We start from the raw sequence: 72,089 nt of genomic DNA, 5'->3' as shown, positions 1-72,089 counted from the left end.
GATTCTTTAGAACTCATACCTTGTGAAAACGTTTCAGGATCATTTGCAGCTCCAATATTGTAGTCAACTTCTTGCAAATACACTACATAATCACTAGGAATTGCTGGCCTTTTAACTCTAGTAGATCTTTTTAATGTTGCCTCATCATTTTCTTGAGAAACTTGTTGCTCAAGCAACTGTTCAGTAGGTTGTTCAACATCATCTTGTTGTTCCTCATTAGCAACTTGATCTGTAAGGTCATTTTCAGCAGGTTGTGAAGCTTCAACTATTGTTTGTCTAACACCCATTTGTGTTTGAGGGGTGTGAATGACAACCAATTTATCACTTGAACTAGAGGGTTGAGCTTCATAGTGATCCCTTTCATTCCCAATGTTTGGAAACTGATCACTCCTACTAACTAAGTCATTCTCAAGAAATTTTGCATTTCTTGACTCCACAATCCTAGTGTTATGCGATGGACAATAGAATCTATATCCCTTAGACTTTTCAGCATATCCAATGAAATACCCACTAATAGTCCTTGGGTCTATTTTCTTCTCTTGTGGATTATAAATTCTCACTTCAGAGGGACAACCCCAAACGCGTATATGTCTCAAACTTGGTTTCCAACCTTTGAATAACTTAAACGGTTTCTTTAAGACGGCCTTGGTTGGGACTCGGTTTAATATATACACAGCCGTCTTAAGTGCTTCAGTCCACAAGAATTGAGGAAGTTTTTAATTACTCCTCATACTTCTCACCATGTCCATTAAAGTTTTGTTCCTTCTTTCTGCCACACCATTCTGATCTGGAGAACCAGGCATAGTGTATTGGGCAATAATTCCATGTTCTTGAAGAAACTTCGCAAACGGACCAGGTGCTTGTCCATTCTCCGTGTATCTACCATAATACTCTCCACCTCTATTTAATCTCACAATCTTGATTTGCTTTCTGCATTGTAACTCAACTTCAGCCTTAAAAATTTTAAAGGCATCCAAAGCTTCATCCTTAGAACGAAGTAAGTAGAGATACATATAACGTGAGTAGTCATCTATAAAGGTAATGAAGTATTTCGGACTACTTGCGTCCATATCTGGACAACAAATATCTGTATGAATAATTTCTAGTAAACTTGAACTCCTCTTAGCACCTCTTTTGGACTTGTTAGTTTGCTTACCCTTTATGCAATCCATGCAAGTACTCCTTCATTTACTAATTGCTTAATTCTCTCAATGGAGATATGTCCCAATCTACGGTGCCATAAAACAGAAGAATCCTCATTCATAACACATCTTTTTAACCCGACAGAAACAAGCATAGAATCATAAGCGATATTGTTTTGCAAAATAATGGAATAAAGACCATCACACAATTCACCAAAACCAACAACTTTAGATTTATTCATTAAGGTAAAACCAGAATCTGAAAAATTAAAAGAAAAACCCAAAGGTATAAGTCTTGAAACAAAAATCAAATTCTTAGAAAAACAAGGAACATTAAATATTTTTTCCAAATGCAAAACAAAACCACTACTTAAAACTAAGATCCACGTTCCAATGGCCTCCACATGTGAGCTCATCTTACTCCCTGAGTAGAAATATTGCTCATTTCCCACTGGCCTCCTTAGGTTTTGCATACCCTGCAAGGTATTAGAAACATGGATTGTAGAACCAAAATCAATCCACCATGTGTTATGATTAAAACTAGTCAAATTAGATTCATAACAGATAAAAGCAAATGAAGTACCTTTCTTATCAAGTCAATTCTTAAATTTTAAGCAATCTTTCTTCATGTGTCCTTTCTTTTTACAAAAGAAACATCTAGACTCCTTCTTAATAACTGGCTTAGCAGGAATCTTTTCCTTCTTATTAACTTGGTTCTTCTTATTCTCAAAAGAAGTAGTCAAGTTCACCTTCTCCCCTTCTTCTATCAATATCCTTTCTTCTTCTTGAACACACATGGTCAATAATTCATTAATAGACCACTTATCCTTATGCATGTTGTAAGAGATTTTAAAGGGGGCATAACGGTGAGGCAAAGTGCACAAAATATAGTGTACCAGGAAAAGAGTCAAACATGGTAACTTCAAAAGCTTTTAGTTGAGCCACAATGTCCCTAGTGCGCATGATATGATCACGTACTCCCTTAATTCTAGTGAGCTTTAAGGATGAAAACTGCATTATAAGGGTGCTGGCAAGAGACTTATCAGATGTCATAAACTGCTCATCAATAGCCCTTAGTAAATCTTTGACATTCTCATACTGGTCAACTGAACCCCGGATTCCAGCAGAAATGTTGGTTTTTATCAACGTTACGGAGAGACGATTTGACCTCTCCCATTTTCATAAAGATCAATAACATCTGAAGTGCTAGTTTCAGTAATACCCGATGGTTCTGGTTTTCTAATAGCATAGTCAATGTCCATCTAGCCTAAATGAAGAAGAACTATTTCCTTCCAAACCTTATAATTATATCCTTTCAACTCGGGAATACCACACTTGATATCAAAAAAATTCACAGATTGAGAAACTGCAAATTCAAAATTACATGCTTATTATATAATTTGAGACTAAAATAAATGTCATGTTTACCAATGTAAACATGTCTTTTCCAATGAGTTTATTAAGATAAAACTTGCTTGTGGGCTAAAGTCTTACTCAATTAGACTCATTATCTTAATGATAAAACTATCAAATTATGTTCATTTTTTCTTAATTGTTGTGGGTAAATTAAGAAAGATAATTTAATATTTTATCCTAATTAATCATATAAATATGAAAAAAATTTCTGTGGGTAGATTTTATCATATTAAATATAATTATTTACAACTAATGTTTCTCATGTAGAAAAACTTTATATACAATTTTAATTGATTAAAGATGATGTGGCTACTCTTTAATTTATTAAAACTATATTGCTACTAAAACAATAATAATATATAAATATTTACATAAAATTCATAATATGCTAGTAATAATAATGTATATTTTATTTGCATGTATAATAACAAATATATACATACAAATAATATCCATAAAATATACATAATTATTAACCCAAAAACATTTAAAAACACACACACACATATATATATATATATATATATATATATATATATATATATATATATATATATATATATATAACATGATATGCTTACATATCATAATAAAACGTAATATTATAAAAACATATTCTATATAATATAATATGTTAAATAAAAATAATAATAATAATTATATTATTATTTAAACATAAAAGCATGCATTAGCATTTAATGTATGCGTGCGAAATAAAGCTGGAAAGCATTCATCAGGTCATTAAAATGACCTATAAAAATAAAAACCAATTTCTGAATTGTCCAATACGTGGCAGAGGATTAACCCTCACTTTCATTATTGCAACGCACAACAATCAAGAAAAATAATAGGGTTTATAGACTACAGAAACCCTTTTAAGCAATATGATCATGTACGCATCCCAATCAAAATAATTGCCTTTTACTGCAATTCTGTAGAGGAGAAAGCTGAGAAATTTTCTAAGCCCAGCAATTAAATTGGAGACACGCAGTATGAAAAATTACAATGCTGTAACAGGTCATGAAATGACCCAAAAACTGAAACGCAGAAACAGGGAGAGAAAGAAAAAAGAACAGACAGAAACTGTTCATCGGCTTTAGACGAATTCTCTTGATCCGGTTTCAGTTTTTTTTTCGCTTTTACCGATTAAGATTACAAAAATTGTAATCAGGTTTAAGTTAAGTTGGGAATTTTGTTTGGATTAAATGAATTAAAATAATAAAACCCATAAATCAAAAATCCAAATCAACAAAAAAATGCAAGGTAAAGGAAAAAACAATGCTCTGATACCAAATGATAAAATAACAGAGTATAAAATTGACCTAAACATGTTATAATGTCATCACAGTAACATATTCAGATAAAAAATAGTGGAAGCAAATATGAAAGAATAATGTGCGTACCTCTTGCCATTGCGATTTTGTAATCCAAACACAAACAACTTTATTTTTCTAAACCTTAACTCACTCAAACTCGATGGTGTGTTTTCTGAATAGAGCAGTAGACTTAGTATTCAAAACTGAGAGTAACTCATTCCCTTATATAAAGTCTGGCCATCACAGGTTTACGTTTAAAATTTAGTAACTGCTCCATAACCTCTATGCAGTTAAAAGATAAAAATAATGGCTTGACGGACCACTTTATGTTCCTTAAAAATAAGGAACTGAAAATGCTATAATATTTATTTTATATTTAAAATAATGTTAACAAATTAATTACTTTATGTATGATTTTTGTTTGTTTTAACCGATTATTTCCGTGCTCTTGTCCTTCATAGGCGCATTCTGTTTTCTCTCCCACTGTGACGAAACTTTATTCCGACGAACCCATCTTTTGAAGGCTATTTTTTGTTTACGTTTTCGTTTTGAAGAACTTATTTGTTGAACTTGTTTGTTGTTTTTGTTGTTGAACTTGTTTGTTGTTGTTGTTGTTTGATTGAACTTGTTTGTTGTTGATTATTGTTTCAGTAGGGATGTGGAGGCCGAGATACAAACCTAACAAAACTGAATTGCTTCTTCTTATGTTGTCTGTCACGATGCTTCCTTCCTCTCTTTACGTTCTGTTCCTTGGGAAAAGGTGGGCTGGGTACTTGCAAAGGCACTCCGACGCTCAAGTCAGAAAAGGGGTCACCTGAATCTTTTGGTTCAAAGTGATCCAGCAGAAGAGTAATTTCTCTCTTTTAATTTCTCTAAGGGGAAAAACGTACCTTTTTTCTGGTGTGCTTTGCATATTTAAAACAGGAAAATAAACCGTTTACCTGGAAATCTGGACAGTTACCGAAGTGGACTATTTGGAAGTTGTAACTGCTAGGTCGTGTCTGATACTGAGTCAACTACCTGCGTGATTCGTGGCGTTGCATTAGCTAATATTTGTAACTGCTTATTCTTTATTGCTGAACCGTTTATTATGGTGTCGTTCACTACATGTCGACCACTGTTTGTGTCGACACAAACATATTAAATGTCGTGAGGGCGATAGATGTCGCGACATTGTCGCTGACTGACGCGACATCGTCGCTGGTTTGTGGTCTGCCAGTACGTCGACATCAACAAAATGAATGTCGACCTCACAACGATTGGCCAGGAGTGTTCGATACTCCTTTGATCGTGAGAGGGGTCGACACTCTGTCGTCCGTGGTGGTCGTCGACAGTTGGTGAAGCCAAAGGTTTGTGGGTAGAAGGCGGATCAGCGCACGGCCCGACAGTGTTATGTGGCTGGTCTGAAGGTCACCCCTTTTATTCCAACCAAAAGGGCGAGGGAAGCTGAAACAGCAGCGGTCGACTTAGACCCCCGAACTAACATAGATGAGCGTCTCCATCCACAAGGCGATGTCAAACTCCTTGCACTGTCGGCGGACACCTCCAAAGGCACGAACATTGGCGCGAACCTCGCCTTGAAAGATGAACAAGATCTGGGACATCTGCTCCAAGCGAACGCAGACTTATTCGCCTGGACGGCCTCCGATATGCCAGGAATCCACCCCGGGGTCATGGCCCATAAACTGTCTATCTTTAGAGAGGCACGCCCAGTCGCGCAAAAGAAGAGACGGTTCGGAGAGGAGAAGCGCAGGGCCATTCAGGTCGAGGTAGAGAAGTTGATGGACGCTCAGTTCATCAGAGAGTTAAAATACACTACGTGGTTGTCGAACGTAGTCATGGTCAAGAAGTCGAACGGTCAGTGGAGAATGTGTGTCGACTTCACTGACCTCAACAAAGCGTGTCCTAAGGATTCATATCCCTTGCCGAGCATTGATCGGTTGGTGGATGCAGCTTCAGGCCATGTTGTACTCAGTTTCCTCGACGCATACTTGGGCTACAACCAAATTCCCATATACGCACCTGATCAAAGCAAGACAGCTTTCATTACCGAACGCGCCAATTATTGTTATGAAGTAATGCCGTTCGGTTTGAAGAATGCCGGGGCAACTTACCAGCTGATAACAGTTGAAAAACTGTTATTTTTATGATTAAAATTGACACTAAAAGCAACCTTTACACTTAGAAACTAGCTTGAAATCATGCTTTTCTTTATATTTTTGGAAATAAGAGAGCTGGGCAGGTTTATGCTTGATTTCAGTGTTTTTGTGCAGGTTTTAAGGTGAATTTGGTGAAAGAAGTGAAGAAGGGGAGAGATGAAATCAGAAAAGACATCAAAAAGTGCAAAAGGAGAAGCCGAAGTCACCGCTCAGCGGCAGTTTACCGCTGAGCGGCACTCAGGCACTCACGGGAGATCCGCTGAGGGGCAAAATGGCCGCTGAGGGGAGAAAACAAGACACGCACTTACCGCTGAGCGGTAATTTACCGCTGAGCGGCACTTTAATGGGCTTGGACCTAAGTTTTTGTAATTTACGAATGGTATTTAAGCTTTAGGGTTTCCTAGGGTTAGGTATCTTTGGCTGGAACGAAGCAAACACTCTCTCTTCCACCCCTTTGAAGGAGGATCTTGGATGCTGAGGCTTCCTCTTCACCTTTTTAGGGTTTATTCTTTCATTCTTTCATTGTAATTCATCTAGGTTCACCATGAATATGGTGAACTAAACTCTGTATGTTTGTTGGGGAATCAATGTAATCTTGTGAAACTCTCATATATGGAATCTGTTTTTACATCTTTTAATTAAGACTTATGCTTTCTTTTCATCATTAGTTAGGGTTTTTCCTCTTTGCTTAATGCTTGCATTGTTTAACTCATTCGATGCATGATTATTGGTTTTGTCGATACGGGCACGTACGGGGAAGTCTAGATCCGGGGAATTTCTCCCAATATTATATTGGTTGTCGTTAAGCTCCTGCACTTATGAACTGATCATTAGGAATGCTAGGAATTGTATGAACTCGTGATTAGGGAGAAGCCTTCTTGAAAGGTACTTTAGAGAGTGGCATTAACAATGATGATTTGAATGTTGAATTCCTAAAATATATGAGAGTGGATAAGATGAAATTGACCCCCAACAACATATTCATACATAAATTTCATTGAAAGTGTTTATCTTTTGCTTTTTGTCATTGATCAAAACATCATGCATACATATTTAATTTTCGTCTTTTGCATATAAAAATCTAAATATTTCGTCTTTAAGTCTTAGCTAATCAAGAAACCACACAACTAAACTAGGCCGTGAGTCCTTTGGGAAGAACGATACTTGGTCTTACCAAGTTTATTACTTGAACGATTCGGTCACACTTGCCGATTGAAAAACAAGTTTGTGACATCATATTTTGGTGTTCATAAATTTGTCCATCAAGTTTTTGGCGCCGTTGCCGGGGATTCGTGGTTTAACTGGTTAATTTGTGTGATTATTGATTATCTTTGACTTATTTTTTTTATCTTTAATTTAAATTTCGAATTTTTTTTATTTTATTTTATTTTTCTGTTTATATTTTTCAGTTTGTATTTTATTTGATTTTATTTTATTTTCTGTTTTCTGTTGTCTGTTTTTCTGTTTTCTGTTTTTATTTTCTGTTTTTTATTTTTCGGTTTTTATTTGATTTTATTTTATTTTATTTGATTAGATTAGATTTTATTTTATTTTATTTTATTTTATTTTCTGTTTGTATTTTATTTTATTTTATTTTATTTTTCTGTTTTTATTTCCTATCTTCTTATCTTTTCAATTATATCCTTTGATTTTTTTTTTCTCTATCTTTTTGTGCTAACAATTGTTTTTAGGGTTTTGTGCCTAATGTCTGCAGAATGCAATTTGGTCAAGAATTTAACTATATGGGCACTCAATTCCACCAAAGTAATCTCAACCACTGGTGGGAACCTCACTCAAGCATGGATCAAAGCCAATTTTGGCAAGCTGCTGGACAATTTGAGAACCAACCACAACAACAATGGCAGCAACAACCCTTTCTATCAGGAAGTTTGGATAGGTTGGAGGACACCCTTCAACGATTTTTGAAAAATTCCGACTCTACTCAGAAAAGCATTGAAGAATCATGTAAAATAATGGAGATGCAACTTCGTTACATCAATCAGAGATTGAATGATGATGTTAATACTGAAGTTAACCTTAAGGAGGAAGGGCAAGTCATTATCACTGAAAGTGACAAGATTCTTGATGAGGAAAAATTAAAGGGAGATGAGGAAAAGGTAGAGAGAAAAGAGAAAGAAGAGTTGAGTGAGAAAGATAAAGATGAAGAAAAAGAAAAAGAAGTGGTTGAGAGAGAAGAGAGAAAGAAAATTTGTGTGAAAATAAAGAAGTTGAGGAGAAAAAGAGAAGGGAAGAAAAAATTAAAAGAAAAGAAAAAGAGAAAATTTGGGGAGAGAAAGCATAAGAAAAAGAAGATGAGAGGAAAGAAGAAGGAATCATATGAAAAATCCCATCCTCATCTAAAGAAGAATCATAGGAAGGAAAAGAAATTTAAGTGCTTTATGGAAATCTTCAAGAAATTGGAGATTAAAGTTCCTATGATTGAGACACTGCAACAGGTTCCTGGTTTGATTAAATTTCTAAAGAAGTTCAGTAGAAAGAAGAAGAAAAAGAAGATGGAACTTGAACTTTACTGGGTCAAGCTAATGACGTTAAAAGAGCGCTTGCTGGGAGGCAACCCAGTGATTTAAAAACTTTTGATTTTGATTTTGGTTTTGTAACTTTTAATCTGTGGACATTATTTTTGTAAATATTCTGTTGGATATAGCATCTACTGAAGGATGCTAGGTGGTTAAGTATCTACTGAAGGATACTCAGTTTGTAACACCTACTTATGGGTGTTGGTAAGAAAATTTTGCACCTACTGAAGGGTGTTGGTGGATTTTGGGTCAGGCTCGTGACGTTAAACAAGCGCTACCTGGTAGGCAACCCAGTTGATTGAATATTTTTGTTGATTTGTTTTAGTTAGGGTTTGCATAAGCATTTTGAACATTGAATTGCAGGGAGCCAGTGAGGGGCATGTCTAGGAGGCACGTAGGTTAAGAAAAGAAGGAGAAGAACACATCACGAAAGTGCCGCTGAGCGGTACTTTACCGTTGAGCGGTACTCTCGCAGATTGGGTTTTAGTTCCCCTTAGCGGGACCCGAGCCCATTAGGGTATTTTTAAACCCTAAGCTGCGTATTCTTTCACACTTTCAGATTTTTCTCTGCACAAACACTCCCACATACCTTCTCCAAGGTTTTCCACATCTTTTCACTCTTCCCTCTTAAGAAAATTTCTCTTCCACTCACTTTTTCACTAGTGTGCCATCAAAGTTTGGGGTTGGAAGAGAGCATTCTAGCTTGGAAGCATTCTCATTGCATCTAGTATCTCCACCCAAGTAAGTAAAATGCATTTTGTTCATTCTAGGGTTTTTGATTTTGAATATGATTGTCAAAGCATGAAGCTTTAGGGGTTTTGATTTCTTTGCATGATTTGATGATATATTTGATGTTTGAACTGATTAAACTGCATGATTATGAACTGGAAAACTGAAAATTGCATTTGGGTGGAGTTAGGAAAGCTTTAAAACAGGTTTTTCAAAAATCTGCAGAGTTACCGCTGAGGGGTAAACTGCCGCTGAGCGGCACTCTGCCAGATTTGATTTTTCTGGTTTTTTGTGATATGGAATGTGGTACCGGTGGCGCTGAGGGGGAATTCTGGCCCTCAGCGGTGGTTTAGCTTCGAAAGGAGTTGTGTTCTGTGTTTTACTAATGATTAAAATCATGTTCTGTGGTTTTGTTTGTGTTCTGAATGTAGGAATGGCATCCTCATCAGGAAAAAGATTGAAAACCATGGCAACCAAGAGAAAGGAAAAGGAACCAGAGCAACCCCAATCTAGCAGGTTCCTTTCTAGGAAACATGAGAAGCACTTTAGGATGGTTCAAGACAGAAGACTTCTGATGGAGAGAAAGGTTGGAATGATACCTAACTTTGCTCCTCAATTTGGAGAGCAAGTGTTAGGGAATGATTGGGGAAAGCTAGCCACTTATCCTGCACCTGCCAACATAGCTGTGGTAAAGGAATTTTACACCAATGCAAAGAAGATTGGTGATTATCCAGCTGAGAATTATTTGGGCTATGTCAGAGGCCATGCTATCAGGTATGATCCTGATTCTATTAATAACTTCCTGGACACTGTGTGGGCTGGTGAGCAGTGCCAGTTTGCTCTTTGCATGGAGGAAGGTGCTGATTATGAGGATGTGGAGAGAGTATTGTGTATACCTGGAGGACACTTCCAAAGGAATAGATCTGGCTCAGTGGTTAACATTAGGAGGACGGATTTGACTCCTCTTGCAAAGTATTGGATGGCGTTTTCTCATGCCAACATTCAGCCATGTTCACATGTGTCAGATATTACTCTCAGCAAGGCACTATTCATCTACTGTGCTATCAGAAATTTAAATGTTAATATTGGGCAGGTGATAGCTGATGAAATTAGTGTATGTGCTAACACCTCAAACAACAAAGCACCATTAGGACATCCTTCTTTGATCACTCACCTTTGCAAGCTAGCTGGGGTGGACACTTCTGTTCCACCATTTGAGAGGCCAAGAAAAGCTATTGATGAGGCCTATTATAGACAGTACTGTGGAGGTGATGATGCAGCTCAGCCAGTTCCACCACGTCGGGCTCGTAGAGAGAGGGCCAGCACAGAGCCAGACATCTGCTGATACACATGAAGCAGAACCATTCCAGATGAGGGACATGTATATGTCTCTTATAGGTGCTCGGTTGCAGTCCATTCACAGAGGGCAGGTGGCCACTGCTGAGATGATTGTGGGGATGTATGATACACCTCCAGCCCACAGGTGGACTATGGATCAATTCCATAATGTGGTAGCTTGGCCAGAGGAGCCAGTGCATGGAGGAGGAGCTGGAGCAGCTGAAGCTTCGGCTAGAGAGATGGAAGAAGATGAAGCTGATGATGATGATGCATTTGAAGATGCTGAAGATGAGGAAGAAGAAGAAGATACAGAGGACAGCTCAGACTGATGAGGAGCTGAGATAGCATTTACTGATAAATGCTATCATATGATTATGCTTTTGTGCTTTAAGTTTTTTGAACTTATTTGTTTTTGTTTTTAGATTAGGGTTTGATGTACTCTATTTGAAACCTGGTTTCTTGTGATGGTTTGCTATTAATTGTGATTGTGCGATAAGTAATGCTGAATGATGCTTATGATTAATTGATGTTGAGATGATGTGCACATTAAAATGCTTATACAGGTGATTCACAAGCTTTGTGAACAAATGCATGATATCATGATTGTGATTGTGAAATTAAGTAGGATGTGTATGTCAAATGTGAATGAGCTTATATGTGAGATTTTGAGCTCCAGAGTTGTTATTGTTGAATGCTATTACTTTGAAAGCATGAATGGTTTTGCCCAGGTTTTCTATGATTGAATTAATTGCTTGTTTTGCATCATATGATCAAGGTCGTTTGTTGGAAACCTTTTTATTGGCCAAATTTGTAAAAATTAGCCCACTAAAAGAGAACACTTTGTGTTCAATCCTTTTGAACCCTTAGCCTTGAACATACACTGAAACCCTTGATTGAAAATCTTTACCTTGAGTTAAGTAGAAGATCTTGTGTAGTATTGTTAAATGTTCAAGTTTGGGGTTGTTGGGAAAACATGAAAAGCATTGAGCTAAGAGCTAAAAAGTAAGAATATGCAAAGAAAAAGAAAAGAAAAGAAAAAGAAGCAAAGCTCAATGCAAAGGCAAAAGAAAGTTGGGAAAGAATAAGATGATTGTGTTGTATGATTCTCTTAACTCAAGGGTTTTGTGATCTAGAAAAACCAATTTTCTTGTTAGCCCAGCCACATTATAAGCCATAGAAAAGTCCTTGTGATGATGCATGCTTGTGAATGTTTTTGATTGTGGTAAAATGAAAGGCAAAGTTGATTCATGTGACATTGTGATAGTAGAGTGAATGAGTGATCATCTCTTATACACTTGAGTGTGAGTGAAACACTTGACTTAGTGAGGAAATATTACATGAACACATGAACATCCATGCTTAATTGATTGATCATTCATGAAAATAGCATTTGTTGGAATTTAAATGACTTTGTGAACACTAAAGCATGTGCACATCTTGATTGAACTTTTGGTCATAAGTTTGAGTGAAATTGTTACTTATCTTGAAAAAAAGGATTTTTGAATGAGTGAACCATCATATGAATTGGTTGAAGATTGAGTTACATCTTATTTGCTTGAGGACAAGCAAAGTTTTAAGTTTGGGGTTGTGATAACAGTTGAAAAACTGTTATTTTTATGATTAAAATTGACACTAAAAGCAACCTTTACACTTAGAAACTAGCTTGAAATCATGCTTTTCTTTATATTTTTGGAAATAAGAGAGCTGGACAGGTTTATGCTTGATTTCAGTGTTTTTGTGCAGGTTTTAAGGTGAATTTGGTGAAAGAAGTGAAGAAGGGGAGAGATGAAATCAGAAAAGACATCAAAAAGTGCAAAAGGAGAAGCCGAAGTCACCGCTCAACGGCAGTTTACCGCTGAGCGGCACTCAGGCACTCACAGGAGATCCGCTGAGGGGCAAAATGGCCGCTGAGGGGAGAAAACAAGACACGCACTTACCGCTGAGCGGTAATTTACCGCTGAGCGGCACTTTAATGGGCTTGGACCTAAGTTTTTGTAATTTACGAATGGTATTTAAGCTTTAGGGTTTCCTAGGGTTAGGTATCTTTGGCTGGAACGAAGCAAACACTCTCTCTTCCACCCCTTTGAAGGAGGATCTTGGATGCTGAGGCTTCCTCTTCACCTTTTTAGGGTTTATTCTTTCATTCTTTCATTGTAATTCATCTAGGTTCACCATGAATATGGTGAACTAAACTCTGTATGTTTGTTGGGGAATCAATGTAATCTTGTGAAACTCTCATATATGGAATCTGTTTTTACATCTTTTAATTAAGACTTATGCTTTCTTTTCATCATTAGTTAGGGTTTTTCCTCTTTGCTTAATGCTTGCATTGTTTAACTCATTCGATGCATGATTATTGGTTTTGTCGATACGGGCACGTACGGGGAAGTCTAGATCCGGGGAATTTCTCCCAATATTATATTGGTTGTCGTTAAGCTCCTGCACTTATGAACTGATCATTAGGAATGCTAGGAATTGTATGAACTCGTGATTAGGGAGAAGCCTTCTTGAAAGGTACTTTAGAGAGTGGCATTAACAATGATGATTTGAATGTTGAATTCCTAAAATATATGAGAGTGGATAAGATGAAATTGACCCCCAACAACATATTCATACATAAATTTCATTGAAAGTGTTTATCTTTTGCTTTTTGTCATTGATCAAAACTTCATGCATACATATTTAATTTTCGTCTTTTGCATATAAAAATCTAAATATTTCGTCTTTAAGTCTTAGCTAATCAAGAAACCACACAACTAAACTAGGCCGTGAGTCCTTTGGGAAGAACGATACTTGGTCTTACCAAGTTTATTACTTGAACGATTCGGTCACACTTGCCGATTGAAAAACAAGTTTGTGACATCATATTTTGGTGTTCATAAATTTGTCCATCACCAGCGCCTCATGGATAAGGTTTTTCATAATCAGATAGGTCGATGCATGGATGTTTATGTCGACGACATGGTCATTCGGAGCCATTCTATGGAGCAACATTTACGGGATTTAGAAGAGGTGTTTGGCCAACTCAGAAGGTACAGCATGCGCCTCAACCCTTCTAAGTGTACCTTCGGAGTCCCTGCAGGCAAGTTTTTGGGTTTCATGCTTACTCGTCGAGGCATCGAAGCCAGCCCAGATAAATGCAAAGCTGTACTCGACATGACCGCCCCAGCAACTCTTAGGGAGGTACAACGGTTGGTTGGTAGGCTCACGGCCCTCTCTCGCTTCATTTCGAAGCTAGCCGAACACATCAATTATTATTGTTTGCTGTTGATACTACACTACACGTTCATAGTTCATGCTTTATAAAATACCAAAAACTAAAATTTGTTGTTTTTTACTTTTCAAGTCTCGTAGAGTTGTAAAAAATGATCACAATTAATTTAAAAAAAACAAAAAAATTGATTAACGTCGAATATTGATAAAATTCGACGTTAAAATTTCATTTGAATATTATATATAATGAATTCGAATCAAAATGTAATAAATCAAAAAAAATATAAGGACAAGGTTGAAATTGCATATAGATATGCAAACAACTTGCGTCCAATAGGATTTGAACCTATACCTAAGGTTTAGAAGACCTCTGTCCTATCCATTAGACAATGGACGCTTCTATTTTATATTGGATTCTTTAACCTTTTTAACTAAACCTTATTAACTAAAAAAGATTAAAGAATCAAATATAAACAAAGAATTCTAGAAATTATAAAAATAAATCAAATAAAATAATTAGAATAAAAGAAAAAAGATAAATCAATTGAATATACGTCGAATATTGATAAAATTTGACGTTAAGTTTAACGTCAATTTTTTTAAATTCGATGTAAATTTAATGTTTCCTGATATGACGTCGTTCGTGAATTCACCATTAAAAGTCCAAAATATTTGACATTGTATGCTATTTTTGTACTAGTGACTTGAAGTGTCTCAATATGGCTTTTAGTGCTAATGCCAGGTACACCGTGGCAACACCATTTTTTTCATCTGATCTATAGAAGTGCACGAAAAAAATATAGAGGTGCAAAAAGAAGCACCCAACAAAGCCCATACTCAGGCTTAACCAAGGTTGGGTGTTTCATCCTACACCTCCAAGCTCTTCATACTGCACCTCCAAACTTTACTAAAATACCTATTTAGCCCCTAATTAAAATGTGGTTTAACTTTTGTTGAAACAGAAAAGAATAGTCAAGAATTCTTTTTCAGTTTAAGATTTTTTGTCAGCTTTTAGGTTTGTGTGTATCAGATGTCATTTGCTCACAACACCACTCACATTTGTTCTCCTTTCTCTCTCGCATAGCAGCATTATATGGTCTCCTTTCTCTCGCACAACACCATCATTTGGTCTTCTTTCTCTCGCACAATGTCCTTTCTCTCGCACAACACTCACGAACTCACAAAAGCTCTTTCTTCTTGCACAACACCACGCACACAGGTTCAGTTTCTCTTTTTCACAACAACTTCATCTTCTTCATTTTCGCATTTCAGATTGTGTTTTTCTTGGTCTGTTTCGCAGAGGTGTACATTGGATGATTAGAAGGTGATTGAAGTGTTTGATTTGTAATGTGGGTGTTTGATCTGTGGGTTGTTTGACGAAACATCGGATTTGAAACGCGCAAAGATCTGTATCGGATGTCCATAACCGATACTGGCTACATTGGATACCGACATCTGAAACAGGCCTTTCGTGTTTCAACAACCCATGCATATTGTTTTTTTTTTTGCGTTTTTAATTTTATTTTAGCGTTTTATTTTTTCTTTTTTGTAAAAATGTTATGGTTAAATTTTAAGTTATTATTATTTTTTAATTGTTAATAAGATTTTAAATTCTTAAATTTTATGCTTAAATTAATTAATTAATTATATTTTTATTAAGTTTCGTTGTTTTCAATTATTTTATGTTTTTTTTTATAATTTGTTACTTTTTTTTAAAGAAATATTACTAATTTATATTTATTTAAATATTTTAATTAATTAATTATTTTATAAAACAAACCTAAATTGTTAAATTGTCAGACTTCATTAAAAACGCACCCAAAAGCCCCTCTGAACGGACGCCAGGTGTCAAGCAACGAGGATCCAAAAGTCAGATAGTGGAATGCAGGTGTCAGCAGGAGAGCAGACGTTCGTTTTAAACAAAACTGATTTTTCTGAAATTCGCGTCACACTCTCTGCATGCACCCTTCTTCTCCAAAACTCTGATCTTTCATTTTCTCCTTCTTTTCTTTAAAAGCTCTCCCTTCTCTCTACCAAAACTCACTCTTTCTCTACTCCGATCTCCATTCAAGCACCGTAGGAGCACTTCCGGCGTCCCAAGCTTCAGTTTGAACCGATTGGTTTTGAATTCTGAACGGGTAAGTTTTTCTTGTCCTTAGTCGTTCGTTCTTGTACACATGCAAACCAAGTTTTGGTTGCATGAGTTCTTAGTTTCATTCTGAACCATTTTGGTCTGTTGTTTGATTTTGGTTCGAAGAGTCGTTGAGCGTTAAGGGTAGAAGGAATCGTAGTTCGGCGAACTGAATTTCGGTCTGTAGGACGTTCGTTCACGCTCAGATGTAAGGGAAGCTTATTTAATTTAATTTGTATGTTTACTGTGCTGCATGGACGTTCTTTGAGTTGCAATGAAGCATGATTTTTGTGATATTTGACTATATGATATAGGATGACTATTATGTTCTGATGTATGAGGAATATGAATTGTGCTATGATATGAATGTATGAAATTTTGAAGTTATATGTTGAGAAATGAGTTTGAATGTAAATGAATTCTGAATATGAAATTTCCCTAGGACAATGTACGATCGTCATTGAACGGTCCTTGACCGTTCGGTGTTCTAGTAAATATGTTTGAAATTTAATTCTTTCATTTGGAAAGAATCCTAGTTGAGGGCGAGCGTCTTCGTGTGGTAATACTATGCTTGAACGTTCGGTCAAGCGTAGTTGCATATGAGTATTCAGTGATAAACTTAATTATTGTAAATATATGTATTTGTATATTTTAGTTATTGTTAAACACAATTCCAATAGTATCTTATTATATTTATCAATCTTTCTATTATAAGTATAGTAGTGCTCGGTCTCACACCAAGTTCTCGAAATGAGTAGTGTTCGGTCTTATACCAAGCGCTTGTACTCGTTTATGGTTTGATCTATCTTGATGAAATAGCGTTCGTCCAATTTTAGTAGAATTTCCCTTTACCGTGTTTGGTCATTGACTGACATTAGGTTTCGGTATGTAAATTCTTCTAAAGTATGGTTCTTTAAACGTCTTGACGTGTCTGCATTCATTGGTTCCGGCCTAGAGCCTCAGTACTTAATATGTTCTTTGAGTGTTGGTTTGAGCTCACGAGAGTCAGTTCATTTAACTGATTCATGTTGTAAGTAACGTTCGTCCGTATATTATATAATTGTACTCGATTTCTTTCTCAATCTGACAGTAACCCTCTCGGTCTTATTCTGTCCTAGAACGAGAGACTTCTCTGTCTCGTTTCAAGTGTTCATCCTCGTTCTGAGTGAGGACTGAACGTTCGATATTTGAGGTCTTTAAAATCGGTGAACAAAGATGAAATTAAAATGATGGATGATGAAAGATGAAGAGAATATGAGATGGATGAAATATTGTGGATTTTGAACGAGCGTTCCAGGGAGGAACGACTCATGGATGATTACTGAATTTGTAAAGTATGAATGTGGTTATGCTAAGCTGGCGATTCATCCTGATGTTCCATGAGTACTCGTCCTCACGTAGAGGAGGGTAGGTCATGTGTGGGAACGGCAGGAGGTCCTAGTCCTTAGGGGTACTTTGGACAGATAGGACTAACCTCGGGTGGCAGCTGATGAGAGTATTCCAGTTACTACATCAGCCGGGTGCACGAACGTCGTAGCTACATAGATTTCATACAGTCCGGACAGTCAGTCTAGTAGTAGGCCTTGCTTGAAACGTATGTTGAAATGTATCTTATGTGTTTGAATGTGAGAAATGTATGTTTATACTTGAATTAAATTACATAAGCTTATCCTGTGTTTTTCCTGTGTTGTTTGGTTTTGTACGTTCGTTCTTGTCGTTGCAATGGTCATCCGTGTGGATGTGAGCAGAAGGAGACAAGCTGCTGGAAGAGGCGCTGGAAGAAGAAAATTTGGTAGAAGTAGAAGTGAAGACCGAACAGTAGGACGTTCGGTCAGTAGTTTAGTTTAGTTGTAAGGTGGTCGATCGATCACCTTCTCCCTTTCGTTTTGTATAACCGTCCGATGTTTGGTTTTGGTAAACCGTTCGGTCAAAATTTCTTATCTTGCACAGTTTAAGTTTGTAGCTCTTTGTAAGGCCGTTCGGCCATAACCGTATGTTCTCTTTAGTGTAAGACTGATCTGTATTATTATTCAATGTGATTATTCTATTATATAGTTTTAGACTGTATTTTTGGAATGTTACATAAATAATATTAATTAATTAATTATTGATATAGAATAACAACCCGAAACTGGAAGCATTAATCATAATACCAAACAGCAGTCAATATTTCTGAGATCTTAAATCGTGCCTATCAACTTATTGACAATTTCCACATACACTTTAGGTGTGTAATTTGTAAGCATGTGTTATTGTAAGCTGCTCTCTGTATCAAGTTATTGTCATCTTCAAAATGCGAAGGATGTTAAGCGCAACAGCGGCTAGTTTTTAGAATCTATCTGAATTCAGTCCTAGACAGACAAGCTTTCAAAGTGAAATTATATTGGCTTTACGAACACATCGGATATGAATATCCGATAGATTTTCTTTTGGATATGGACATCCGACGTACGTAGAATCAGATATGGAAGATGAGGTGTAGAGTTTTTTAATAAATCAGAAATGAAGGTGCAGGATGAAAAGTTTATTAATAGAAAATCACTTTATTAATTAAGGGTATTTTAGAAAATTAGAGGTGCGGATGCAAAATTTGGAGGTGCAGATGAAACACCCACCAAGGTCGCTTTTTCGGCTGTTTGTTTAGCCCTAATAGATGTGCTAAACAAAAAAAAGGGGTCAGAATTTTGGTTGTTTACGGCGGTGGACGTGGACTGAAGAGAACGAATGCGAGCCACACACGGAGACACGCGTCACGAAAAGAGAGGGCCGTTTTGAGCTACTTTTCACCACATATAATCCCAGGATCCTTATCTATCTGAAATCTCTTGTCCGATTTTTCTATCTCCCTTGTTGGTTCTGGCCACAATAAATTCGTAATCCAAACGCACCAATTTGTTAATTTTCCTTAATACTTATTCTGCCTTTTTTAAAAATAAAATTGAAAATATCTATTATAAGCGATTTTTCTCACCCCACAAAAAGTACAAAAGAAAACCCAGTGAGCGCAAACGTTTCAACAGCTCGCAAAAGCAGTTAATGGGTTGAAATCTGGTTCAGCATTTGTGGGGAAGAGAACTCACGCCATATCTGTTCTCACTCCTCGATTATTCTCTGAATTTCATATCTTTTCAAAATGGACTTGGCCGCGAAGCTTCACCACTTAGACCTCACCGGCGCGGTCATCTTGGATGCACGAAAGCCCACCGTGCTACGCCACCTTCCCCCACGCGTCACCACCAGAGCGAACACCAACAACACTAACATCAGCACCAATCTAATTTACACCAACCGCTTCTCGAGCCCATTGCGGCCCAATTCCGCTTCCTCTTCGGGCCTGACAACTGTAACAGTCGACGAAGATATCGAGTCTCTCTTCTCCGAAACCTCCTCGGAGGAGCCGCGGCGCAGAGGGAAGCAGCAGAGTAGCGGCGCGTCGGGCGTGTCGTCGGGGGTGAAGCTTGAAAACGTGGGGAAGGCGTACAAGGGCGTGACAGTGTTGAAGGACGTGAGTTGGGAGGTGAAGAAGGGGGAGAAGGTGGGTTTGGTTGGCGTGAACGGAGCGGGCAAGACGACGCAGATGAGGATTATCGCGGGATTGGAGGAGCCGGATTATGGGAACGTCATAAAGGCTAAGCCGAACATGAAAATCGCGTTTCTGAATCAGGAGTTCGAGGTGTCGCTGAGCAGGACAGTGAGGGAGGAGTTCATGAGCGCGTTCAAGGAGGAAATGGAGGTGGCGGGGAAATTGGAGAGGGTCCAGAAGGCGCTCGAGGGTGCTGTCAACGATTTGGAATTGATGGGAAGGCTTTTGGATGAGTTTGATTTGCTTCAGCGGAGGGCTCAGTCTGTGGACCTCGATGAGGTTGACGCGAAAATAAATAAGTTGGTGCCTGAACTTGGCTTTTCTCCCGAGGATTCTGATAGGTTGGTTGCGTCTTTCAGTGGAGGCTGGCAGATGAGAATGTGTCTTGGAAAGATTCTACTCCAGGTACGGTTGAATTCACGTTGGATTGTTCAGAATCGCTTTGCTATGTTGATGTAGATTTTGTGTAACATGTTGGGTTTTAGGAAGTAACTCTAACTAGTGTAATAGTTGGATAAAAAAGTTTGTTGTAAATTTTTCTGGTAACTTATTTTTAGAATGAAAACGTCCAAATACAAATCCCATCACTTCATAATCAAATATAACCAAAATGAATTGTACAAACGCTTGCCATTGGTTGGATGTCGCAAAACATTGATCCATGTTAAGCAGAACGCAACTATTTGTATGTTTAAGATTGAAAACATCCAAACATAAGTCACATTATTTCAAAATCAATTTTACAAAGGTTTACTGAGCTGTCCAATTAGTTAAAGTGTATGATTGGTTTGATGTCTCGTAACATTGCACCCATGGTAAGCTGCAAGCTACTATTTGTTTCTTTTGTGGTTTATTTTGGTTTGAGCTGAAAAATTTAGAATACGTTATAGGTAATTCTAAAATAGCTGATTCAGAATACATGATATTTCACAACATGCTGCTATTTTTGTCTAGGGTATGTGTATATTTGAACGTTGACACACGCTTCATTGTCAAGAAAGGAATAATTTAATTACCTAGGTGATAAAATGTCTCGATGGTTACGTTATTTTGTTGTGTAGATGATGTGGGTGAGTGTTACAAGTGTTGTTGATAAGAATGGGAACCTGTGTTTGGTTTCAGGAGCCTGATTTATTGCTGTTAGATGAGCCCACAAATCACCTTGATCTTGACACCATTGAGTGGCTTGAGGAGTATCTTAACCAGCAGGATGTGCCAATGGTTATCATTTCCCATGACCGAGCTTTCCTTGATCAACTGTGTACAAAAATTGTGGAAACTGACATGGGTGTGTCCAGGACGTTTGAGGGAAATTATTCGCAGTATGTAATTTCAAAAGCAGCATGGATTGAAGCACAGTATGCTGCTTGGGAGAAGCAGCAGAAAGAAATTGAGCATACAAGAGACTTGATAGGTAGATTAAGTGCTGGAGCAAATTCTGGCCGTGCTTCATCTGCTGGGAAGGTATACGTCAAAAATCTACTTTCCCAATAGCTTAAAAGGTTGTTCATGGATGATTTTATATTTAACATGCCCTTCATGCCAGAGTTCTCTGGGCTTGAAATGGACAAGGTATGGTGGACTTGTAGGCTTCATAATACCTTGGGAGAGTTCATAATAATATGTCAAGAATCAACTCTCCCAAAGTTCATAAATGGTTTTATTCTAACAAAGTATAAGGCAACATTATGTAGTAGGCAGTTGAGATGACATATAAACACAATGCTTGTGTTAGCTGCTCTGCTTAGATTAGTTTCATTGCATCCTTCTGCTTCAAATATTTTAATGTCGTGTTCTTTTATTTGCTTAAAAGAATTTCCTTTCTTTTTGCATGGCAACAGAAGCTGGAGAGACTCCAGGAAGAGGAACTGGTGGAGAAGCCATTTGAACGCAAACAGATGAAAATCAGGTTCCCTGAGCGCGGAAAGAGTGGAAGATCTGTTGTAACAATTAGGAACTTGGAATTTGGCTTTGAGGATAAGGTTAGATATCAAGATCTCATTATTGAAAACCTTAGCATTAAAATGTGGACTATCTTTATGTTATGTGATATCAACTGATCATGCTTTTCTGTGCCAGCCACTTTTCAAAAAGGCAAATCTTACAATTGAAAGGGGAGAAAAAATTGCGATTATTGGTCCAAATGGTTGTGGCAAGAGTTCTTTACTGAAATTGATTATGGGTTTGGAAAAGCCAACTGGGGGTGAAGTTTTGCTTGGGGAGCATAATGTGTTACCTAACTATTTTGAGCAGAATCAGGTGTGCCACTTAAATCAGTGAAATGCTAATTGTAATTAAACTGATGAATGTGCTATCAGTTCCAGTTTTTCTTGTCAAAATTTGCATGGTTAAAATGTTTTTAATTCTGACTTCATTTGTTTAACAGGCTGAGGCGCTTGATCTAGACAAGACAGTGCTTGAGACAGTAGAGGAAGCAGCAGAGGACTGGAGGATTGACGATATTAAAGGACTTCTTGGGCGTTGTAATTTTAAATATGATATGCTTGACCGAAAAGTTTCACTATTGAGTGGTGGTGAGAAGGTAAATTCAAGATTTGTGTCATCCTTTTTCAGTTGACATGTATTTAGAGTTTCTGAGCCTTTAGAGATGTTTGAACTGTTATTGTTTGAGTAAAAGATTGGAGATGATGGCACTTGAAGAAATATAAGAATCAAGAAAATTTGAATTTGCTAAATGATATTAAGACAGTCTTCAACCTCATCATTACGAGATTTACTGGGGTGATTACCAATCCCAGTAAATGTTTTTAGTAATCTCAGGTGTCATGAACTGTGTACATCAAGAATAGTATATGGACGAATTGTTCTAATTTTTGTTGGTCGTGACTTACTGGCATATATATAATTTTTAATTTGCTTGTGGCATTGCAATGTTACGCTCTTTCACACTGTGTATGATGCTGCAAAATTATTTGGATTTATCTTGTCTCATGTTTTACTAGGCACGGCTGGCTTTTTGCAAGTTCATGGTTAAACCATCAACTCTGCTTGTGTTGGATGAACCCACCAATCACTTGGATATACCTTCTAAAGAAATGCTTGAGGTATGTGGCACTTTGTTGTCTGCTTTTTCCTTATAAAAATCTTATTGTCAGTTATCGGCCTAATAATGTTTACTTCTACTCACAGGAGGCAATAAGTGAATACGAGGGCACCGTTATCACAGTATCTCATGACAGATACTTCATAAAGCAAATAGTTAACAGGGTCATAGAAATTAAAGATGGCACTATACAGGATTATGCAGGTGATTACGATGTAAGTTAATCGATCCCTTGATCCCTTCTCTACCCCTCCCCGTCTTATTGAGTGTGATAGTAAACAATTTATTTTTGTTTTATATTTTAATATCAAAGTTGGTTAAAATGGGTTACCTTTATTCACGATGCAGTTGGTCCTAGGAACTCAATGATCATCAGCACGATATGATTTTTAGTCGTATTAATCTTTTAAAAACTTTTCGATGTTTGGATAATTTAAGTGATTTGGAGTTTAATATTATCTAAGATGCTTTAGATGATCTAAATTCTATCATAGTATCCCTTGCTTGGTCCTCATTTCTCTAATATGTTATCCCTGTTCCCATTTCTATTATCTTCTTGTTCATATATAGTCTCATATGTATAGACACATCATATCTTAAAATTAGGGTAAAACTGTAAAACACTTTTTCCTCTCAGATTTTTTTCACCTCCTTTGGGACCCTCGGATTATTTTCTAATTTAGCCATTTTAGTCCTTCCTGCATGAATTCTATTTCAATTTCATTTCTCAGCAAGGGACTTGACATTTTCACTAACTTATTAGGATTTTCAAATTGACAAATTTTGACAAATTAAAATAATATAATAAAGAAAACAGCCTTCTAGATCCTTTCTCGTTTTGTTGCAGTCCTTCTCCCTTCAAGTGGAATGATGTCGGAACCAAAATGAAAGCAAGATATGTAATGGGCCAAAATGATACTGGGTATACAAAATGGTACTGCGAATACATCTAATGCGGGATCTAAATGAAAATAATAAGTATGACGTTGGATTTGAGAGGGTCCAAAATAGTGTTTTATACTTTAAATTTATGTTCGTATGATATTACTATAACTTCGTGATCATTGAATTGTAATATGTTTGCTTCAGGTACAGCTCGTTTAAATATTATATCGCATGACTTATTATTGGTTTTAACATGTTTGAATCTCAAAAAATTGCAGTATTATTTAGAGAAGAATCTCGATGCTATGGAAAGAGAAATTGAACGTGAGGCAGAGCTTGATAGCAAAGCTCCTAAAGTGAAAGCGAAATCCAAGATGTCGAAGGTGAACTTTTGTTAGTTTGTAAACACTTAAATCCATGAGATGAGGCGATTACTACCAGTAGTTATAAATTCATATATGTTTTTTGCAATAACAGGCTGAGAAAGAAGCACGGAAGAAGCAAAAAATGCAGGCGTTTCAGGCCGCAAAACAGAAGTCTAAAGGTGTGAAAAATTCGAAGAGATGGAATTGAGTAAAGCATTTAAGTTTTAGAGTAATTTAGCAGAAGGTTATGTAGCACATTTGGGTTAGCTACACAGCCTTTGTATATTCATGTATCAATTGACTAACTCATTTACGGGAAATATAGAAGGTTGTTACCCCCATTCATCCCATGTTGTGTTTCTCCATTGCGATACCACGATACCTATATATATATATATATATATATATATATATATATTAAATATTAATTTAATTTCTATTTTTTATCGATTTTGTTAACTCAGTCCTAATATATTTTTCAAAAAGTCTTAATTTTTGTCAATTTTATTTAATATAGTCTTTTTTACTAACGTTGCATATAATTAAGAGATAATAAACAATGTATGTACTATGTGGTTTTTTTAACTTATTAATTTAAGAAAAAATGTGTCCATGTCAAGTTACTATACGTGACTAGTCACCGTCAATAATCCGTGTCAAAATATTTAGTTTGATTTTTATATTATTATTATTTTTAATTTAAATCTTAATTTATTTAAAAATTAAACAATTTGTCAGTTTTTAAATTGAAGTTAAATTAAATTTTTACATAAATATTTTACTGATTTTTAGATTAAATTATTTAATTGTTAATTAACCTTAAAATCACATAAAATATTAAATAATTTATGTTACTTTTAATTTCATAAAATTTTTAACTCATAGTATTAGTTTTCACTTATAAAATTTTTATTCTAATTTTAAACCAACTCTAATCTTAAATTAGAAATATTTCATAAAAATATAAACTTTAATAAAAATATAGTATAAACATTTAATAAATTGTTGTTTGAATTATTGAATATGGTGTAATTTGAATTGGATATATGTATTGATTGTTAGGCTAAACTTGTAAAGTTGAGACTTACATATTTATATAATTATGTTCTGTCTCGTTGGGTAAGACTATACTTGTTAGGCAAAGTCAAAGTTAGAGTGGCTATTGATTTGGTAGTCGTTAGATCAGAATATACTTACTAGGCAAAACCAAATAACTCACTAACTTGATAGTTGTTGGACGAGACAAGTCTCGTTGGACGATTTTTGTGAAAATTTAAGTTTGTGAGTATTAGTGATAATCCCGTTGGGTGACCAATTTGGTTGTTGAACGAGTGTGCTTTTAGGCACTACTCGTTGATTGAATATATATTCTTCATGAACGAAATTAACAAAGTCTAACTCTATTTTTATATTTCTCTTCTGGTTTGTTTAATGTGTGATTTTGTAAATGGTAATATGATGGTTGGTTTATAATGTTTATCTAAGAATGGTTGGTACCAATCCGAGGAGGATTGGTTGTGGTTTTGTTAATGTAGACATTGAGATATGGAGAAAAGTGGTATCCTAAACTCTAATAACCATTCACACTCAAATAAAATATAATGAGTTATGTGGTGAGAGTCATAGGAAGTTCTAACCATTGGAATGCTAGTCCTAGGCACGAAGGGGACTAACCTTATAAGTGATAGGGTGATACTTTCTTTTGTTTATGACTCTATTGAGCATAAATACCACTACAAGTGTACGCGTACATTAAAGCCCTATATCAACAATATGTATCCGGATAATTGAGTCTAGTGTTAACTGTAAATATATGACTTTTGTGTTATACGTATTTAGTTTATAAATTGGTATATTTTGATTAAATTAGGCCAAATCTTTTGTACATTAACTTATCTTTTTACTCTTTTGTGTTTTGTTGTGTTTTTGCGATGATTACTTTAGATAGGTGATGATATGCCTTTAATGGAAGATCAGGATGCGATGGAGTAGTTTTGTAACTTTCTTTAGTGTTTTTGTGTAAGAGTTATTTCCTTTTTGAAAAGATCGTGTAGTTCTTAGTTGACGTTGTATATATTATATTACTATAATTATTATGGTAAAATTTTATTAATTTTATAATGTTTTATCTAACAATTTTATACTATTAAACAAAAATATTACTATTAAGATTAGTTTTTATTATATTGAATATAATAAAAATAATTTTATATATAAATTTAAGAAAAATAAAAATTGAAAATTATGAAATAATGGAAAACTGACAACTTAAAATATAATATTATTTTATTTCTTGTTTGTGTGTAATCTTCAATGTCATTTTAAATTCATAACAATTAAGTTTTAGCACTGTGACATCCCAATATTATACTTCATGCAGGTATAAAAATTAAGACGTCAACATAGATGATAATAGAAAACAGTTAGAATAATAAAATAGCAAATAAGGTTCTAAGAAATTAAAATTTAAGGATTACAGTAATCCGGAATGTAAAAGAAATTTTAAAACGTAAAATACTAAAGAACTTCAAAATACAAGAACTAGAATTGTTCAGATACAAGGAAAGTTATGGAATTTCTAAAGAGACTAAGAAGTTGCTTCCTCATTCCCCTCCAGGACATTCTCCACTGAGGCCTCATTCTCCACTGAGGCCTCATTCTCCTCTGCTCACATCCAAGTGGATGATCATTGCAAAAGAAAAAGCATGCAACAAACACAAACACAAACAAGCAAGGGTGAGCTAATTATATAAGATTATGCAACTCAATTTAAGCATATACATAAAGAAATAACTCACCAATTAAATTCAGAAATACGACCTAAGCATGTTAATTTCTAGACTTGACTCGTCCGGACTTTAAAATGATAGTCGGGCTATGGCGAGTCTTGCAACCGTGGTGACTTATGATACTTGGGTTCCCCACCCTGCCACACTCACGAGGTTAGTCCGTTCCGCGCCTTGAGGCATACTGGGAGCCCCCAAGACTAAGGACCTCCTGCTACTCCTCACCACATGATTCAACCTCTCTAAGTGAGTATGATTGACCATTGGAGCGTCAGAATGACTCCCAAGGCTAAGCCCCTACTTTTCATTTTAAAACACTAAGAATCTCACCAAGAGATTCTACATTTGAAACTATCATAAGCAACCATGAAATCCTGTTTTCAGTCTTTCCCCAATTCACACACCTTTGAAGTATAATCAAACCACATATTTAAGCCTTAAATATCAAATCATATATAATAGAACATGTTCCACAACCAATTTCAATCATCTCTGATAAACGATATTGTCATGTTATTACCAAACAGTAAGATAAAAAGTATAAATTATATGTAAAAATAATAATAGCATAATCTCTGAAAACTAAAACAACTTTATCACTGCAAATTTAATATACTGGATGAAATAATAAATAAATAAAAAAAAAGAAAACAGCTTACATCTTATTCTTTTGATAGATTCATAAAAACATAATACATATATATATATATATATATATATATATATATATATATATATATATATATATATATATATATATATATATATATATTATATTACGTTAATTATAATACATTATATATATAACGTTTCCTATCTATATTATATATATATTACGTTACTGTAAATATTTATATTTATAATATTAAACTAAGATTTATATATATATATATATATATATATATATAATCTATACATTAATAATATAATATAATATCATATGTATTATCTCTAAATAACTTACAATGTTCCTTTAATTATGAAACTGCTTGCTAAACTTTTCATTACCACAAAATATTTGTTCTCTACTTCACATCGCTACCCAATTGGTCACCGGAGAGGGTTCAGATGTCTGAACGCATCAGACTCACCTTCGGCGCTAGCACATATGACTAGTCACAACTGACTGGACCAGGCCAGGGCTGCTCTATGATCAGGGATGCGCCAACTCAGGTTTTTAAGTTCCCTCTATCCTACCAACAAAGAAAGGCTCTCCACTAATTTTAATTAATTTATTTAAGTTACCTAAACCAATCTGTTGTGCTCTAAACCTCAATTGCCAATTTTACATATATATATATATATATATATATATATATATATATATATATATATATATATATATATATATATTATTTATATTATTTCCTCTCACGGTAATCTAAAACAATGTCTGTATATCTACTTACTACCCATATCAATGCCATTACAGAATCTTACTCCAAACCCTCAAACCAGACAATTTCAGCCAACCAACTCATTCGAAACAGATTAAAATAATCATATCACAACATGCACCAATCCACAGTTTCAATTATAACACCCAATACAATAAAAGTTATAACACAGTTTCACAAGAGTACACCAGTTCAACATTCATATGCATATATTTTTATAAAATAATTAATACAAAAATAATTAGCTCCCCTTACCTGGTGGGTTGCTCAACACAGTTCACAGATGCTCTAACAGTACCCCCTACACCGTGCGAAACTGTACAGAACCTATAAATCACCAAATAGGTGCTAGACTTTAGCTCTTCGAGTCGGAATAAACCGAGAGTGAAAGACAAAATCACACAGGGCACAGGCAATCAGAAAATGGTACAACCTAGGACAAGAACAGTGAAGGGAAAGAGGGAAAATCTACTTACCCGCTGAAACGCAAAACCAATCGGATGGTTTTGTAGCTCTTGACTTCAAGAACAAGAAAACACCACCAAATTAGGATTCAATCGGTGGAAATGGCTGGAAACCTAGAGAGAAGTCAGAGCACTTGAGTTAGGGCAAGGTTTCTGTTCTAGAGAGAAAGAGGAATATGTGAAATGAAATCTGACTTGCAAGGAAAGAGCCCATCCCAAGATTCAAGTGTCCTTGGATCAATGGGCCTGGCTTGTCAAATTAGGGCTCAATGACTTTAAAAAAATCTTCAGACTATTACAAGCACAACTAAGTTAATTAGTTTAATAATTAAAATAATATTCAATTGATTCCTCTTCTAATAAATGAAGAGTAACAAACACAGAAAAGAAAAATAAAATAAAATGACAATTTTGAACTTGAAGAAAAGAGATGATCAAAGGAAGAGATATTTTTTAAAATAAAAAACTAAATAAACGAATCAATTACATATAATTAAGGTTCATATGGTTTGTATATGACCCCAATAATAACATGTAGGTGTAAGTGGGTCTCAAAGTATAAACTGTAATTAAATATACACAAATTTCTATACCAAAATAGTAGAAAATAATATGAGATTTCAAATTTAACACATCATATAATAATTACGTATCGTTTAGCCTAACTTATTATAAATAAAAATATTCAAAAATCGGGAATAAAATATATTAAAAGTATTTATATAAGAATTTAGAAAATGATTAAGTGTTAAAAAGAAGTTTTATAAAATGAGCACTTTAAGATTTTAATATTAAAGAAAGTTGTGTATAAATAGTATTCAATTAGAAACAAGTTTATTTTAAAAAAGTGTTAAGCTCTTTTAACTTTTAGAACTTCTGTACCATCTAATAAAATTTGGTTTAATACCTATTTTGGTCCCTACTTTTATGGGTTTGATTCAAAATGATCCTACCTTTCAAAAAAGTTCAGTAAGACCCCGTAATTTGTTAAAAAATGTTCAGTCTGGTCCTTTTCGCTCACACCGTTAAAAATCTAACGGTGCAAATGCCACCGTGGCCCAACCTTATTGAGTTGTCAAGTTTGATGAATACGTGGATGTTACACTGTGTAAATATTAAAAAAAATTAAAATGACACATCAGCTTCCGCCTCCACCAGCTTCCCAAGCACGCCTCTCCCTCCCACTCTGATTCCGCCGGCTCCCACCTCCAGTTCCACTCCGACTCCGATGGAGAGGGATACAAATATCAGAGCAAAACCCTTTTATTTTTCACTCTCACACGCCCTAATCTCTTTGTGCACAGATTCTCTGGAAACCCCAAATCCCAAAAACTCAGAAACTTTTGAACCCCAAATCCCAGAAACTCAGTCTTCGCTGGAAAATGGAGAATAAGCTTTATTTGAACCGAAACCTCGCTGAAGAAGATGCACGCTGATTCGATTTCTAGGGTTTCGATTTCTTAACATTTTTCATAGTGCTTTTAATGTCTCAGTAATTAGTGCAGTTTCTTTTGATGTTTCGACTCATTCATGAAATGTACTTTAATAAACCCAAATGTACAGGTGAAGTCAAAATTGCACAAAAATAACAATGTACAGGTGAAGTCAAAATTGCCAAAGCTACCTGTTCACAAATTCAAGCTTCAACAAAAAAGCTATAACAGCTTAAAACCAAAAAAAGGTAGAAAGAGAAAAAGGTAGAAAAAGCAAGCGACAATTTAATTCCATGTTAGTAGGACTTGCATGCTAATTCCATGTTAGTAGAACTTGCAAGCAACAGTTATGTAATCCTTGCTTTTTATTGTAGGGAGGAGAGGGAGAGGGGGAGGAAGAAGGAGACGACGACCTCTAATGTCACGTGGGAAAAAACCTAAATTCACAGTGAAGATGGAAGATGAAGTTTTAATTTTTTTTTTTAATATTTACACAGTGTAACATCCACATATTCATCAAACTTGACAACTCAATAAGGTTGTGCTACGGTGACATTTGCACCGTTAGATTTTTAACGGTGTGAGCGAAAATGACCAAACTGAACATTTTTTAACAAATTACGGGGTCTTACTGAACTTTTTTGAAAGGTAGGATCATTTTGAACCAAACCCATAAAAGTAGGGACCAAAATAGGTATTAAACCATAAAATTTATAACTTCATTTTTTATCTTCTTCAATATCGAAGTATATTTTAGTGTTCTTGACATTAACTATAATACATCTAATTGATCAATTTTTTAAATAGAGTAAATTTAAATTTTGTTTTATTTTTCTATCTGACACGTAGTCTTGCATGTGATATTAGTAACTTTTTTAGGAATTTATGTTCTGTTATGATTCTAAATATGTGCTTGGATTGTAAGTTCTTTTTGTGTTTTTAGCACTTCCCGTAAGATATAGAGCTTAATAGCCTCAATAATGAAATATGAGTTTTTCTACCTCAAGTAAGGGAAGTTATTTTTATATTTAAATTTTATTAATGAATTGTGAGTTATGTGAGAGTGAATTGTGAATAATGATTAAAATGATAAATTTCATATATGCATTGCTTGATTGAAATTGATTATTTGATTTGTGATTTTGAATTGCTTATCCTATTGATATCTATGAAATTGTTGTGATATGATTCCATTTATCTAAGATTGTTTGTTAAGTTAAATTATGTATGTTTCAACTCAAATTGAGTGAAAAGATTGAAAATTTGGCTAGGATACATTGCCAACAATGACTAACTTACATAATTATGTAAACTAGTTAGGCGAACAGACGATTTGCTGAGGGAGAGTGCATAAACTCAAGTCAGAGTGCTTTAGCATTTTGGGTTCACTAGGCAAGAGAGTCTCACTAAGTGAATTTGTAATGAATTTAGTTTTAGTACTCTCTCATTGAGTGAGCTTGTATGTCGTTGAACGAATATCTTTTCTCAGTTTGGTAGAAAGGTAGGTGAGGCTCGTTGAGCGAGTGTCAAATTTGGTTTTGACAAAGAGGCAAAGAAGGCTTGACTCATTAGGTGAACCATTTAGTTGTTAAGCGAGTAACTGGGATCACCAAGCGAGTCTGTCAAACTTTCTTATTCTTCTTTTTTAAATGTGCTGAAACTATGAAGATTTTGTTGAGAGATTTATATACTATGTAAGTATGATGTATCTATTGGAAGTAATGAAATTTTATTTTGGTTTAAAATGAATGATGTGAAGTGAGAAGTTAGTTATATTATTTTGTTTTGGTTTACATGTATTGAACGAAATGGACCATTAGTGATTCCTAGGGTGGGAATAATACCATGTATTGTTTTAAGTGAGGTGTATTGATGACAAGAACTGAAATGAGATCATCTTGAATCTACTAGTAATTGGATTCATATATATGAAAATAACTAGTTGTTAGAGTCGAGAGATGTTCATATCTAGAGTGTAAGGATTAAACTATGGAGAGATACTAAATTTACCCTCCATGCTTTATGGATCGGGGAGTTCATACATGTTATAACTATAGCTCTCGTGTGGCACGAGAGATTGATCAATGGTAGGTGCAAGATCTTAGGATGCTAGTCTATACACTAGTTCTCCAAAGGTTGTGTTTGTGGTTATATGTGCATGATTGGGCTATGAGAGCCTTTATGGTTGAATGTAGATTTTATGACTTGTAAAATTATGTACATATTTTATAAATTGCTAGTATATTCTTTTTTTTTTATTTAAAACTTATAAGTTGTAAATCAACTTTAGTTTACTCTTTGTGCTTTATATGTGGTGTTGTTATGTGTCTGCTATGGTCGTGTACTTCACGAGAGCAAAGGATAATGTAGGTGCTAGAGAGGAACAACTCCGAGGTTGGTCAAGGGAAAACTTTGTATAGAAATAATTTAGGTTTAATTAGTCATTTGGTCCTAATTTTTGAAAAAATAGTTCAAGTAGGTCCCCTAATTTTGTTTAGTCTCAATTTTATAAAAATTGACGCAATTAGGTAATTCCGTTAGTATTGTACCAACAACATTAAAGATATGTCACATGTCACTTCATTTTGTTTTGTTTAATTTTTTAAAATTAATTTGTCATTTATGTAGTCATATGATTTTTCCATACACGATTTTTAGTTTCCTTAATATACTTTGTGTTGTTTGTTGTACTTTTCTTTGATATTTGTATGTTTCTTATAAGTTAGGTAAAATTTTTAATGTTATTTTTGGCATTTTATATATATATATATATATATATATATATATATATATATATATATATATATATATATATATATATATATTTTAAAAATAATATGGATTGAAATTGGATGAACGAACATCGTATTAGTCAAGAATATGAAAAAGGAGTTTTCGAATCTTACAATATGTTCAAGAATACACAAACCTAGTGAACAAGACATATTTTTATCCTTGTGTTCGTTGTCTTAATCGAGTATTTCAAAACTTGGACAACATTCATGATCATCTATTCATCTATGGAATAGTGAGGAGTTATACAGTCTGGACTTGGTATGAAGAAGTACTACACAAGCCGACAACGTCAAGAGGAACAAATTATGTGGATGAATGGATGATTGATCATTCAAAGGACATGGTACATGATGTTGGTGAATAAAATTTTGGAAGAACTCATTCATATGATTATCTTAAGAACGATTCAAAGGAAGAATTGTATCCAAGATGCATCAAATTTATATGGTTGTTAGCAACTTGAAATTGTTTAGTTTAAAACCAAGGTTTGGATGGATCGATCAAAGTGTCACAAAATTGTTGGAGTTTTTGAAGAAAACGCTTCCATAAAATAACACATTATCTATCCCTATTTACGAGGCGAAGAAAATTCTATGTACAATGGGTTTGGAATATCAAAAGATACATGCATGTCCCAATGATTGTGTATTGTATATTGATAACGATTGAAAAATCGTTATTTTTATACTTAATTTTGATATTAAAAACACCCTTTATGACTTATAATCTAGCTTGAAATCATGCTTTTGCTTAAGTTGAGAGAATAAGAGAGGTTGATGCGTTTTATGCTTGTTTTTCCTTGTTTTGACAAGAATAAAGATGAATTGGATGAAGAAGTTGAAGTAGCAAGGAGCTGGAGTCATGAAAGGCTAGAAAAGTGGCACATAGAAGAACCATTGTTTCACGCTTGGGCGCTACCACTGAGCGCTAGTCTGGAAGTGCAACCATTGTTTCATGCCTGGGCACCACCGTTGAGCGCCAACTTGGTTCTGGAAGCACTGTTTCATGCTTGGGCGCCACCGCTGAGCGCCAGTTTGGTTTTGCAAGCACTGTTTCACACTTGGGCGCCACCGTTGAGGGTCAAAAGAGTGCCGTAACTACCGTTGACCGCCCTTTTGGGGCGCTAAGCGCTGACGACATGGGCTTGGGCTATTTTTCTGTATTTTTAATGAACTATATAAGGTTTTGGACGTTCTTGGTTCATATCTTTGGACAGAAAGAGGCAAAAATACACTCCTTTCACCCCTTGGAAGCGGATTTTGGATGCGAAAGCTCTGATCTTCAACTTTTAGGGTTCTATCTTTCATTCTTTTCATTATTTTTATCTAGTTTCACCATGTCTATGGTGAACTAAACCTCCATTGTTGTTGGGGAAACAATGTAATCCTTTGAAACTCTCATGTATTTAATTGATTCTTGATTATATATGCTTTACTTCATTAATTGTTAGGGTTTTTCCTCTATACTCTATGTATGCTTTGTTTAACTCATTCAATTGCATGATTATTGATTTTGTCACTATGGACACATATGAGAAAATCTAGAACTGGTGAAATTCTCCCGGAAGCAATATTACCTAAACATAAGAATAGGAGGATCGGTTGCCTTTAAACTACTGTGCAAATGTAATGCATGATTAATTGCTAGGGAGACAAGACATTGTGAACTAGTAATTAGGATTAGTTTTTCTTCACCAAGACATCGGGTTTAAGGTAAATTAGAAAGTGACATTAACATTAATGAAGAAAGATGAATTCATAAATACATGAGAGTGGATAGGATAAGTCGGAAATCCCAACAACATAATCATTCCATATTTTACATCAATCACTTTTGCATCTTTCAATCCAATTGATCAACACTTGCATTCATGTTTATTTTTCGCAATATAAACACAATTATTTTGTTTACAAGTCTTATTTAATCAAGAAATCACATAACTGTTTAGGCCGTGAGTCTCTAGGGAAACGATACTTGGTCTTACCATTTATTATTACTTGATACGATTAGGTACACTTGCCGAAGTGTTAACAAGTTTTTGGTGCCGTTGTTGGGGACTCGTGGTTTAAATATTCTATTCATGTGATTATTGATTTATTTTGACTTGATTTTTTTTATTTTTGTTTTATTTTGTTTAAAATGCTTTTTAGGGTTTTGTTTTCTTGTGTATGTAGGGTATAATTCGGACTAGAAGCAAGAAAACAACAGAACCTTTTCCATAAGGATTGGACGAGAGTAGAAGGAGAAGGAGAATTCGAACATCTAAAGAATTATTTCCTTCTCCGGAGACACTTTTACAACCCTCACCACAAAGATCCGACCAGAGTACTGAAGAGATGGCGGGAGAAAATAATGACAGACGCACTCTGGTGGATTACACCAGTGTTGTTGGCCCTCATCACTTTAATAGCATTGCAAGACCGAGGGTCAATGCTACAAACATGGAGGTGAAATTGGCGTTGATGCAATTGGTGAAGAGCAACCAATTTAATGGACTGTCTCATGAAAGTCCATATAAGCATCTGACTACATTCAACGAGATTTGCAACATTGTAAAGATCAATGGTGTGCCGGGTGAAGCTATAAAGCTAAGTTTGTTTCCTTTCTCATTGGGAGGCAATGCTAAGGTATGGTTGAATTCTTTCCAGGAGGATAGCTTTACTGAATGGGAAGCTGTGGTTTCAAAGTTTTTGAACAAGTACTTCCCACAGTCCAAAATCAACAAAGGAAAGCAAGAAATTTCCTCTTTCAGGCAAGGTATGGAGGAGATGTTAGGTCAAGCATGGGATAGGTACAAAAGCTTGTTGAGAAAGACGCTTACTCATGGCTTTGATGAAGCAACAATAATAATTCTTTTCCTTGGAGGTCTTGGTTCATAAACCAAATTGATGCTAGATGCCTCAGCTAAAGGTAATATCAAGTGTAAAACTTCAGAGGAAGTCTTCAAATTGATAGACAACATGGCTACTAATGACAATGAGATGCATAGTGAAAGAGGAGCTCCACCTCAACAAAAGGGAGTCTTACAATTGCAATCTCAAGATTCCTTGGTTGCACAAAATAAAATTATCACTCAACAGTTGGAAGAAGTGACAAAGAAACTTTCTCTATTACCACAAGAGATATATAATGTTTCAATGGTTCAGTGGCAGCAGAAACAATTGCAGCAACAACCTACTCCAATTGAGAAGACCACGAAGCTTGAGGAAACCTTCCAGCAATTCATGAAAATGTGCTTATCTTATTGTAAGAATATAGAGTCTGTGTTTAAAAGCATGAAGATACACATTGGGCAATTAGTCAACAAGATGGAGAGTTGTGAGAGGAATGCAAAAAGTAATCTGAGGGAAGAGTGTAAAACCATTGTTACTAGAAGTGGCAAGGTGTTAGATGAGAGAAAAATAGAGAGAAAAGAGAAAGAAAATGTGAGTGAGGAAGTGGTAAGTGAGAGGAAAAAGAGAAGTGAGGGAGAAAAAAAGAATGAAGAGGTAGATGAGAGAAAAAAAAGAAAAAGATTGTGAAAAACCACTTTCTTATCCAAAGACTTATTTAAGGAAGGAGAAAGAAAAACAACTTGAGCGGTTCATGGAGATTTTTAAAAAACTAGAGATTACCATACCTTTCTCTGAAGCATTGCAACAAATGCCTTCGTATGCAAAGTTTTTGAAGGAGCTCCTCACGAAGAAACAAAAATACATTGAAAAGGAGACCATTGAAGTGCAAGGTAATTGTAGTGTAATCATACAAAAATTATTACCTCCTAAGTTTAAAGATCTAGGAAGCTTCACCATTCCGTGTACCATAGGAGAGTTGGAAGAACATTGATTGATTTGGGAGCTAGCATTAATTTAATGTCACTCGCTATGTTCAAAAGAATTGAAGGTTTGGAACTCAAACCTACTAGAATGACACTCCAATTGGCGGACAAGTCTCTTAAATACCCGTACGGGGTGGTTGAAGATGTGCTGGTGAAGGTAGACAAATTTGTATTTCTAGTGGATTTTGTCATAATGGAGATGGAGGAGAATGGAGATGTGCCTCTCATCTTGGGGAGACCATTTATGAAGACTGCTAGAGTTTTAATTGATGTGGAGAATGACAAGCTTAAAGTAAGAGTTCAAGATGAAGAAGTGAATTTTGATGTATTCAAAGCCATGACACACCCTAAAGATGATAAAGCATGTTTCCAATTTGATATGCTTGGTCAAGTTTGTATGGTGCAAGAGAATATGGTACGTTGTTCTTTTTCGTTAGAAAAAACTCTTATTGATGCCTGTGATGACTTGAATGAAGAGGAAGAAAAATTATTTGATGAATGTATTACGGATTTAGAGACATTGAAGGAGATCCCAGTGGAGGAGGCTAATTTTGAGATGATTGATACCAAAGAAGAAGTCAAAGAAAAGAAGTTAGAGTTAAAGATGTTACCATCACATTTGAAATATGTTTTCTTAGAAGAAGATGGAACGAAGCCAGTCATCATTAGTAATTCTCTACTTCCTGAAGAAGAAGAAAAGTTGGTAGAAATATTGAAAGCCAACAAAGAAGCTATTGGGTGGTCAATCTTAGATCTCAAAGGTATAAGTCCAACTTACTGCATGCATAAAATATCTATGGAGGATGACTATAGACCAAGTGCTCAACCATAGAGAAGGTTAAATCCTGTGATGAAGGAGGTGGTTAGAAAAGAAGTATTGAAGCTTCTTGAAGCTGACATTATATATTTGTTAACACTTGGCAAGTGTACCGAATCGTATCAAGTAATAATAAAATGGTAAGACCAAGTCTCGTTTCCCAAAGGACTCAGGGCCTAAACAATTATGTGATTTGTTGATTAAATTAGACTTGTAAACGAAATCATTGTGTTTGAATTGCGGAAAATAAACATGAATGCAAGTGTTTGATCAATTGGATTGAAAGAAGCAAAAGAGATTGATGTCAAATATGGAATGATGATGTTGTTGGGGTTTCCAATTTATCCTATCAACTCTCATGTATTCAAGAATTCATCTTTCTTCATTAATGTTAATGCCACTTTCTAATTTACTTTAAACCTGATGTCTCGGTGAAGAAAGCCTACTCCTAATCACTAGTTTACAATGTCTTGTCTCCCTAGAAATTATTAATTCATTACATTCGCACAGAAGCTTAAAGGCAACCAATCCTCCTATCCCTATGTCTAGGTAATATTGTTCTTGGGAGAATTTCCTCAGTTCTAGATGCATCTATATGTGTCCATATAAATAACATCAATGATCATGCAATTGAATGAGTTAAACAAAGCATGCATAGAGTATAGAAGAAAAATCCTAACAATTAATGAAGCAAAGCATATAAAATATAGAACCAATTCAATACATGAGAGTTTCAAAGGACCCCAACAACAATGAAGGTTTAGTTCACCATAGTCATGGTGAAACTAGATGAAAAATAATGAAAGAATAAAAGATAGAACCCTAGAACTTGAAGAAAGGAGCTTCCACATCCAAAATCCGCCTCCAAGGGGTGAAGAAAATGTGATTTCGCCTCTTTCTGTCCAAAGATACTAACCCTAGGTCGACTAAACCCTTATATAGTTTATTAAGAATTATAGAAAATAGGCTCAAGCCCAATTAAATGGCGCTCAACGGCACTTTTGACGCTCAGCGGTAAGTGCGTTTCTTCATAATGACGCTCAGCTGTAGTTTTAGCCCTCAACGGTGACTGTGGTGCTTCAGAACGCCGCTCAGCAGTAAAAGTGGCGCTGAGCGGTGACTGCGACTCTTTTTATGTGCACTTTTACTTCCTTTTCCTGAGTCCAACTCCTTACTACTTCAACTTCTTTCATCTAATTCATCTTAATTCCTGCCAAAACAAGGAAACCAAGCATAAAACCCATCTAACTCTCTTATTTCCAAAACATAAGCAAAAGCATGATTTCAAGCTATTTCTAAGTCATAAAGGTTGTTTTTCATGTCAAAATTAAGTATAAAAATAACAATTTTTCAACCGTTATCAATATCCAATCTCTGACAGTGAATGAGTGAGTCCAGTACAGGTAGTGCCAAAGAAAGGTGGGATGACAATATTTTATAATCAGAAGAATGAGCTTATTCCTACTAGGACTGTTACTGGAGGTGGATGTGCATTGATTGCAAGAAGTTAAATAATAAGGCCACTAGGAAGGATCATTTTCCCCTTCCTTTTATGGATCAGATGCTGGAAAGATTGGCAGGTCATGCTTTTTATTGCTTTCTAGACATATATTCTGGATACAATCAAATTGTCGCAGATCCAAAAGACCAAGAGAAGACGACATTCACATGTCCATTTGGTGTATTTGGTTACAGAAAGATGTCATTTGGGTATGTAATGCTCCAGCTACGTTTCAAAGGTGTATGCAGGCAACTTTTGCGGATCTCATAGAAAAGTGTATTGAAGTTTTCATGGATGATTTTTCGGTGTTTGAAAATTCTTTCCACAAGTGTTTGGCGAATCTGGATATTGTCCTAAGAGATGTGTTCAAACGAATCTTGTGCTTAATTGGGAGAAATGTCATTTTATGGTAACAGAAGGAATTATGTTAGGTCACAAGATTTCTGCTAGGGGGATTGAAGTGGATAAAGCTAAAGTAGAGGTCATTGAGAAACTTCCACCACCAACAAATGTGAAGGGAATTAGAAGTTTTTTAGGCCATGCTGGGTTTTATAGAAGATTTATTAAAGACTTCTCAAAGATTGCCAAACCATTGAGTAATTTGCTGGTTAAAGATGTACCTTTTGTGATGAATGAAGAATGATTAAAAGATTTTGACGTCTTGAAAAGAAAATTGGTTTCAGCCCCAATGATTGTAGCTCCAGATTGGAATCAGAATTTTGAATTAATGTGTGATGCTAGTGATTATGCAATAGGTGTTGTGATGGGTCAAAGAAAAGAGAAAGTATTTCATACTATCTATTATGCAAGCAACGTTTTGAATGAAGCTCAGTTGAGTTATGCCACCACAGAAAAAGAATTTCTTGCTATTGTGTATGCTTTGGAGAAATTTAGACCTTATCTCATTGGGTCTAAAGTGATCATCTACACAGATCATGCAGCTATAAAGTATTTGCTAACCAAGCCGGATTCTAAGCCACGACTGATTAGATGAGTGCTTTTATTACAAGAGTTTGATGTGGAAATCCGTGACAAGAAGGGAAGTGAAAATGTAATCGCTGATCACTTATCTAGGTTGGTTAACAATGAAGTTACAAGCAAGGAAGCTAAAATTTGGGAATCTTTCTCAGATGAAACACTCATGTATATCCAACAAAGGTCGTGGTTTGCTGATATAGCTAATTTCAAAGCTGCAGGAGTAATCCAGAAGATCTCAATTGGCAACAAAGAAAAAAAAATTTACATCATGCCAAGCAGTTTATTTGGGATGATCCTTACTTGTTCAAGATTGGAGCTGATAACCTTCTGAGGCGGTGTGTGACAAATGAGGAAGCAGAAGGAATTATCTGGCACTGTCATGATTCACATTATTAGGGACATTTTAATGGAGAAAGAACAACAAAAAAAGTTCTTGAGTAAGGATTTTATTGGCCTACCCTGTTTAAAATAGCTCATAATCATGCTAGAAATTGTGATAAATGTCAAAGGAATGGGGCTATTTCAAGACGTCATGAGATGCCATTACAAGGCATTTTAGAGGTTGAAGTCTTTGATTGTTGGGGTATTTGTTAACACTTCGGCAAGTGTACCGAATCGTATCAAGTAATAATAAATTGTAAGACCAAGTATCGTTTCCCTAGAGACTCACGGCCTAAACAGTTATGTGATTTCTTGATTAAATAAGATTTGTAAACGAAACCAGTGTCTTTATATTACGGAAAATAAACATGAATGCAAGTGTTGATCAATTGGATTGAAAGATGCAAAATTGATTGATGTAAAATATGGAATAATTATGTTGTTGGGGTTTCCGACTTATCCTATCCACTCTCATGTATTTATAGATTCATCTTTCTTCATTAATGTTAATGCCACTTTCTAATTTACCTTAAACTTGATGTCTCGGTGAAGAAAGCTTAATCCTAATTACTAGTTCACAATGTCTTGTCTCCATAGCAATTAATCATCATTAAATTTGCACAGAAGCTTAAAGGCAACCGATCCTCCTATTCCTATGTCTAGGTAATATTGCTTCCAGGAGAATTTCCCCAGTTCTAAATTTTCTCATATGTGTCCATAGTGACAAAATCAATAATCATGCAATTGAATGAGTTAAACAAAGCATGCTTAGAGTATAGAGGAAAAACACTAACAATTAATGAAGTAAAGCATATATAATCAAGAATCAATTCAATACATGAGAGTTTCAAAGGATTACATCGTTTCCCCAACAACAATGGAGGTTTAGTTCACCATAGACATGGTGAAACTAGATGAAAGTAATGAAAAGAATGAAAGATAGACCCCAAAAAGTTGAAGATCAGAGCTTCCGCATCCAAAATCCGCCTCCGAGGGGTGAAAGGAGTGTAATTTCGCCTCTTTTTGTCCAAAGATATGAACCCTAGGTCGACTATACCCTTATATAGTTTAGTAAAAACACAGAAAATTGACCCAAGCCTAAGTTAACAGTGTTCAGCGGTAGGAACTGCGCTCAGCACCTTTGCATCTTTCAATCCAATTGATCAACACTTGCATTTATATTTATTTTTCGTAATATAAACACAACGATTTCGTTTACAAGTCCTAATTAATCAAGAAACCATATGAATGTTTAGGCCATAAGTCTCTAGGGAAACGATACTTGGTCTTACCAATTATTATTACTTGATACGATTCGGTACACTTGCCGAAGTGTTAACATATATAAATGAGTATGCTTCACTAAAGGTGTGCCCAACATGTGGTTTATCACAGTTTAAGAAAAAAGAGTATGCAAATAATTTTGATGAAGACAATGATGGTCTACCTTCTAAGGTGATGTGGTACTTGCCTATAATACCTAGGTTAAAACGATTGTTTTCCATTAAAGAAGATGCGAAGAACCTTAAATGGTATGTTGATGGAAGAAAGTGTGATAATCTTCTTTGACACTCAGTTGATTCCCCACAATGGAAGAATATTGATGAAACATTTCCAGAATTTTGTATAGAGCAAAGAAACTTAAGACTTGCACTTGCTATTGATGATATGAACCCTTGTGGGAACTTATGTAGCAATCTATCTACTTTGTTGTGCATGAAGAAAAAATATATGATGTTGTTTGTGATGATATCTGTAAGATCCGGATAAAATAAAAATATCTTTTATTCTTATATTTATAATTTTTAATATTAAATATTTAATTATGGTATTTTATTGGGTGATAAAAGTGTTTAGGGGTGGTATAAAAATTAATTAATAATGGTTTTTATTTTAAATTTTGGAATAGGATTAAATAAGGTTTAAATATAATTAATTGTGCTATTATTTCAACGTGATAATATTGTCCCAATGGTATCTGTGTGTGCTAATAACCTCTTCCACTTTGAATCATAGATCGAAACACTTTTCACATTGCATATCTGCATGAATTCATCGATTACACTATGTGCATAATCTGTTAAAATTCATCAGATATCGGTATATGCTTAACAGAGACAAAACAACAATGTTTTAACCGATTAAATTAATTGTATAATCGATTAAAACACGTTGTTATGTCAGTACATGTTTGCTAAGTGCATTGTAGTGTTCTTAATGGAAAAAGTTTTCAAAATTGCTTAACTATGGAACTTAACCGATTACATTAATTCCTAATCGGTTAAATTGCGTTTTATGTGAAAACCTTTTCCTTGGAAAGCCATAACTATCAATAACGGTCATATTTTGAATGTTTTGGCTTGTATGATATGTTGAATTGATTACATGCACATTTAATCTGTTAAATCCTGTGCAAATGCAAAAATGTTAAAGTATAAGGAAAAGCTTAACAGATTACATTAATTGCTTAATCGATTAAAATGCGTCAGAGTTGAAAAATCTATAACTATAACTATGACAACACATAGTAAATAAAAGCACATGTATATGTATTGTGTTATATATGTGTTATATGCTTATATGCTTACTATGAGATTTGTACAAGCATAATTGTGAACATATCATGTTGATTATTGCATACTACTGTGTTGGAAATGTGAATATAGTTGTGCATGCATAATATAAGTTTTGAAATGGAAAAGCCACATGCACCAAGCATATCTGCATGACTAAATCGATTACAATGGTGTGATAATCAATTAAAGTCATTAGATTGCTTAAGTTTTAAACTCTGGCAAAACAATAGGTTTTAAATCGATTACGTTAGTGGGTAAATCGATTAAAACTTGTGGGCTGCACAAATCTTTTTCAAGTATGCTGTGATGGATTTTGAGAAGAAAAGTTTTCAAAAATATACTAAGTGTTAAAACTTAATCAATTACATGCATCTTGTATTCAATTAAGTTTGTTAAAGATTTGGAAACTATTTCATTTCTTGACATAACGGTCAAAACGGTCATATTTTTAAATATATTGACCAATCATTAATTTCAAATCGATTACATTAATTGTGCATTCAATTAATGCTTTGACTGTTGTTAATCTGTTACAACTGTGAGATGAAATTTATAAGATTAATAGCATAATCGATTTAAATGCGTCTAATTTGACTTATACTATATATAGACGCATGATTTGAAATTTTGTAAGATAATTGATTTTAACACTTTTATATTTGTTTCAGATAAATGCTTTAAAGTTTTACAGAAGAAAAAAATGCTCCAAGAAACAAGAATTGTCATGGTGAATAAGTCTTGATGTTTTCTTGAGAAGTTGGATTGATAGATTCAAACTGTCTGATCATTCTGCACAACAAAGGTGCATATTGCTGGATCAGGAAGCTATTGCAAACGCTTTAGTGTTTCCTATGGTGTATACAGGAAGAAGAACGTGTGATTCTTGACTGCAGGAGAGGATTGTTCTTGCTGCTAGTCTGTTGTAATTCGCTATTTTTGATTAGTGAGTTAGAGAGGTTGTTTACATTTTGACGAGTGAGGTCGCTGTAAAAACCTTGTTGTAAAAACTCAGATCTTATAGTGCAATTGGCTTTTGGTCTAAGGTTGATCGGAAGGACACTGGATGTAGGCTTGGCCGAACCAGTATAAAAACTCAGAGTTTGAATCTTCTTCTCCCTAACTCTCTACATTTAATCGATTGCATATTACTTGTATTCGAATACATATACTGTCACATTGCATACATTTTTACTTGCGATTCAAGAAAAGTTTAAAGACTTGTAGTTTTGCGAAAAAGATTTCAAAAGCAATCATTTTTATACAACACCAATTCACCCCCCTTCTTGGTGTAAGAAACGAAGCATATCTTTTTTAACATTTCATAATTAACTTGATTGTTGAGTTTTAATTGCAGGAGCGTCTTGATTTGCTGAAGAATCAAAGATTGCTACATTAGAAAGAAATCCATAAAGATTCTTGCAAAAACATTGTGCTTACACATTGTTGATCAAAATCTGCACACCAGGTGTACTCTACTGTGATCAGTGTTCATCTACAATCAAGGTTTATTGTGTCCCTGTTGCTGTGGTCAGGAAGAGATCTTTGTGAAGTTCTATTATTTAGAGTTGGGATTGCTCTAAGGGTGACAGAAAATGAGTGATCTTTCTAGGTTTGCACTAAAGTTGATATTGAGGTTGAAAGGAGAATACATTTCAGAGGATTGTTCTCTATATGTCTTGCTTGTAAGAACTCTATCAATATAGTGGATCCTTTAATCTAAGGTTGATTGAAGGAAGACTAGACGTAGGCAGTGGGCTGAACCAGCATAAACAACTGTGTGAATCTCTCTATCCCTTATCCTTTGATATATTTCATATTCTTGTTTGATTGCATTCCAAGAAAACTTCAAAGATTTTAAAAAGCTTTTTAAAGAACAATTTTTTAAAGGGAAAAACCAATTCACTCCCCCTCTTGGTTGAGACAATTGGCATAACTTTTTCTACAGTACATATTACATTCTTTCATATCAATTCATTATGATATTAATATATTAACCTATGTTTCAAATGCTTCAAATTTTTTAATTAGAGTTGTTGTTAACGGTTGAAAATACTATTATCTGTGATATAATTTTGATACTAAATACACTCTTTTTCTACAAACTTGCTTGGAATCATGTTTTTCTGTTAAGTTGTGTGAATAAGAGAGTTGAGGTTGAATTTGATTATTTTATGACTAATTCCCTTTGTTTTGATAGAAAATGAGTTAATATGGAATGCAGGGATAAAGTACTAAGGAGATAGAGCTCAAAAAGGTCTAGAAAAAGCACCAGAAGGAAGGAAGCTCGAGGCTTGGGCGCCCTTTTCGGAGGCTTGAGTGCAGCAAACCAACTCGCTGCCCGGGCGCCCCTTTTTGGGCGCTTGAGCGCCAACAGCACAAAGCTTGGGCGTCCTCTAGAAGGCTTAAGCGTAGGAAGTGTCGCTCATCTCCCAGGTGCCCCTTTTGAGGCGCTTGAGCAATGGACGTAGAAGGCTTGGGTGATCTCTTAGAGGCATGAGCATGGAAGACCACCGCTCGTCGCCCGGGCGCCCTAAGTGGGGCGCTTGAGCGCCATTCTCCCCAGGCTTGGGCTTTGTTTCTGTTCTGCTTCCGTTCTATTTAAAGGACCCAGGCGTCCTAGGTTTGGTATCTCTAGCTGGAGCAGTACAACAACACACTCTTCCACTCTCTGAAGACGGATTTGGATGCGAAAGCGTCCTTCCTCTACTTTTAGGGTTTTGCTATCTCATGTTTTTCCATTATTCATCTAGTTTCTCCATGTTTATGGGGAACTAAACTCTATTTGTTGTTGGGAGATGATGTAACCTTGTGAAATCTCATGTATTTGAATTGATTCTTAATTCCATACGCTTTTTCATTAATTGTTAGAGTAATTCATCTATGCTTATTACATACTTTGTTTAACTCATTCATCGCATGATTTATGAATTGCATGAGTGTCGGGATGTTCCTTACAATTCAGGTTCTTGTTGAATTCTCCCAAGAGTAATATTTCTCAAGGATGAGGGTATGAGTCTTGGTCGTCTTAAGCTCTTGATCTTCACATTTAATCACTAGGAATGCTAGGAATTGCATGAATTGATGGTTAAGGACAGGCTTATTCGCTGAGGGATCGGGTTTAGGTGATTTAGTAAGAGACGTTAAGATTAATGCATAAAGAAGAGTTCTTACATACATGAGAGGGAACTTGGTGAAATCTAACCCCAACAACATACTCATCTCATTATAAACAACATTCGTTCATCTTTGTGTTACTCTGCTATTGATCAAACTGCATTCATATTTAATTTTTTGTCTTTGCATCTTAAACCAATGATCTCATTTTATTTAAGTCTTAATTAATCGAGTCATCACACAACTGTTTAGTGCCGAGACTCTTCTGGGATACGATACTTGGTCTTACCATTTTATATTACTTGTGCGATTTGATATACTTGCCAATCCATCAACAAGTTTTTGGTGTCGTTGCCAGAGACTCACGGTTTAAACTATTCTATTTGTGTGATTCTTGATTAACTTTGACTTTATTTTTGTTTTTATTTTTTATTTTTTTTTTTGTGTCATTTATTTTTGCTTATGTGCTAACAAATGTTTTAGGGTTTTGTGTCTAGTTTATGCAGGATAAAAAGTGTTGAACCTCTTCTTGAAGAGCATGAGACTAGTAGGAGGCCGCTAAGAAAGATATTATCTACAGTACCTTCTCCAGAAAGAATTTCACAAGCCTTACAATCTGATCAGGAAAGCATGGATAACAATGCTGGCAGACATACTTTAGCAGATTATGCAACAGTTGTTGGCCCTCATCACTTTAACAACATTACAAAGCCGAGGGTCAATGCCGCAAGTATGGAGATGAAGCCTATGTTGATCCATCTAGTGAAGAACAACCAATTTAATGGACTGTCAAGTGAAAGTCCATATGAGCATCTGGAAACTTTTAATGAAATCTGTAATACTGTAAAGCTGAATGGAGTGTCAGATGATGCTATTAGATTGAGCTTGTTCCCTTTCTCATTGGGAGGAATTGTTAAATTGTGGTTGAACTCTTTCCCTAAAAATAGCTTGACTGAGTGGGAGGATGTGGTTGCAAAGTTCTTAAACAAATACTTCCCATAGTCAAAAATCAACAAAGGAAAGCAAGAAATCTCTTCTTTCAAACAAGGCATGGAAAAGACATTAGGGCAAGCATGAGATAGATACAACAGCTTGTTGAGAAAGAAACCTACTCATGGTTTTGATGAATCAACAATAGTCATTCTTTTCCTTAGAGGTCTTGGTTCACAAACCAAATTGATGTTAGATGCCTCAGCTGGAGGCAATATCAAATGCAAGACTCTAGAGGAAGCCTATGAGTTAATTGAAAACATGGCTACCAATGACAATGAGATGCACAGTGAAAGAGGAGCTCCATCACAATCTAAAGGAGTTCTACATTTACAATCTTATGATGATCTGCTTGCTCAAAACAAGATTATAACTCAATAACTGCAGATTTTGACAAAGAAGATTTCTCAGCCACCAAAGAGTGTCGGAATGTCTCATAAGTTCAACAGAAACTTTGTGAACAATGTGGTGGTGATCATATCAATGGTCAATGTGATGTGCCTGAGAATATCAATGAAAAAGTTAGTTACATGGGCAACCAATTTCGTCCCAACAATTATAATCAAGGGTGGAAATCTCATCCTAGCATGGGACAAAGTCAGTTTGGGCAAACTGGTGGACAAGTTAATAGACCACCAGCAACTATAACAGTGGCAACAACAACCCTCTCTAACTGACAGAACTACAAAGCTTGAGGAGACTCTCCAACAGTTCATGCAGGCAACCCTTTCCACTCAGAAAAACTGAAGCTGCTATAAGAAACCTGGATATACAGGTTGGTCAAATGGCCAAGAAGTTGGAAGAGATGCCTATCATAAGTTTTGGGGCTAATACTAAAGTTAACCCCAAAGAAGAATGCAAGATTATTGTGAGTGTGAAAGATAAGGGAGAGAAAGAAAAAGAAAAGTTGAGTGAGAAAGAAAAAGAAGAGAGTGAGAGAAAAGAAAAAGTTGAAAAAAAATTGAGAGAAAAAAAGAAAAAATAGATAAAAATGTTAATCACCCTAAAGAGAGACAATTAGGGTGCTTTGAGGAAATCTCTAGAAAATTGGGGATTAGAATTCCTGTGACTGAAACATTACAACAGATTCCTGAATATGCTAAGTTTTTTAAAGAAACTCCTCAAAAGAAAGAAATATTTAGAGGAGGACACAATACAGGTACAGGAAGAGTGCAATGTGATCTTACAAAAGACACTTCCTCCTAAGGTTGAAGATCCAGGAAGTTTCACTCTTCCGTGCACTATTGGGAGTCATAAAATAGGGAAAGCCCTAATTGATTTAGGGTCCAGTATCAATTTGATGCTTGATGAGTGCATATTTATGCCCACATTTATGCTTTAAAATTTAAATTTTTGATGAGATATTTGTGCTTAAATGGTTGATTTAAAGAAGATTTATGATGATTGGATTGATTGTGTTTGGAAATAAAAGGGGCGTAAAAACTGTGTTTTAGCGCATAAAGTATTCTTGGATGTTCTAATGTTTATTTGTGCAGCTGAAATTATAAGTTCTATTGGTCCAAATGGCAATTCAAGGCCCAAAATCAGGTTTTATTTGAAAAATAATGTACAGATGGGCCAAACAAGAAACTTTTACCCTTGCACCTCCCAATTTCCCTACATACACCCCTCTCCTCTTAACCAGGCCCAATACTAAGCCAAACAGTAACCCTATTCTGAATACACCTCCTAAATTTTCCTACCCATACCCCTCATACCACTAACTAGTCAGACTTCACCAGATCATGCCACGTGGCAATCCACCATTAACAAATTGAACCACCAAGATGATGTCATGTCATTAATCCTTTGCCCACCAAATAAACCAACCAGAACATGCCACCTTATGCCTCTTGCCACGTCAGCCTTGTCTTCTCTAACAGAGAAACCCTAATCTCGTCAGGACACCACGCCGCCATGAAGTCGCTGCTATCCTCCTTCTTCATCGCGAGTTCCTCATCAGGCCGCCACAATCTTCATCTTCTCCGCCATGAACACACCTTGTTGTCGTGCCGCATCCTCGCTGTCATCTCCTTCGCCGAACCCTTCGCGCCAATGTCGTCGCTGCTTCAAAATCCTTCATCGTCATCGCGCCTCTGTGAGTTCTTCCCGCTGCCACACCGTACGGCTACCATCAACACGCGTCAGCCTTCGCTGTGAACCTCTATGGCCGCCGCAACAATCTTGCACCGTCATCTTCTCCAGCGTCGAACAGCAAGCCCTTTCCCCAATCTGAAACCCTAATTGGGAGGGAAGAGCTCTGACACGTGGCAGTGCATTATTGGTCGCGTCCTTTCTCTGGTCAAAGCTGGTCAATAGGGGTTCTAGTGTAATTTTGGAGAATTCTGAAGGGGCTAAAGTGCAGATAAAGGAAATTTCAAGGCTTATGCGTAATTTTGGAAATTCAGAAAAGCTAAAAGATAAAATTCAGTTGTTGAATTAATTTAATTTGGGAATATCAACAGAAAATATCTTCCAAATAATGTTATAATTATCTAAATCTTTTTGTTATTTGGAAGATATAAGATAAAAGATTCTATCAACTGAATATTCAGAGTCCAAGCCCAATCAAGCCCTATATAAAGAGACCTAGGGGAGGCACAAAAGGGACTTCACTTCACTTCACTTCATTCATTCATTCACCACTTTTCTCTCTTATTTCATCTGGTATTCAACTCCATTCATGGAGAGCTAAGCATCTAGGGCTATTCTGTTGTAATTCCATTATGGATTCTGAGGTTAGATTGAGATAACGCAATTGTTTATTTTATTTATTGATTTAAGTTGTTCTCTCTCTATGTCTTTCATCTCTCTATCAAATTAAAAGCAAAGATTTTTGCATCAAAATGTGTTTGAATCTACATGCATATTGATTATATGAGTTCTAGGGTTTCTAGGTTTAATTGCGAATCTACTTTGATTTAATTTAGGAACTTTCATATGATTAAATGGTTTTTACTATCAATTGAGAATGTACTTTGATTGATTAGTAATAATTTCAATTATAATCAATTGAGAATTTACTTTGATTGATTAACTTTTAATTTGGTTAGGACATTTAAGACTAGACATGATTAAACACAATAGGATTTGATTGAGAATGTACTTTGGTTGAATTCATTGTGAATAATCTAGAAAGGTTTTGCATTTGATTGAGAATTTACTTTGGTTAAATGCATGATCGCCCTCAAATTAATTAAGAATGTACTTCAATTAATTTGGAACTTAAATAATAATCAATTGAACAATTATCTGTGAATAACCGATGATGAATCTATCTTGGAAAAGCAATGGAATTAGCCTATTTCATTATAATCGTTTTTAAGTTTCTTATTTGTTCTTTAAACTTTCTCCAAACATCATTTTTATTCTTGAACATTGCATTGCATTCATAAGATTCAAATATTAAAAGGCAATTTCGTATTCTTTGGGAGACGACTCAGGGTTACTTTAACCCTATCTACTTTCTTGAATACTACTTGGCAATACTGAAGTTACCTTGAAAAGAAGTATTAATTTGATAGCTTCAACGACAGCCTATCAATGCCCTTATCTGTTCTTGAAAAGATTGGTGGTCTGAAAGTCAAACCTACTAGAATGACTTTGTTTATGGCTGATGGATCCACCAAAAAGCCCTATGGTGTGGTGGAAGATGTGATGGTTCAAATTGACAATCTCAGATTCTTGGTAGACTTTGTGATCAAGGAGATGGGGGAAGATTTGGAGATCCCTATTATTCCTTGAAGGCCATTCATGAAAACGACCAAGGTTATCATTAATGTTGATGATGGAACTATAACACTTAAAGACCAAGAAGAGGAGGTGATCTTCAACGTCTTCAATGCTGAGCAGCGAATCCAAGTAAAGAAGACTAGTCTCAAGACTTCAAGTGGAGATACATCAGAGGCCAGTACTAAAGCTGCCAAGCCAAGTAAGAAAGGTAAAAAGTATTTTTTGTCATAGGTAAAAGAGGAAGAAAAAGACAACAAAGGAAAAAGTGTTCATCAAGACTTCCTGGAGAAACATGAAGAATTTAGACCAGACATTCCAGTGAGATTAAACAAAAAGTTGTGGGTTGTGAAAGAACACAGAAGTGATAGACTGATAGAGATTGAATCTCCAATTTCTAGGAGAACCAAGAAGGTGAAGTGGAAGTTATGAAGGACTATTGGTGTGGAGAAGGAAAAGACAACACCAAAATCAGAGATATGACATGAACTTATTGGGTCAAGCTAGTGACGTTATAGAAGTGCTTGCTGGGAGGCAACCTAGTGTTTTACAAACTTTTATCTGTTTATTGTTTCTTTAAATTTTTAATTTTTTTCTGTTTATTTTTTGTTTGCTTTGGGACAAGCTAGTGATGTTAAAGAAGCGCTTGCTGGGAGGAAACCCAGTATTTCTGCATTTTTTATTTTGTCTGTTTCTGTTTGTTTGAGTCCAATGTGCTTAACCTGTAATAACTGAAGGTTTGAGGGGTGAAGAGATATTATTTGATTGATTTGAGTGTTGTTGTGAGGGTTAGGGAAAAGAAACTGGAAAAATTCTAAGTTGAATCTGAGAACTCAAGGCCAGGACCACCCAAAACAAGCTAAAAAGCAAAGGGGGAAAAGTGTCGCCCGCCGCTTGAGCGTCCTTTGAGGGGCGCCCGAGGGGCACGACTGCGGACTTGGTTTTTAAGTTGGGGCTTGAGCGGGATTTTGGCCCACTTCATTCTTTTTACACTCTAGGGTTTGCCCAAGCACACTCTCTCAGATTCTCCTCACTCTATCCCCCTAAACACCTCTCTCAAGTCCTCTCTTCACTTTTCCCCTTCACTTTTCCACCAAAAACCCTATTTCTCACTTGATTTGCACCTCTCAACCATCAAAGTTTGGGGTTTTTGATTGTGTGGCTGCTAGGGGACAAATTTGTGCACTTAAATTGAGCTTCACTCTCTGTTTTCTTGTCTCCAACCAATTAAGTTCTTGTTATGTTATGGATTGAGCGCTGCTCAAGCGCCCCTTAAGGGGCGCCCAAGCGGCGAGCGGCAGTGGCAGATTTGTTTGCTTTTTTGATTGTTCTATTTTGTTTTGGTTGTTTGATTCTGTGTAGAAATGGAATCTTCTTCAGGCAAAAGAATTAAAACCCTTGGTTCCAAAGAAAAGGGGACAAAGAGGAAGGAGAAGGAGCAGTTTTACCCAAACAAGTTCAGAATCCCTACTCATGAAAGATACTTCCCACAAGTGGAGGGAAGAAAATTGCTAATGGAAAGGAAGGTGGCCTCCATACCATCCTTAGCTCCCCAGTTTGAAAGGGAGCTGAACAATAGAGACTGGGGCCACCTGGTAGTCTACCTGTCTCCCGTCAATGTTGACATAGTCAAAGAGTTTTACGCAAATGTTAAAGCATTGGGGGGGAAAAGATGAGACGTACTTCAGCTACGTGAGGGGTAAGAGGATTATTTTTTATGTTGATGCTATTAACTGCTTCCTTGGTGTAGAATGGGAGGGGCAGCAATGTCAGTTTGCCTCGTCCATGCTGGAAGGGGTAGATTATGAGGATGTAGAGCGAACCTTATGTGTGCCTGGAGGGCATTTTTAGAGGAACAGGTTTGGGGCACCCATCCACCTTACTAGACCTCATCTGATGCCTCTGGCGAAGTATTGGATGGCATTCTCTCATGCCAACATCCAGCCCTGCTCTCATATTTCTGACATCACTGTTCATAGGGCTATCCTCCTCTATTGTATTCTTAGAGGCCTTAATGTTAACATAGGCCAGGTCATAGCTGATGAGATCCAGAGTTGTGCCCGTGGTGCAACCAACAAGGCACCCCTGGGACATCCTTCATTGATCACCCACCTTTGTGAGGCTACAGGCATTGATGTTTCTAGGCCACCACTGGAGCGTCCAAGAAAGGAGCTAGACGCAGCTTACTTTACTCACTATTGTGTAGTGGATGAGCCAGACCATCCAAAGCCACCACCACAGCAGCCCAGGGCACACAAGAGGGAGCCACCACCAGCTTAGGAGCAAGTTCATAAGGTCGCTCCTTTCCAGATGCGGGACATGTACTATTCTCTGCTGGATGCTAGGATGGCTGCCGTATACAGGGAAGAGCAGGCGCTGCTGAGGACGTTGACGTCCGCATTCCCTGAGAGACAATTCATGTCTCAGGATGAATTTGCAGCTTATGTGGCCTGGCTTGCTGACCCAGCACAGGAGGATGATAGAGTTGAAGCTTCGGCCATGGATGAGGATGCTGAGGATGAGGATGAGGATTCTAATTTGTATTTGGCACCTACTGAAGGGTGCCATCTTTGTTATGAACAGGATTTATTTTATTTTTCTATTTTTGTGTTATTTGCTTTTATTGACTGTATTTTGTTTCTGTTTTATTAGTTTCCTTTTTAATTATTTTCTTTGTATTGTACTTTGCTTTAATGGACTACAGTGCTTTGGTTCACCTGTGATTGTTTTGTGATGGGTATTTCTTTGTGATATTCTAGTGTGTGGATTGATGTTGAGATGATGCATGATGTGTTGATATACAGGTAATAATTCACAGAGTATGAAACAGATGCTTTAGGTAAAGTTTGAATGAGATACTAAGCAGGGTGTCTTTTCTGAATTCTGGGACTTGAGAGTTTACTTGTGTGAGTTTTGGGCTTCAGAGTTTTTGTGAATAATTGCTATTACTTTGGAAGCATGAATGATTTTGTCCAAATTTGTTGTGATTGAACTACTTGCTTACAGGTTTCATATGATCAAGGCCATCTTTTGTTTTCCTTGATTCTTTTAGCCTTCACATGATTTTATCCACTGAAAAGAAAACAATTTGTTTGCCCTTTGAACCTTGAGCCTTATGCATGTTTTGAAAACCCTTTTTAAAAAATCTTTACCTTGAGTTAAGTTGAGAACATTTGGTGAGGTATTGGTAAAGGTTCAAGTTTGGGGTTATTGGGAAAATTGAAAAGAAAAAGCATTGAGCTAAGTAGTGAGTACTTGAAAAGCAAAAGAAAAAGAAAAATGAAAAGAAAAGAAAAGCTCAATCCAAGGGAAAGCTGGAAAAGAAAGTAAGTTTGTATGCTTGAATGATAAATCACAAATGTCTCTCTTAACTTAAGGATTTTACTGACTAGAAAAACCAATTTCCTTCTTAGCCCAGCCAAGTTACAAGCCATGAAAAGCTCTTGTGATGAAAACTTGCTTGTGAGTTTGTTTGATTGTGGTTAAATGAAAGGCAAAGTTAATTTGTGTGACATTGTGATAGTAGAGTGAAAAAGACACCAACACCTCACTATATACTTGTGAGTTGAGTGATACACTTTTGAGTGCTTGAGTGATACACTTTTGAGTACTTGAGTGAAACACTTTTCTTGGTGAGGAGTACTTCTTTGATTTTTGATTGCATCTCTGCTTGGTTGATTGATCATCCTTAAAGATAGCATCTGTTGAAATACATGAGCATCACACTAATTTTAATTGATTAAGGCATCTGTACATCTTAACTGACATTTGTATGCTGAGTTGATCAAAGTGATTTCTTGTCTGGAAGAAAAAGTTTTTGAAAAAGGTTGAGTCATTGTAGTGATTGTTCTGAAAAGTTAAGTTACAATCTGTTTTGCTTGAGAACAAGCAAAGTTCTAAGTTTGAGGTTGTGTTAACGGTTGAAAATACTGTTATCTGTTATATAATTTTGATACTAAATACACCCTTTTCTACTTAGAAACTTGCTTGTGATAAGTGTGCAAACGAGTTGTTTATACACTTATAAATGAGCTCAATCTTGTAATTATTCATGTTGTTCCTCATTGAAAAGTTGTAATAGGTAGTAGATTGTTATGTAAAATATTGTACAGGAAAGGGTGTGTTATTTGGACTCTGTTAACCAATTTTCGCAAAGCGAAAGCCAAAATTCGCACTGCCAGAAGAAGGAAATTCGCATAGCACACCAATACTTGTGCGCTGAGCGAATAACATCAGTTAAAGTGCAGTAGTTAAGAAAATTCGCATAGTGCACCAGTACATGTGCGCTGAGCGAATTAATGAACTTAAGTGGCTTTAAAAGACGTGACAGAAAGACAGAAATTATCTTCTGACACACGAAGAAAGCGAGAAAAATACTGGAGAACTAAGGAGACGATCAGGAGACCTTCCAAGACATCAAGACTTCACTTTCTGCAAGGAATTGTTGTAAAGAGTACGTTTGAGATGTATAGGATAGACTTAATTTTTTGTTCATTGGAATTGGTTGTATGACAACACATTAATGTAAATTTCCTATGCAATATATGTTTATGTTCTTGTTCTTTTCTTGACTTGCCTTTGATTATAGGGAAGTATAATTCTCTTTAAAATTTCTTTTGTACTGGAAGTATTTTTAGAACCAGAAACGTAAGAAAAGAAACTAAAAGTAACTACGCTAGGAATAGCTTCTGTCCTTTTGGTCATTCTCAACATATGAATTTAATGCAAAATTATCTGCTGAAGTAATTAAGAAATTAATAATTCAATAGATAATTTTAGAACTTATTTTAAGGAATTAAACCAAGATACTCTTATGTGAATGCTTGAACAGAGAATGTATGTTGTCCATGATTTTACTATAATGTTAGTCAAAGACCAATTCCAATGATCTTTTATCGTATTTTTCAATCTTAATTTTTACGTTGTTAATTTCACCAATTTCCAAATTGAAATCACAAATGTTATCATCAGTAATTGATCTTGATAAATAATTTTAATTGAATAACGTAACTCAAATTCCTTTGGGAGAACGATACTCTTAACTTAATTCACTATATTACTTGAACGATTTGGTATATTTGCCAAAAAGTTATCAGCTTGGAATCATGTTTTTCTGTTAAGTTGTGTGAATAAGAGAGTTGAGGTTGAATTTGATGATTTTATGACTAATTCTCTTTGTTTTGATAGAAAATGAGTTAATATGGAAAGCAGGGAAACCACCGCTCGCCGCCCGGGCGCCCCTTTTTGGGTGCTTGAGCGCCAACAGCACGAAGCTTGGGCGTCCTCTGGAAGGCTTAAGCGTAGGAAGTGTCGCTCACCGCCCGGGCACCCCTGTTGGGGCCCTTGAGCGCCAAATGTAGAAGGCTTGGGCGATCTTTGAGAGGCTTGAGCGTGGAAGACCACCGCTCGCCGCTCGGGCACCTAAGTGGGGCGCTTAAGCGTCATTCTCCTGGGCTTGGGCTTTATTTCTGTTTTGCTTCCATTCTATTTAAAGGACCCAGGCGTCCTAGGTTTGATATCTTTGGTTGGAGCAGCACAACAACACACTTTTCCATTCTCTGAAGGTAGATTTGGATGCAAAAGCGTTCTTCCTCTACTTTTAGGGTTTTACTATCTCATGCTTTTCCATTATTCATCTAGTTTCTCCATGTCTATGGGGAACTAAACTCTATTTGTTGTTGGGAGATGATGTAACCTTGTGAACTCTCATGTACTTGAATTGATTCTTAATTCCATACATTTTTTCATTAATTGTTAGAGTAATTCATCTATGCTTATTACATGCTTTCTTTAACTCATTCATCGCATGATTTATGAATTGCATGAGTGCCGGGAGGTTCCTTACAATTCAGGTTCTTGTTGAATTCTCCCAAGAGTAATATTTCTCAGGGATGAGGGTATGAGTATTGGTCGTCTTGAGCTCTTGATCTTCACATTTAATCACTAGGAATGCTAAGAATTGCATGAACTGGTGGTTAAGGACATGCTTATTCGCCGAGGGATCGGGTTTAGGTGATTTAGTGATTGATGTTAACATTAATACATAAAGAAGAATTCTAACATACATGAGAGGGAACTTGGTGAAATCTAACCCCAACAACATACTCATCTCATTATAAACAACATCCGTTCATCTTTGTGTTACTCTTCTATTGATCAAATTGCATTCATATTTAATTTTTTGCTTCTGCATCTTAAACCAATGATCTCATTTTATTTAAGTCTTAATTAATCGAGTCATCACACAACTATTTTGTGTCGAGAGTCTTCTGGAATACGATACTTGGTCTTACCATTTTATATTACTTGTGTGATTTGGTACACTTGTAAATCCATCAACAGTTGTAGATAGGCCCAGAGCAAAAACAAATTCAAATAATTTATCCAAAGGTTGAGCTTCATTGATCTTTAACTTAATAATTTTCATAAATGAAATTTAGACCTTCATATTTGACTATTTTCTTTGTCATGTTTAGTGTAACAAGTAGTCATATTCCTAAACATATGGGTACTACACATGTCTTGGATCAGAGATGATTGGACTGAGGTAATAATATATCTTTCACATCTTACAAATCACATTTAACTTTTAACATAGAATGAAAATATAGTAAAGTTATCTTGTTTTTATAGTGGCTCAACAATTCATCACAAATAATAGAGGCCACAATGATGAAAATACGACAGGAATGTGCAACATATCTTTTGGAGAGATAAAGTTAGGTCATAAAGTAATTTACTTTCAATACTTTGTATTTTGATAACTTTAGTTTTTAGTTTGAATTATGACAACTTTAGTTTATAGTTTGAATTATGATTAGTTCAAACTTTGTTCATATGAGTTTTCGATATATGAAATGCCAAAACTGGTTTTCTGCTTTTTAGGTTTGGTAAAACTCTAAAAACGAATCTTTTATTAAAAAGACATGAGGGACATCGAAAAGTGCATTTTTCGACACAATGTCGAAAGTACATTTCTGACGTCAATTGACGTTGAAAAGTGCACTCTCAGATGTCAAAAAGCTTGCAATGCTAATTATAGGAGAAACCATTGTTAAGCGGGCAAGGCGTGGTCTAGCAAGAAGGACGTTGGAAGGATGAATTATTACGTCCAACACTTTCCATTTAACATTCCAAACACCACATAGAAATTTTCGCTAAGCGGGCTTGGTGTGTCGCTCAGTGCTATAGGACGTCAAAATTCACTATTTTTCGACATTAATCAACATCTTTTTTACCTTCTGACGTCAAATTGGCATCCCTTAATATTATGTCAATGTTTTGGCAGAGTTAAAGGTCGAAAATAACAGACATCAAAGCTATTTTTTGTAGTTGTGTGAGTACTTTAAAACACTCTTAGTTCTCCTAGTCAATCTAACTAATTGAGTTTTCTAAACTACTCCTAGTTCCCCTAGTCAACCTAATTAGTTGAGTATTCTAAACCACTCCTAGTTTCCATAGTCAACCTGACTAGTCTAAGTTTACCCACTCCTGGTAGTTGAGTATTATAAACACTCTTAGTTTACAACCGAGTATTGTCAACCAGTCCTAGTAAGCTAGTCAATCCTTATTAGAGCTTTTTTCTTAATATAATGAAATAATGCAAACACATTCAGTGCTTGTTTACAATTATAGATTTGGATGACTCTCACAGAGAGGATAAATACAATACAATACAATCTTTGAACATATGAGATTCTTCCTCTTAGGTTGAAGAGCATAAGACAATACACGCTTTGAGGTAGAGTAAAGATGATGTTTAATGATCTTTCTTGAGCATATTCTCTTTTTTTTCTCTCTTTCTCTTTCTCTCCTTTTTCTCTCTTCTGTTTTCACCCTCTTCAACTTCAACAACCTCTTCTCTTCATTGGATCTTCTTTCTATAGCCTTCTTGAGAAGTGATTGTTGGACACACAGTTGACTTCTGGATAAACTTCATAGTCTTTTTATGTAGTCAGACTCAAGTCTACTGATACGATGCCCTTGAACCTATCAAATTAATACTACTTTTCAAGGCAACTTCAGTATTGCCAAGTCAGTAGTCAAGGAAGTAGATAGGGTTAAAGTAACCCTGAGTCGTCTCCCAACGAATACAAAATTGCTTTTCAATATTTGAATCTTATGTCAATCGTCACAAATTCACTTTAAATCAATCATTTAAGTAGAAGAATCTCTTCAAAAATTTGAATTTTAAAACATAAATGTGGGCTTAAATATGCACTCATCGTCTACATTACAACATGACAATGCTTTATTAGTGCTTTTATTCAAATGTGCTTGTATGACCCTTTTAGTGCAAAGCTTGAGAAAACATCCTAAGAATGTATTCTTATCTCTCAATGTCTTTCTATTCTTTATGCAGTGCTTCTAAATAAAGCTTTTGTATTGACATTACCTGCACAAATAACAAGAACAAAGCATGCAAGCAGAGAGATAATTTTTCATACAACATTAAATGTTTTAACGTGTATAATCATTAAGCACATTACGTGTTCAATACATTTTGTCACATGTCAACACGTTTTGATAAAAACAATGTTCAAAGGCAAGGGGTACTTTGGTACATTATGATATGATCTTTGAAGCCTTTTTTTTCGTAACTTCGTCTAGACACAAATACATCCTCTAGCAATGCTTAGCATCATAACTTGATGTTCAGATGCCTTACCATTTTATTTAAGCGTAATGATGATTAGACACTCTGTTAAGATTTCTATAGTGTTTGACGCTCTTTATGTCTTAAGACTTAGGAATGTTAGAGATATTATATTATTATGTATCTCTTGAGAGCCTTTAGCGCATTATTCTGATATCCTAGATAACACATTTTGTTAGACGCTTGATGGCTTTCCACATTTGTATGCTGAGTTTTTAAGTATTAGCGTTTATCTCAACATTCAAATAGATTATGTTTCTATTGTATCAAATGTTGCTTTCATTTAGATAGAGTTTTTGCCACAAACATTGTATTCTTTATAAACGTTTATCTTACTGGATATAATGTTATATCTGATAGACACATATCTTATCCAGTATCATCCTTTAGTGCATGTCACCATTAACCATTATATCTTGTGATCAATATTTCGTTGAGTGTTGTTTGTTAAACCTCAAAACTTGAATTGTTGGACAGTCTAACCTTCCAAGACGATCTTGTCCCAATATAAAATTATTCATTATTTTTAGAATTAGAATGAAAATTCTTCATTATTTTTAAAATTAGAAGAAAAATTCTTCATTATTTTAAAAATTATAAGAAAAATTATTCGTTATTTTCAAAATTTGAAGGAAAAATTCTAATTTATTTATGAAATTAAAAGGAAAATTCTATTTTATTTTTAAAATTAGAATGAAAATTCTTTATTATTTATAAAAATAAAATAAAAATTCTTCATTATTTTTAAATCAACTTTAACCTTATTTTTTATATGTAGAAAAAATCAAACATAAAATAATAATTATATTCAAATAACATAGTTGGAGTTGGTTTAAAAATAATGAAAATATTTAATAAAAAAGTGAATTTTAATAAAAATTTAATTTAATCTCAATTTAGAGATTGACAAAATTGGAAATGAATTGAACAAAATTAATAAAAAAAATATGTCTAAATTAAACAAAAATAACAAAAATTGGGATTAAATTGAATACAAGACATTAACACGTGGCACTGACGCTGACACATTAACAATCACATGTTAGTGTCAACTTCACGTGTCAGCTACCAGGAGTCAACTTAACACTCAATGGGCAGATTTTCAAGAAAGCTATAAATAGACAGACGTATGAAGAAAAGACAAGAAAGATAACGAAGTGAATATATCTCCTTGTTGTGATCTCTATGTTCATAATTCATAAATCGGCTAAAGCTTTCAAGTGAAAAGAGAGTGAAACACCTTCAAGATTTACAAATTATATTGTAACTAAAACATATTATCTCGTAGAGAGTTATCCATCTATATCTTGTTGTATATCCCGTTGTGGATTTGTAGAAGTGGTTAGAATACTTGTAAACCAGAAGTGGTTCAAGTACTTGCAAACTAGGAGTGGTCAGAATACTTGCAAACCAAAAGTGGTGAAACTTGACTAGGCAATGTATCAAGGAGATACTAGAATTGTCTAGGATACCAGGAGTGGTGAGAATACTCATTGTAAACCAAAAGTGGTGAGAATACATGTGTAATCTTCGATAAGATTAGTGGAACCTCTCGAGAGTTCTTAAGGGAGAACTGGACGTAGCTTAGTTAGAATGAACCAGTATAAAAATACTTCTTGTTCATTGTTTTACTTTACAAATCCTTTCTTAAAAAGCTTCTTACAAAACTTAGTGTTTGCACAACTTTTCAAAAAGGCCTTCATAAATAACTTTTTAGACGCTAAATTAATAAACATATTTCTTAATAATGTTCACTACATTGTTCTATAGATTATATTCTTCCACAAGCTTTGCTAAACAACAATGGCCTCTTGATAACTTACTTCATTATACTCGTTAGATGCTACATTATGAAAAGAATTTCAAAACATTATTCAAACTCTCTTATAGTATTTTCTTGTGGTTTCAGTGATGCTAATACTGAATATTGACTTGACACGTAAACAACTTTTTTTAAAATTGAGAAAAAATCTAAAAAAATAATTTTTTTTTAAAAAGTAAAAAAAGTCATGAATTGACACGTGACACACACAGTTCATTTGTCGTTAACAATATAGACGATGTTATGAAAAAGGACCAAATTGAATATAAATTATGAAAATTGGAATCACATTGAACACTCGAAAAAAACAAGTCTCACATTGAACAAAATCGATGAAAATAAGGACCAAAATTGATATTAAGCCTTTTTATTAATTTAAATATATTTTTCTATATCTAAACTTGTTTAATTAATAATTATATATCTAAATTTTAATATGTCTACAACTTTTGTCTATATTACTAAATTTAATATTTTTTATGTATTGGAACTATTTTAACCACGGGAACCAACAACTAATTTAACCTTAATAAATACTTGTTTAAAAGTAATTTATTTAAATAAAATCTAATAATTTATTTAGAGTTAGATTAAAAATATTTCAAAAAAAAATGTAATAAAAATATCAATATGATATTTATATAAAAATTAAATTTGATCTCGATTTAGAAATGAATAAAATTGTTTCATTTTTTAAAAGAAATTTGAGATTGAATTAAATCAAAAGAACAAATATATAGACTAAATTAAAAACAAGATACTAACATTGTTACCGTCAAATGTTACACTAACAATGCGACATGACATATACTAACAATGCGACATGACATAACATTAACCTCGTATGTAGATAATTATTGTTTTTAAATTAAAAGAAAAAAAATAAAAGAAACTAACACATAAAGTAATTTGTACAGTAATAATGAAAATGACTTAATTACACATATGTTTTTTCAAAAATTGATACTAAAAATTGAAAGACCTACTTAAAATATTTTAAAGAAATATAAATATAGCCGTGATGCATGATCTTACTTCTTTCATTTTCTTTTGAAAGATAATTGTTATCTTTATAGATCAACGGCCAAATATATACTATATTTAATATCTTTTGATGAAATTATGTAATTGCTTATTAATGATATTTATAATGCTATAATTGGATGTTACAATTTAAATGTATGAATAACTAAATTGATAATTGTGTGTAAAAAATATATTTTATGGGTCTTTCACATTTTCCCCATATCTTTTATAACTTTGATGTTAGTACATTTAGTATTTTCTGTCTTAAATTAGTAGAAATTATGTAAAATTGCTTTATAAAATAAGATTAGAGCTTTTAACATAAATTTAAAGAATAAAAAAAATAAATATTGCATTGATTTCAATTTCCGAATTAAAGAATTATAAGAACCTCTTAAACGATTAATAAAGGCAGAAAAGGTTTTGTACAAAATAAAAATAGACTAAATTATAAATTTCGAAATTATCCTTTTTAAAATATCAATGATAAAACATAAAATAGCAATTCTTTTTAAAATATTGGTGATAACTTTTAGTAGTTACAATAATTTTTAAGAATTAAAAAGTTCTTTATCTTTTAACCTTTTGACAGCTAAAATCAGGAAACATTTAGAAAGTAAGTGCACTTTATGGCAATTTTTAAATGCTTTATTCTTTTTAAAAAACATAAAAACTGAATTAAGCTTTTAAAAAATAATAAGTAAATCCTATTAGAAAAAAATGACAAAATTAGTAATTAAATAAAATAATATATTCTAAGCTTGTAAACCCATATGGTTGGACTAAATAAACCCTACTGAAGCTCTGAAAAATCCCTCGTTCTTGTGAGGAAAAAGAAAACAACATTGGAAGAAGAAGAAGAAGATTACGATGGCAGGAACTTTGCTAGGGATGCCAGGTCCATGGGCGGAGGATTATCGCGAACCATCTGATCCCTATACAACTAAAATTGGAGGACTCCCTGTACACACCACTAACCCTTTTCTTCTCTTCTTTTCTCTTCAACTACTCACAATTTTTCAATGCTAAATTCTTGTTAGTGTTTCAATTCTGTCAATTTCGTTTTAAGATCCTCATCTTTTCGTTCAAGTAATTTTAGCATCTTTGACAGGACTGGCCCCTCCCCATAAACGCCGATTTGCTACGGTGCGCCTTGTGCGCCGGCCAACTCTGCCTGGTGGCGCAGGTTTACGCTCCCCTTTCTCAACACCGCACCCTCTTCGTTCTCGGTTGCATCTCGCCCGAATGTGGAACCGTTTGCCGCGTTCTTCGAGTTCAGAACATTGCTGACTTGGACTCCTCTCAACGAAAACAACCTGCGTCCGATGGTGAAGTTCCGTGTGCCAACGTGTCGGATGACGAAGACGTAGGTGACATGGATTTTGAACAACTGGGTAAGGCTCTCTTTGAAGCCGGGACTGCGGCTTCCAATACCAAGCGCAAGAAGCCGCGGAAAAAACGACAGAACAAGGCCCCTTCATCTTCTCTACATCCAAAACCGACAGCTTTGGTTCAAAATGACGTGCCTGGTGATTGTTTGTGTAATTGGTAGATGCTAATTAACGCAACTCTAGTTTTTTTTTTTTTTTATGTAATTGGTTTGTTTGTTGGGTGGTTGTTTTCAGTGGTGCCCTGTTTTTATATATACGCACAGGAAGAGTCTTCCTCTCTGGATCTTAGTGCTATATGTTCTAGCTACTCGTCGCTTTCTCTTAAGGAGGCTGGAAGTGATGTTGAGGATCCTTCACAACCGGAAGAAGCCTGGGAAAAGGAGCATTATGAGTATGATAAAGCTTTGACTGCTGATAGAACTTACCTCAAGTTCAAGAAACGATTGGATGCATATCCTGAACAATGTTTTAGGTATGAACAAATGACAATTTGGAGTAGACTATCGTCCCCCCGACATGTTGCATATTTGGATCTCAGTCCTTGTTTAAGTTTGAGTTACTCATGGATTAGAATCCCACCCGGGTGATAAATTAGGATAGTGTTTTTATTAGAGTGTGTGATTCTGATGAGGCATGTTATTGGTTATAGAATTATTTACCACAGATATATAATTTCTCCCAGTCATTGTAATGGTAGGTAGTTGCCACAGTTGCACATGATCTTGGTTTTATGAACAGGCAATAGTAAGTGTATAAACCAACTGAGTCAAGGAAGTTTGGGTTTTCCATCCATTTTTTCGTCTCCCTTTAATATAAGGGGGAAGCATAGCAACTAAGGTTGCTAAATACATTGATTGGTTGTGCGTTTGAGCTATCATACTATTATATATATTTTGCATAGCATCAAATCTTTGATTTTCTCTGCTCTACTCCCTCCCCTTCCTATCTTTCTCTCCCCTCCTGTTTTTTGGGGGCCTAATAACATTACTTTGTGTAGATATTCGTATGGTGGGAGGCCAATTTTAGCTGCAGTCGATGAAATAAACCCTGGCAATTGCAGACTATGTGGCAGACCAAGGCAATTTGAGATGCAGCTGATGCCTCCATTACTATACTTTCTACAGGAAGCTCTTGGTGAACGAAGACATTTGGTGGAAAAGTGGGATTGGATGACCCTTATTGTATATACTTGTTCAGAGGTTTGTATTCTTCCCTTGCCAACTGGTCTAGATATCAATTCTTTACCAATTTATAAGATTCAGGATTTAAGAAAAGCTCTCTGGTCATAAACCCGTTAAATAACAGTTGTCTTTAGTGTCAACCAGGAAAGTTCTGTCAAAAATGCTCACAGATTAAAAAATGCAGATTCAATGGGTGTATAAGTTATCATTGTTTTTGTTTGTGGTAAAGTAGTGAAATTTAAGACTAACTTAACCTTACAAAATTTGTTTTTAATGTGAGGACTGCATCTGCATATATATTATAATTAGGTTTTATCTTTAGTCGAGATAAGCTTTTCAACACACTCTCTCATGCCCGATAACACAAGACCCAACAAACTTGATTAAGATAGGCTCTGATATCATGATAGTAAGTGAATTTATATGGCAATCTTAATTTCACTATCTTGTAATTTTTGCACTCTACTTATGTATTATGATTTTGACTGAGAAATGAATATCTCAAGCGTGAGATTAAATATTTATAGGTGGTCGAATAGGAGTGTAATAGTGGTGACACAATCCAATAGGATTGAGAAATGAATATCTCAAGCGTGAGATTAAATATTTATGGGTGGTCGAATAGGAGTCTGATAGCGGTGACAATCCAATAGGAGACTGATAGCGGTGACACAATCCAATAGGAGTCTGATAGCGGTGACACAATGGTCCCAACTAATCTTGCTAGGGTAGTCTTTTTAATGACTTTGGTACCATGTTAAAGTAATGAAGTTTAAACTTAATTCAATTTTACAAAATTGGTTTGTAAGATGAGGTTTGTAACTATTTATATACTATAATTTAAGCTTAACTCTAGTTGATGTGAGCCCTTCAACAATTTGAAATTTATGCATCAAGTGTTATCTATGGCATAAGGCCGAAATTCCTTCATCTAAAGACACCATTATGGTCTATGGCATTGCTATAGCAGACCCTTCTTAAAAAGTTGCTTGTAGTACTTAGCAAAGAATCTGCCATGGCAGCCATGGTGCTGCCAATTAACAACAATGTGTACAGCTGCAGAGAACTTGGGTTTTATGTCTTAGAGATTTGTTCTTTATTTCATGCAAGGATGTAGGGGTTAAATCCTTTAGTTAATGATGTGGATCTTGTGAACATGTCTTATTGGGCCTCTTATGTTCTAATCTTTGCTTTTGTTAGAGCTGTTCTGTAGAGATTGAACAAGCAAAGTCCAATATGGGATGGATTATAGCAGAGGAGGCAGTTGTAGCTCAATGTGAAGCATCCATGCCCGTTCAGCCTGGCTTTTTCTCATGATCACTGGCGTTGGTGTAAACAACGCAATACATTTCATGCTTACAGAAAATATTGACGTTTTTCAGAACCGATATATTATTTTGAGTGTTAAGAAAGTTATAGGTTGATCAAGAAAAGGAATTTAAAGAGTATGTTACTTAGTTCTGGAGTTGTATTTACAATGAAGATTTGGTGAGGTGAACTTCTGCCCTGCTACACATACCACTCCTGCCTTGAGCTCGGGAGCAACAAGATGAGTGTTGCATTCGCTGCATTCGCTATCTTTTTTTCTTTTTCTTTTTAATTTGTTTGAGTTTGAGGAATGGCTTCCCTCGGTCACAAATCGAAATTTGTAAATTCAGTGTCTGATTCGTTTGAATTTGTAAATTGGACATGGCCATATGTAGTCAATATCATAGCTGTTTCACAGAAGAATTTAATTAACTCTTGCTAGTAACGAATTTCTAATGAAATTATTATCTGAGTTTATTTTAGAATCGAATTTGTTGATGATAAGTGATTCTTGTATCTGTTTGTTTGTTGCCAGAAAAAAAAGGTATAGGCTTAATTATTCATTTGGTTCTTACTTTTGTAGAAAAGTGTCAAGTTGTTTTTTTAGTTTCTTTTTTTCTCAATTTGGTTATAACTATTTTAAAAGGTCATTTTCTTTAATACTATACCAACATTATTATTGCCATGTGTTATTTTATTTTTATTTTTACACAAGGTCAAGGGATGATCAGGTTAGGGACAATGTACTTCTTATTCGATCTACAACAAAAAAAAAATCTGATCTATTATTTGCATGGATAACTGTTTAAAAAACACCTGTGAATATTTTTAAAAATGTATATTTTATAAATTTATAAAATAAAATTTAATTTCAATTATAAAAACATATATAAAATATAATATAAATTAAATTAAAATTTTATTTTAATTAAATTTGACTTGATAAAATATAAATTAATTTTAATTTTAATTAAACTTAACTTAATAAAATATAAATTAATTTTTTATTTTTTACAGAAAACAGATACGGATAATATAATATTTACACTTGACCCAAGCAAGTATTAAAATACGTGTTAATTTAGTCATCTAATAACAATGTGATAGACAAAATTTTAATTTAGTCTTAATTTTTGTAAAGATGAAATAATATTATCTCTCTTTATATTGAGCTAAAATTTATTATTTTATAAATCTCATGTTGATATTTTTATTAAAAATTATATTTTTACTACATATTTATTAAAATGTTTTTAAATTAATTCTAAAATCTATATCAAATTGAGACTAAGAAATAACTTTTGAAATGCTACAAAAATTATAAGAAAATAAAATTAAATATTTGATTTAAGGGAAGTTGGTGAATATATATATATATATATATATATATATATATATATATATATATATATATATATGTATAAAAGTATAGAAAATCATTTTTCTATAAGTTAAACTTAAAATCGATATAAGTAGCACAATAATTAAAATATAATATTGAAGAACTTTTTCTACACCGGTTAGACATTATAAGCAGTATACATTATTTAATTTTATGCTTCATTTTTTCTGTTTTTTTATTCTTCTCCATTATCATTCTCGTTCTCGTGCTTCACATTCTTTCTCTTTTTGTCATTGTTCTAGTTTACTCTTTGTTTTTTCTTCGGTTCTGTTTGTTTCTCTCCCTCATTGTTTCTTCTTTGCTTATTATTTAATCTCCCTGTCAATAAGATCATCCCAACAATGACACTCTCCAATGCAGTCCACCCAATCCAACCACCTCCTCAACAACAACAGCATTAAAAAGAAAAGAAAATAACTCTTATGACTATGCTAATATTAAGAGTTTTTTACTTTATTTTCATTTACTTTAAGACTTCTATGTTTGTATTAATGACACTATAAATATGTTTTTAATGATACGAATTTGATTGTCATTGCATTGTCTAAATTGTTTTGGTTGTCTGCATTGTTTGAATTTGATTGTCATTGCATGTAATTATGTCCAGGTTCATTGTGGTGGATAAAAAATGCTACCAATTGCACTTGTTCTTGTTAACCCATTTATCAATTGATTATCGAGACCTTTATTTGTCAATAATTACTAATAACTTATATCTATCAATAATTGTTTCCAACAAGAACGATACTGACGAATTTAAGTCCGTTGATAATTCATCTAAAAATTAACATTATCAACAAATGTTAGTAGTTATTGACGAATATCTTCAATGAGTAAATCTTGTTTCTTTTGTCATGTTAGTTGATAAAAATAAGTTAAGAAAATTATAAAAATAGGAAAACAATAATAAAAAAAATAAAATTATATGATTAAATAGACATAAGATAGAAAAGAAATTAAAAAAATGAAAAGTATAAAATGAAGGTTTGATTATTAAAAACAAAAAAGAGAAGATATTTTTTAGCGAATTACATCTTTATTTTTGTGTTTTCAATATTTGATATACTTTTTAACACGGTTAATAAAAAAATCAATTATTGAAATTATAATTATTGTTTTGTTACTAATAATATTATTTTGTTATTATTAATAATTCTATTTTATTATTGTATAATATATTTCTTCTTATCAAAGATTTAAGAATAAGAAATTTTTACACAATACAATACATAGTCCTTTCGGGGAGATATGATAAAATTGGGGAGTAGATTACGCACACAATACATAAATAGTATAATGTTCCATTTTTTTTTAAACACTACATTGTAAGTTTTATTTATGCAAGTAGTATATTTTTATTGTGTTAGTCAGAATTTATTTTTGAAAAGAAATTGAAATTTTGAACATATTCTATATAAAAAAAAAGTAAAAACATACTAGTCCAATAGCATATTTAAAATTCAGTTCTCTATGAAATTCTAGCAGAATAAAAGTGAGTTATTGGTCTAAATAAAACCTACTATATATTGTTTGAAAAAAAAGAAAAATTCACCAATACAAAACATATTTTTTATAATAATTTTTTATACCTATTAAAATTCATTATAAATTCATTGGGTATAAAAGTGATACGACGGAAATATAGTACATATATAAACCTTTTTTATACCGATTATATTAAAATAAGATATAAAAATGACATGACATGAATTATAAATATTTTTACGCCGGTTATAATAAAATGAAGGTATAAAAATCATTTTTTGTATACCTATTAAACCTAAAGCCGGTATAAAATTAAAGTTAATGACAAAAATGTAATATTGGAAGGTTTTAATTACGTCTTATTTTCGTTTCGCGCTTCATCCTTCTCTCTCGCTCTCGCCGCAGTAGGGATGACCATCGCAGATCTGCCACGCCTCTTCTCCTACGTTCCTGGCCTGTACAAAATCTCCGACGAGATCCTCGTCAATACCGTTGACAGAGAGATCCCTCCATGGCAGCCTCTACATCCTACGTTCCGTCTACCGTGCAAAGCTCACCAACATCTTCTCCACCGAGTTCATCGCCAAAATCGCCGACGGAAAGCGCAAGAAGAAGTATAAACAGGTATTCTTTTCAACCCTTCAAGTTTTCATCCATTTTCTAAGTCTCATCCTTCGTTGAACAGTCCTAGGGTTTTCCACCTACAGTTCCCTCCCACACGCCACCGCTCCCTTCCATCTCAGGGCTTTCTCCACGACCGTCACCGATAAGCCCTCCGTTTGCACAGCCGACGAACTCCACTATGTCTCCCTCTCAAATTCCGATTGGAAACTCGCTCTCTGGAACTATAACCCTTCACTTCTTGTTAGTTTTCTCTCTTCACATCGCAACTTTTTTTTATTCTCTCCTTGTGATTTTGCTGACATTTCTTAGGACACAATTTTGTTTGATAGGCACCTCTAAGGAATCATCCTCTGTTGCTCTTATCGGCGTGGGAACTAACGCCATTGGATATGACCTTTCACCTGAGGTAATTTAACTTTTTTTTCTTTTGTGTTTTCTCGATCCCTCTTTTGTTATTCTTGTTCTTCTTTCCTTTTGGCACTCTCTTAGTTTGTGATTATATATTTTCTTGGTAGGATCATTGCCAATCTAATTTTGTAAAAGTTTATACTGGAAATTGAGGATCATGCTAATGAGTGTCCTGAATGGGAGTGCATTAGTAGAATCCAATACTACAATTGATCATAAAACCTTTTGTGCTTTTAATTCCTTAACCAGTGAATATGGATTATCATTCTCCTTCCCTTAATCTCCATCCTGAATCTTGTAGTTAATGTATATGTATAACTTTAAATGTGATTGCTACAGTTGCCGCCTGCTGTGCTGCCATAGGGGTATATCTGATTATGAATACGTATATACTGAGATCAATACAATCATTTTTTATTAGTCCATGCTTGTTTGATTCTTGTCTGCACATACAACGTATATGAGAAGTATAAGGTGTGGTCTGATTTTATTTTTTTTGTTTCTTTCCAATAGGAAAAAGACTATCCCTAGATATATATATATTTTATTTTATTAATGTACATTCTGTACAGAGGAAAAAGAAAAAAGGATCAAATCAAAGAGCCATGTTTAAATGATATAATATATATACCCTTTTGCCTTGGTTATTGCTTTTTAAGATCCTTGAGAAAGCAATAGTTAGCCCTGATCTTGGTATGACTCCAAATAATGATGGAGAATTAATTAGATTGAGCATCCCACAGTTGACATCCGAAAGGAGGAAGGTATTTTCCAGTTCCACTGATGCTGTTGTTTCTAGGTTCACTCTTTTATGAGATTTCTTTTGACCTCTCATTCTTTCTCTGTAAATTACATTCTTACACTCACTGTATGTTTGTTCCTAATTGGTTCTAATTTCTTATTTAGCTATTAGAAAAAATGGCATAGTATATATTCATGACCCATAACAACTTATCTCTACAGGAAAAAAGTTGACTTAGTATATTGCTGCTCATAATTCAAATAGAATTGTTTTTGTTATCAATCTATTTCCTTTATGAATTTCTACTATATTTTTTATAAAGGTCCTCTATACATAAATTCTAGTGAATATTTTAGGGTCTGGATGAATATGTTGATCTCATGTTGTCATCTGATGATCTTAAATAGTTTATTTAGGGTCTGTTATTGTTTTGTTATTTTTTTCCCCTAAAAGTGCATAAGTTTTGTAGAGGTCAAAAGTAATATACTTCTGGAAAAGTAAACCTTTACGATAGATTCACTTTTTTCGTTCAATCTTAAACAAACAAGCTTGTAAGCTATCGTTTAATCTAATTTTGCTTTTGTAGATAATTGTTTTTATAAATACTGTTTGGTTATTGTATAGTAATATTCCTATGCAAGTCATACATGAAATAACTATATATCTTGAATGCTTCTAGAATAAACAAGAAATATTTTGACTACGTTGCACCTATTTGTAATTTCCTTTGAATGATTGTTTATTTTCATTTTTTTTTGGTAGGTGGCTTTGAGAAATATAAGAAGAGATGCATTGAAAGCTTATGATAAACTTGAGATTGTGAAACTCTTGAATCTACTTGCAGACTCTGGCAGGTTTATGATTGTAGATATAGAAATCAAGTAAATTCACTGTCAAATTCATTTGTGATAACTTAGGGTATGATTGGGTAAAGAATTTAAAAGCAGTTATAAGTACTTTTGAATAAGTTGATTATATAAGTCATTTTTTAAGATCTTATTGAGATGGATGGAGAGTGAGGTTTTTTGTTGGAAGTGAAATAGAGTGGAAGAAAAGAAAATATTGAAAAGTTTAAATGATTATGTTCTCGAATGGAATAAACTAAAACTGATAATACAGAATCTTATAAGAGCAATCTTGGTCTTCATTTTGTTGCAGAAAAAATTTGGAAGATTGTTCAAATGAATGCAAGTCTATGATCCATTCTGTTTCTGCAGGAATGCTTCTGGGACCATTACCAGCTCTTTTAAAGTTTTGATGGTTCTTGTTTAGTTTTTTTATGCAGCAGGCATCTTTGTGTATTAGCTTTCATATTAGAGTTCTGTAAAAGTTTCACAGAAAATCTATCTGGAATTGATTTAGACTAGTATCTGTCAGATTGAATTGC

General features: G+C 34.6%; 3 protein-coding genes, 1 non-coding gene and 1 pseudogene across 8 annotated transcripts in view; 4 read left to right on the top strand and 1 right to left on the bottom strand.

The window, feature by feature from the left end:
- Nucleotides 1-14,175: 14,175 nt before the first annotated feature.
- TRNAR-UCU (transfer RNA arginine (anticodon UCU)) lies at nucleotides 14,176-14,247 on the bottom strand. Its single transcript has one exon. It is a non-coding gene; the product is annotated as a tRNA-Arg (tRNA).
- A 4,720-nt stretch (nucleotides 14,248-18,967) lies between these two features.
- On the top strand, nucleotides 18,968-24,228 carry ABCF5 (general control non-repressible 5). Its single transcript, XM_047302996.2, has 9 exons — nucleotides 18,968-19,969; nucleotides 20,687-21,028; nucleotides 21,406-21,546; nucleotides 21,644-21,823; nucleotides 21,951-22,106; nucleotides 22,528-22,629; nucleotides 22,715-22,843; nucleotides 23,792-23,896; nucleotides 23,991-24,228. Exons 1-9 carry the CDS (start codon nucleotides 19,115-19,117, stop codon nucleotides 24,084-24,086), a joined length of 2,106 nt encoding a protein of 701 aa, XP_047158952.2. The 5' UTR covers nucleotides 18,968-19,114; the 3' UTR covers nucleotides 24,087-24,228.
- A 28,214-nt stretch (nucleotides 24,229-52,442) lies between these two features.
- LOC148203547 (uncharacterized) lies at nucleotides 52,443-53,465 on the top strand (annotated as a pseudogene).
- A 9,481-nt stretch (nucleotides 53,466-62,946) lies between these two features.
- LOC124838507 (programmed cell death 2 C-terminal domain-containing protein) lies at nucleotides 62,947-66,526 on the top strand. 2 transcript variants are annotated; one of them, XM_088106349.1, is made up of 5 exons: nucleotides 62,947-63,124; nucleotides 63,273-63,690; nucleotides 63,787-64,024; nucleotides 64,550-64,751; nucleotides 65,947-66,526. In XM_088106349.1, exons 1-5 carry the CDS (start codon nucleotides 63,032-63,034, stop codon nucleotides 65,983-65,985), a joined length of 990 nt encoding a protein of 329 aa, XP_087962475.1. In that variant the 5' UTR covers nucleotides 62,947-63,031; the 3' UTR covers nucleotides 65,986-66,526. The 2 variants fall into 2 exon arrangements, with proteins under 2 accessions (XP_087962475.1, XP_047170081.1); XM_047314125.2 differs by having other exon boundaries at nucleotides 65,934-66,526.
- Nucleotides 66,527-69,250: 2,724 nt separating this feature from the next.
- The window catches only part of LOC124838504 (uncharacterized), a 2,936-nt gene continuing 97 nt past the window's right edge, over nucleotides 69,251-72,089 (top strand). The window contains exons 1-4 of one of the 4 annotated variants that reach the window (XM_088106402.1): nucleotides 69,251-69,552; nucleotides 69,636-69,792; nucleotides 71,465-71,556; nucleotides 71,920-72,089. The exon at nucleotides 71,920-72,089 is cut by the window's right edge and continues 97 nt beyond it. In XM_088106402.1, coding sequence (XP_087962528.1) covers nucleotides 69,440-69,552; nucleotides 69,636-69,792; nucleotides 71,465-71,556; nucleotides 71,920-71,974 — 417 coding nt within the window. In that variant the 5' untranslated portion in view covers nucleotides 69,251-69,439 and the 3' untranslated portion in view covers nucleotides 71,975-72,089. Of the gene's footprint in view, nucleotides 69,553-69,635; nucleotides 69,793-69,881; nucleotides 69,959-71,464; nucleotides 71,584-71,860 lie in introns of all 4 variants that reach the window. The other 3 variants (XM_088106399.1, XM_088106400.1, XM_088106401.1) reach the window with 3 other exon arrangements.

The sequence above is a fragment of the Vigna umbellata genome, chromosome 2, assembly GCF_029865625.1.
Source record: "Vigna umbellata cultivar VRB3 chromosome 2, Vumbellata_1.0, whole genome shotgun sequence".
In the NCBI taxonomy this organism is placed as follows: domain Eukaryota; kingdom Viridiplantae; phylum Streptophyta; class Magnoliopsida; order Fabales; family Fabaceae; genus Vigna; species Vigna umbellata.
The sequence above is the reverse complement of the archived record's forward strand: the minus strand, read 5'-3'. Positions and strand labels throughout refer to the sequence as shown.

Bases quoted from the DNA above. Each gene is read 5' to 3' on its own strand.
- ABCF5 (XM_047302996.2), top strand. From the start codon at position 19,115: ATGGACTTGGCCGCGAAGCTTCACCACTTAGACCTCACCGGCGCGGTC. The intron at 21,547-21,643 runs GTTAGATATCAA...TTTCTGTGCCAG, and splicing joins AATTTGGCTTTGAGGATAAG to CCACTTTTCAAAAAGGCAAA. The intron at 22,630-22,714 runs GTATGTGGCACT...TTCTACTCACAG, and splicing joins CTTCTAAAGAAATGCTTGAG to GAGGCAATAAGTGAATACGA.
- LOC124838507 (XM_047314125.2), top strand. From the start codon at position 63,032: ATGGCAGGAACTTTGCTAGGGATGCCAGGTCCATGGGCGGAGGATTAT. The intron at 63,125-63,272 runs GTACACACCACT...CATCTTTGACAG, and splicing joins CTAAAATTGGAGGACTCCCT to GACTGGCCCCTCCCCATAAA. The intron at 64,025-64,549 runs GTATGAACAAAT...TACTTTGTGTAG, and splicing joins TATCCTGAACAATGTTTTAG to ATATTCGTATGGTGGGAGGC.